This window comes from Bos indicus, chromosome 18 (genome assembly GCF_029378745.1).
Source record: "Bos indicus isolate NIAB-ARS_2022 breed Sahiwal x Tharparkar chromosome 18, NIAB-ARS_B.indTharparkar_mat_pri_1.0, whole genome shotgun sequence".
NCBI classification, from domain to species: Eukaryota; Metazoa; Chordata; class Mammalia; order Artiodactyla; family Bovidae; genus Bos; species Bos indicus.
Window position 1 is genome coordinate 26,654,952 of NC_091777.1, and position 71,313 is coordinate 26,726,264.

The following is a 71,313-nucleotide window of genomic DNA, read 5'->3' on the forward strand; positions in this document are numbered from 1 at the left end:
CTGTAGCCCTCCACTTTATCCCTGAGATTCTCCCGGCAAGAATCCTGGAGTGGGGTGTTATTTCCTCCTCCAGGGGATCTTCCCAACCCAGGAATCAAACTCTCATCTCTTGCATTAACAGGTAGGTTCTTCATCACTAGCACTACCTGGGAAGCCCCTTTTTATGTATTACTTGTGTATAAAGTATTAATATTATAAATCCATTACAGTACTGTATAGCCGATTGTGTTAGTTGGGTACTAGGCTAACTTTGTTGGACTTATGAACGCCCTCTCGGAATGGAACTCATTCATATGTAGGGGAATTACTGTAGCGGGTGGAAAAGCATCCCTAAAAATTTATGTCCATCTGGAATCTCAGAATGTGACCTTGCTTGAAGTAATGATCCTTGCATGTCCTTATACAAAGAGGAGAGGCCACACAAGACACAAGGAAGAAAGCCATGTGAAGAGGTAGGAAGAGATTGCAGCGACAGAGTTACAGGGCAAGGAATGCCAGGGATTGCTGGGAAACATCAAAAGCTAGATAGGATTCTTCCCTAGAGCCTTCCAAGGGAGCCTGGCCTTGACAACCCCTTGATTTTGGACTCCTAGCCTCCAATATTGTGAGATAACAAATTTCTGTTTGTGGCAGTTTGTTATGGCAGCCTTGGGAAACTAATTGCAAGCACTATCTCTGACTTCTACACTTAGGAAGTCAAAGGTACCCCTTTCAGTTATAACAAACAAAAATTTCTCCAGATACTGCAGAATGTCTCCTAGTGGGAGCAGGGGATGCAAAATAGTTGCCCCTCAGCTCTCGTTAAGATCTGCTAAGCTGATGGGGCAAAAATGGTGAGAGGACCAAGCAGAGTGGTCTTGGTGAAAGTCTAATGGTGAATGGTGAAAGTCACTCAGTCACGTCCGCGTCTTTGTGACCCCATGGACTATACAGTCCATGGAATTCTCCAAGCCAGAATACTGGAGTGGGTAGCCTTTCCCTTCTCTAGGGGATCTTCTCAACCCAGGGATGGAACCCAGGTCTCCCACATTGCAGGAGGATTCTTTACCAGCTGAGCCACGGGGAAGCCCAAGAATACTGCAGTGGGTAAGCCTATCCCTTCTCCAGGGGATCTTCCCCACCCTGGAATTGAACCTGGGTCTCCCACATTGCGGGCTGATTCTTTACCAACTGAGCTATCAGGAAAGCCCAGGCAACTCATCTAAGCTACTACATTCCTCAGTTTCCGGATCTGTAAGAGGAAGAGAACAACACCAACTTCATAAGACTGTTTTGAGGGTGAAATGAGTTGATGACTATAAAGTGGTGTGAACCACAACACTGTCACCACCATTACTTCAGGTTGCAACAGTTAGTTTAGGGGCTGTCTCCTCATTTAACCAGGAGCTCCTTGACGAACTGAATGGTCTGCTCCATACATTCCCCCCATGATACTCAGGATCATATACTAATATGATCAATGCCTATTTAGAAATGTCTTGAGTTTATACCCATTTAATAATCAGCCAAGTTTTTCCTTTCCAGGAATGCAGATTATTGGTATCCGAGAGAAGCTGCAGTGAGTATGTATGAAGGTCCAGATGGTGAACAGAGTAGAGGCCTCACAGTGAGGTGGAAGAAGGAAGGCACTCCTGCCAATTCAATGAACTTTAGGGGTCTCAATTTCTCCATTTGGAAATCGAGAATAGATACTATTACAAGGTTGTTGAAAGGATTTTTATAAACTATGCTCAACGTGGTGCCAAGGGTATTAGTAACTGCTGAGCAAACAGCTGTTATTATCATCGTTTTAAGAATACTGTTGAAAAAGTAAACACGAATGCGCCTAGGTATCTAGTCCAAGGCCAGCGATTTCGCTTTGGTCTGCTCTGGGCTGGCCGAAGCGCTGGACTGGGCCTCGGGAAGCCCCGCCCCTCCACTACCGCGTCGGGTCGCCCTGGCAACGCACTGCTTGGTCGCAGCCCGCAGCCCGAGAGACGCGGTCGCTGGTCCCAGGCGCTCTTGGCCACAACCCGGTATTGACCAGAGTAGCTTCGGCAGTGATGACGGACGACGACTCTGAGACTTCTGCCTCGGAAACACAGGCCCAGGAAGAGAGCGATCTGCCTGTTTTCCAGTTGTGTGGGCTGGTGGAAGAGCTCAGGTACCCGCCAGCCGGATTCTGAGGGTGGTCCCTACTCAGCGTGTGGGCTCCGAGGTTGGTCCAGCATGGAGATACTCCCAAGTCCACGCTGAACACTGAGGAAACTGAGACCCGCCCCCCCCCTCCACCCCCCAACCCCCACCCCCCCCCTCCACCCCCCACCCCCCCCTCCACCCCCCACCCCCCCCTCTCCACCCCACCACCAAAAAGTGGTAAAGGCGCCTACCTTTGCTCTTTATTCCCGTGTCTCCACCTTCAGGGGACTAACAAGCCACTGATGGAGACAAAGATGCGAAGCCTAGAGGGTAATTGGTGAAGTTAGAGCTTCAGCCTGGTGGGTCTGTCTGGTGCCACGCTGTGTGCTTAGCCACTTCTCTATTGTGCGATGACAGCTTGGACCAGGTGACCTCTAAGTCCCTTTCCAATGCTAAGATTCTATAATAAAATTAAGATGGAAGCAGATAGAAGGGAGGCTACTGAGATACTTTTAGTATGAAGCAACATACCTAAACCAGAGTATAAGTATAGAAGTGAACAGCAAAGAAGGACTAGCCCAATTTTCTATATTTTTAGCAATCTGTTTTAATATCTACTATGGCAAGTAAATTGGATATCAAGTTCTATGAGGTAATTGAGGTTAGTTGTACAACTTACTGATTTCACATAGAACACCCTGGCCTGGGAGTTGAATAGCTGTTACTGCAAAATGTTTATAAATAGTTTAGGTCAGAATTGAGGTATTATTACTAAAACAGCTACAATCTTGAGTGCTTATTATGCACCAAGTATTTTGCACATATGAACTAATATAATGACAAAATAACCCTAGTAAGATGGTGAGGAAACAGACACAGAAGTTAAGACTTTCTTACAGTCACACAGCTAGTCAGTGGTAGAGCTAAAATTAAGACTCAGATTGCACTATTGTATGTAAATTACATAACTAATAAGAACCTACTGTATAGCACAGAGAAATCTATTCAATGCTCTGTAATGACCTATATGGGAATAGAATAAAAAAGAATGGGTATATGTATATCTATAACTGAGTTTGCTGTAAGCAGAAACTAACACAGCTTTGTAAGTCAACTGTATTCCAATAAAAAATTAATTAAAAAAAAGACTTTGGTGCAACTCCACAGCCTACACTGGGAACATGACATATGCTGAAAAAGAAAGATGCTTTGATGTATCAGGCTTTTCTGTTGAATCTTTCCCACTAATATTAAAATTCAGCCAAACAGGATTTTCAACACAGTAAACAGATGTTTAGCTCAATAACATATGAAAATATCAAAGCTGTTCTCTCTCTTATATACACTTACATACATATGTGTGTATTATATTGTTGCTGTTCAGTCTATAAATTGTGTCGGACTTCTTTTGTGACCCCATGGAACAGAAGGAGCCTGGCGGGCTATAGTCCATGAGTGCATACTAAGTCGATTCAGTCATGTCCGACTCTTTGCGACCCTACAGTCCATAGGGAATTTCCCAGGCAAGACTACTAGAGGGAGTTGCCATTTCCTTCCCCAGAGGATCCTCCCCACCCAGGAATTGCACTCACATTTCCTGCACTGGCTTATGGGTTCTTTACCATTGATGTATTATGTGAAAGTGAAAGTTGCTCAGTCATGTCTGACTCTGCGACACCATGAACTATATAATCCATGGGATTCTCCAGGCCAGAATACTGGAGTAGGTAGCCTTTTCCTTCTCCAGGGCATCTTCCCAACCCAGGGATCGAACTCAGGTCTCCCACATTGCAGGCAAATTCTTTACCAACTGAGCCACCAGGGAAGCCCTATACACTCATATGTAACATACGGGTATGTTATATAAGTTGAAAGGGTCACAATCTTGGCATATACAGGATAAACTAGCTTTGTCATCTCTAATGTTTAAAAACCATCTGTTCAAAGTCTTTTATAATAGACTTCTAGAGAATAATACTTCATCCACTGGGTGGCTGGAAATAAAAGAACTGAGAAATATAAACCAAAGTAAACCTCTGAAGATTGTGGATGTGTGTAACTTCAAGAATTCTGTAGTGGACTTCCCTGGTGGTCCAGTGGTTAAGAATATCCCTGCCAATGCAGGGGACACAGTTTTGATCCCTGGTCTGGGAAGATTCCGGGGAAGGCAATGGCACCCCACTCCAGTACTCTTGCCTGGAAAATCCCATGGACGGAGGAGCCTGGTAGGCTGCAGTCCATGGGGTTTCGAAGAGTCGGACACGACTGAGCGGCTTCCCTTTCACTTTTCACTTTCATGCATTGGAGCAGGAAATGGCAACCCACTTCAGTGTTCTTGCCTGGAGAATCCCAGGGATGGGGGAGCCTGGTGGGCTTCCGTCTATGGGGTCGCACAGAGTCGGACACGACGTAAGCGACTTAGCAGCAGCAGCAGCAGCTGGGAAGATTCTGTATGCCACGGAGCAGTTAAACCTGTGCGCCACAACTACGGAGCCTGTGCTCAGGAGCCCGAAAGCCACAATTACTGCTGTGCACCTAGAGCCTGTGCTTTGCAACAAGAGAAGCCAAGGCAGTCAGAAGCCTATGTACCACAACTGGAGAGAAGCCCCTTGCTGCAACTAGAGAAAGCCTGTTTGCAGCAACAAAGACCCAGTGCGGCCAAAAGTAAAATTTAAAAATAAAATATTAAGTATTAATTCAGAAGGATTTTCACAAATTGGTTAGAAGATACTTGAAGATGAAACTTGTACCAATTTTCAGTATATAGGCATATCTCATTTTATTGCATTTTGCTTTATTGTACTTTACAGACATTGTGTTTTTTACAAAACAAAGGTTTGTGGCAACTCTGCATTGAGCAAGCATTTTGATGCTATTTTTTCCAACATCATTTGCTCATTTTGTGTCTCTGTCACATTTCCATGGTTTTTTGAAATATTTCAAGCTTTTTCTTTATATTATTATATTTGTTATGGTGATTTGTGGTCACTGATTTTTGATGCTACTATTGCAAAGATTATGACCTGCTGAAAGCTCAGATGATGGTTAGTGTTTTTTAGCAATAAAGCATTGTTAATTAAAGTATGTACTTTTTTTAGACGTAATGGCATGCACACTTAGTAGACTACAGTATAATGTAAACATAATTTTAATGCACCAAAAAACCAAAAAATTCATTTGACTCACTTTATTGCACTATTTACTTGATTGCAGTTGTTCGAAACTGAATCCATTATATCCCCAATGTATGCCTGTAATCCTAGTGCTCTGAACTTTATGGCTCATTGCTGCTGCTGCTAAGTCGCTTCAGTCGTGTCCGACTCTGTGCGACCCCATAGACGGCAGCCCACCAGGCTCCCCCGTCCCTGGGATTCTCTAGGCAAGAACACTGGAGTGAGTTGCCATTTCCTTCTCCAATGCATGAAAGTGAAAAGTGAAAGTGAAGTTGCTCAGTCGTGTCCGACTCTTCGAAACCCCATGGACTGCAGCCCACCAGGCTCCTCCGTCCATGGGATTTTCCAGGCAAGAGTACTGGAGTGGGGTGCCATTGCCTTCTCCTTATGGCTCATTAGATGTATATTAAAAAAATATATAGAATATGTAAATAGCATTTACTGTGAGCCAGGCACTGTCCCAGAGTCTTTGCTTTCCTTATCACAACCCTCAAAGATAGGTGCTATTATTATTCCCATTTTACAGATGAGGAAAGCGAGGCACCAGAAGTTAAGTATCTTACAAGGTCATACAAAGCTGCTGCTTTGCTGCTAAGTCGCTTCAGTCGTGTCTGACCCTGTGCGACCCCATAGACGGCAGCCCACCAGGCTCCCCCATCCCTGGGATTCTCCAGGCAAGAACACTGCTAGCAAGTGTTAAATACTAGGTACTTGGGATTTAAACTCCAGTTGGTGGAACTTTCTCAAGGGCACCCTCTGTTTTGCAGCTATGGAAACTCTGCTCTCAAAACTGAGACGGAGATGTTTGAAAAATATTATAATAAACTGGAGCTCAAGGATCAGCGACCTCCACGATTATCAGAAATCAAAATAACAGGAGCAGAAATTGCACAGGTATGCAAGGGAGATCTAAGAATTCTTTAAAGCTCTTTGCCCCTTTAGATGCAAGTAGCATTTGTTATCTGCCTTTGCTGTGCCCTTCTTGGCCAAGTGGCATATGACTTTCTCCCTGTTCTAATTTTGGTTCTTTTCCCTCCAAGGTTTCTCTTTAGATTAGGATTGACATATATATACTACCATGTGTAAAATAGATTGCTAGCAGGAATCTGCTGTATAGCACAGGGAGCTCAGCTCAGTGCTCTGTGATGAACTAGAGGGGTGGGGTGGAAAGGGTGAGAGAGAAGCCCAAGAGGGAGGGGATACATGTATACACATAACTGGTTCACTTCATTGTACAGCAGAAACTAACACAATATTATAAAGCAATTATACTCCATTGAAAAAAAAAGGAAGCTGACTCAAAAAAAATAGTACATGGTAGGGGTCTATCTTTTGAGGATCAAACAATGCCATCTTCAGGTCCACACATTTCCTGGGTCACCTGCTTTTGACCTTAGGCTTCATTGCCCTGTTGTTGCTGTTCAGTCGATTAGTCGAGTTCTACTCTTTGCGACCCCACGGACTGCAGCATGCCAGGCTTCCCTGTCCTTCTCTATCTCCCAGAGTTTGCTCAAACTCATGTCTGTTGAGTTGACGATGTCATCCAACCATGTCAATGCTTAGGAAATCCAACATTTTTGTCTGGTTTTTGCTGAAAACCATGCCCCCCAGTGCATTTTCTCTTTTATATCCAGCTCAGGAAGCACTGAGCTCTTACCCTGACACTGATTTGATTGCTAGTCTATAGCAATTTGCTTTAGTTCAGGGTTTCCCCACACTCAAGACACTTCCCCTTATTTTCAGTTCATTGTCAAGCATAGAGCTTTGAAGTATTTTGTGCAGTACCTTAGGTTGACTTGTGAAATGAACATCACCTCGGGCCCAGTGTCCAGCACCATTTATCATGGAGCTGGTTTGCTCTGGCCGTCATTCAGCATTATTTCTAGCATGTTCGAGTGGTTGTTTTGATACCCACCTTGGGTTGCTTTCTTACCAGTTCCTACCTGACAATGGCTTTGTACTGCTTGTGTTACAGTTACGAAGCAGGCGTAAATCCAAGTCCCGCGTGGGCATGGAACGTGTGATGGGCCTCAGTGTGGACCAAAAATTGGAACTTGTGCAAAAGGAGCTGGAAGACACAAAGGATGAGATCAGGCACATGAGAGCGAACGCTGAGCGCGACCTACAGCATCACGAGGTAGACCTTCCAGTGGGCCGTCCTCCCTGGGCTCCCCGCTTCTGCCTCGGCAAGAAGTATCTTTAGTATGTTCATATGATTGTAGGTGCTTTGAGAGAAACACACTCGGATAAAATAAACTGAGGACCTACCTTTAAGGAACTTACCACTTGCCTGAGGGGATATCAAATTTTAAACTTTTGGTCTTTCCTGGTATTCCAGTGTTAAGAATCTGCATTCCAGTGCAGGGGACACAGGTTCGATCCCTAGTCTGGGAAGATTCCATGGGCCACAGGGCAGCTAAGGCCCTGCGCCACAACTACTGAAGCCTTAGGGCTCCAGAGCCTGTGCTCCATTGAGAAGCCCATTGCACTGCAACTAGAGAGAAACCTCTGCTTGCCGCAACTAGGGAGAGCCCTCATGTAGTAACAAAGACCCAGCACAACTAAAAATAAATAAATAAATAAAATTTAAAAAATTTTTTTAACTCTTTAAGTGAACAATTTCAAAATACACAAATGTAGAGAAGCTAGCACAGTGAACCCTTATGCATTCAACACCCGCACATAGCAGTCATCAACATGTGGCTGCTCTTGTTCCCTCCATAACCCTACCAACTTCCCACTCGTAACTGGCCACTGGGTATTATGAAGGGGATCTTACAGATACTGTTTATCTGTAAATATTTCAATATATGTTTCTAAGATATGGATTCTTTAAAAAAAAACCCGTTATCAATAACCATCAGTTCAGTTCAGTTGCTCAGTCGTGTCCGACTCTCTGAGACCCCATGAACTGCAGCATGCCAGGCCTCCCTGTCCATCACCAACTCCTGGAGTTTACCCAAACTCATGTCCATTGAGTCAGTGATGCCATCCAACCATAAATGCTCTTAAAAATTCAGAATAATTCCTTAATGATATACAGGGCTTGAGGTTTAAGTCAGTGAGTCGAGTGAAAAATCCCTTGTCACCTTCCATGGGTTGCATCCATGACCATGGTTCACGTCATATGGGAGACCAAGGTGGTCAGTTTTCCAACAGGGAAGAAACATCACTTTCATTTGGTTGCCAATAGGATGAAGTTGCTGGCTTGCATTTGATAGCCATCTTGTATGAAAAAAATAGATGTTTCTGTTCTATTTCTAATTTTTTTCCATTTCTAATGAAGGCATCATATTCATTTCCTTGAAAGGGACAGAAAGTGAACTCATGTCTCCATTAATAGAACCATCTCTATGGCATAAACCTCTCCTGCCCTTCCCCCTCTCTCCTCCTTTCTCTTTCCCAACATGCTGCATTGAATTCCAACATGTTAAAGGAGCTCAGGATGTGGTAGCATTGTCCTCACATGCTGAACTATGTGATTAAACATAACGGTGTGGGTTAGAGTGGTCAGAGAAGACATGTTGGGGAGGTAGGGCTGGACATAGGACTTGACATGTGAAGAATGACGGCAATTGTTTAAGGAATAGGAAAACAAGGGCACCCTAAGTAAGGTGAATGACATGAACAAGGAAGTGGAGGTGGGAATGTTCACAGCAAGTTCATAACCCTGAGGAGGTTGGTGTGGTTAGAGAAGAACGTGCTTTGAGGGATGTATTAGGAAATCAGGTTGAGTAGGCAGAGGGGTTTCTCTCTGATGCCTTAGAAAGCAGGACCGCAGTGAAGATAATTGAGCAGGAGAGTTATGTATCAGTTCATTTCAGTTGCTCAGTTGTGTCTGACTCTTTGCAACCCCATAGACTGCAGCACAGCAGGTTTCCCTGCCCATCACCAACTCCTGGAGCTTACCCAAACTCACGTCCATCGCATCAGTGATGCCATCCAACTATCTCATCCTCTGTCGTCCCCTTCTCCTCTCACCTTCAATCTTTCCCAGCATCAGGGTCTTTTCCAATGAGTCAGTTCTTCAGATCAGGTGGCCAAAGTATTGGAGTTTCAGCTTCAACATCAGTCCTTCCAATCAGTATTCAGGACTTATTTCCTTTAGGATTGACAGGTTGGATCTCCTTGCAGTCCAAGGAACTCTCAAGACTCTTCTTCAACACCACAGTTCAAAAGCATCAATTCTTCGGTGCTCAGCTTTCTTTGTAGTCCAACTCTCATGACCACTTGAAAAACCATAGCCTTGACTAGATGGACCTTTGTGGGCAAAGTAATATCTCTGCTTTTTATATGCTGTCTAGGTTGGTCATAACTTTTCTTCCAAGGAGTAATCATCTTTTAATTTCATGGCTGCAGTCACCATGTGCAGTGATTTTGGAGCCCAAAAAAATAAAGTCTCTCACTGTTTACCCATCTGTTTGCCATGAAGTGATGGGACCAGATGCCATGATCTTAGTTTCCTGAGTGTTGAGTTTTAAACCAGCTTTTTCACTCTCCACTTTCACTTTCATCAAGAAGCTTTTTAGTTCCTCTTCACTTTCTGCCATAAGGGTGGTGTCATCTGCATATCTGAGGTTATTGATATTTCTCCTGGCAATCTTGATTCCAGCTTGTCCTTCTTCCAGCCCAGCGTTTCTCATGATGTACTCTGCATATAAGTTAAATAAGCAGGGTGACAATATACAGCCTTGACATACTCCTTTCCCGATTTGGAACCAGTCCGTTGTTCCATGTCCAGTTCTAACTGTTGCTTCCTGGCCTGCATATAGATTTCTCAGGAGGCAGGTCAGGTGGTCTGGTATTCTCATCTCTTGCAGAATTTTCCACAGTTTATTGTGATCCACACAGTCAAAGGCTTTGGCATAGTCAATAAAGCAGAAGTAGATGTTTTTCTGGAACTCTCTTGCTTTTTCAATGATCCAGCGGATGTTGGCGATTTGATCTCTGGTTGCTCTGCTGCTGCTAAGTCACTTCAGTTGTGTCCAACTCTGTGTGACCCCATAGATGGAAGCCCACCAGGCTCCCCCGTCCCTGGGATTCTCCAGGCAAGAACACTGGAGTGGGTTGCCATTTCCTTCTCCAATGCATGAAAGTGAAAAGTGAAATAAAGTCGCTCAGTTGTATCCAACTCTTAGTGATCCCATGGACTGCAGCCTACCAGGCTTCTCTGTCCATGGGATTTTCCAGGCAAGAATACTGGAGTGGGGTGCCATCACCTTCTCTGTTGCTCTGCCTTTTCTAAATCCAGCTTGAACATCTGCAAGTTCATGGTTCATGTCCTGTTGAAGCCTGGCTTGGAGAATTTTGAGCATTACTTTGCTAGTGTGTAAGATGAGTACAATTATTCAGTAGTTTGAGCATTCTTTGGCATTGCCTTTCTTTGGGATTGGAATGAAAACTGACCTTTTCCAGTCTTGTGACCACTGCTGAGTTTTCCAAATTTTCTGGCATATTGGGTGCAGCACTTTAACAGCATCATCTTTCAGGATTTGAAATAGTTCAACTGGAATTCCATCACCTCCACTAGCTTTGTTTGTAGTGATGCTTCCTGAGGCCCACTTGACTTTGCATTCCAGGATGTCTGGCTGTAGGTGAGTGATCACACCATCGTGATTATCTGGGTCATGAAGATCTTTTTTGTACAGTTCTTCTGTGGATTCTTGCCACCTCTTCTTAATATCTTCTGCTTCTGTTAGGTCCATACCATTTCTGGTATGGTATACCTAACACAATCTAAAGATTGTGCCCATCTTTGCATGAAATATTCCTTTGGTATCTCTAATTCTTTTGAAGAGATCTCTAGTTTTTCCCATTCTATTGTTTTACTCTATTTCTTTGCATTGATCACTGAGGGAGACTACTTTCTTATCTCTCCTTGCTATTCTTTGGAACTCTGCATTCAAATGGGTATATCTTTCCTTTTCTCCTTTGCCTTTTGCTTCTGTTCTTTTCTCAGCTATTTGTGAGGCCTCTTCAGACAACCATTTTGCCTTTTTACATTTCTTTTTCTTAGGGATGGTCTTGCTCCCTGTCTCCTGTACAATGTCACAAACCTCATCCATAGTTCTTCAGGCACCGTCTATCATATCTAATCCCTTGAATCTAGTCACTTCTACTGTATAGTTGTAAGAGATTTGATTTAGGTCATACCTGAATGGTTTAGTGGTTTTCCCTACTTTCTTCAATTTCAGTCTGAATTTGGCAATAAGGAGTTCCTGATCTGAGCCACAGTCAGCTCCCTGTCTTGTTTTTGCTGACTGTATAGAGCTTCTCTATCTTTGGCTGCAAAGAATATAATCAATCTGATTTCAGTATTGACCATCTGGTGATGTCCAAGTGTAGAGTCTTCTCTTGTGTTGTTGGAAGTGGGTGTTTGCTATGACCAGTGTGTTCTCTTGGCAAAACTCTATTAGCCTTTGCCCTGCTTCATTCTGTACTCCAAGGCCAAATTTGCCTGTTACTCCAGATATCTCTTGACTTCCTACTTTTGCATTCCAGTAATGTATAGAAAATAGCATTTAAGGTGGATAGATGTTCTGGCCTGTGAGATTTATAGGGAGGGAGGAGGCTATGGCCAGATGCTGGCCAGCAAAGGAAGATGCTTTTGGACCTTGGTGCCCAGTGAAAGAGCCTGATCAAAGATGATTTGCTCTGTGGCTACTCATTTTATTCTTTAAAATAATATCTTCATGTTTGCATTTTTAAATTTAAAGATAATCTCTGTTGTAGCAAAATTTAAACATGCAGGTAAGCTAAAAGAGAAACATTTGAAAACATCCACCAAGAGATAATTACTGTTGGTTCCTGTATTTGTCTCCTAGAGTTTAGATTTCCTATGTATATGTGAATGTCTTTATAAAAAGGTATCATATTATTTTGTGAACTGTGTTTTTCACTTACAGTGTATTGTATTTCACTTACAGTGTCTTTCTGTATCAATACATAGATTCGTTATTACTTTTTTTTTTTTCAAATTATAAAAGTACATAGTAAGAGTACTTCTCTGCCTCCCTCCTAGTCCATCTTTCCAGATACAGCTGTGGTTATTGTTTTGGCATATAACCTTCCAGATATTATATGTGTGTATATATATATATATGATATGGTATATATATGCTATATGATATACATATATATATGATATGGTGATATATGATAGATATTAGTGTTATAATTTTAATGATAAATAACATTTCAGATAAGGAAATACATATTTCTGGAGATACTCGAGGCCCTTTTTTGTTTGTTCTTCCCCTTTATATATATAGATACTGTAACTTTTTTGAGGCATGCTTTTTAATAACAAGGTTCATATGGTCCCATTTGTATCTTCAGGGTATCTTTCTAAGACTAAGAAGAAACGTTAGGCATTGGGACCCAAATAGGCCTGAGACCTTAGGTTTCCTTAGATGTATATCTCCTTGAGAAGTTTTGCAAACTGTCCTCTCTTTGCACTGACTCCCCCAGGCTATCATCGAGGAAGCTGAAATTCGATGGACCGAAGTCCAGAAGGAAGTGCATGACTTTGAAAAAGATATTCTAAAGACCATATCCAAGAAGAAAGGGAGTATTTTGGCCACTCAGAAAGTGATGAAGTACATTGAGGACATGAATCGTCGGCGAGTGAGTTGGCAGGTGGTTAGAGCTTAGAGAGGGGAATACTTTCATGGAACGATGACACAGAAGTGGTCCACGTGAGGCTGCCCCACTCCGTTTGGTCCACCATAACTCTTGCCCACATATGAACATTTTTTGTGTCCCTCAAGGCGTGTGTGTCTTAAAATGCAAGTTTATCAAAGCCAAAATCAAACAGGCAGAATGGATATTCATAGTTATCTCAGATCAGCTTCTTCCTTTTAATTTTCTTGTTTGTTTCAAGACCTGCTGTCTTCTTGAGAAAAGTGTGAGCCTGTTTAGTCAGGTGATTACATAGTGTAGGACAAATAAACCTTAATTTCTTTGAGTTCCATTAGTGTGAGAATGAGACAAATGTTCCTTTACTTTCAAAGATTTTGTAGCCTATCAAGCTTTGGATCCTGCAGATAGGTAGTGGTACTAACCCCAACATGTTATATGTAATAAAAAATTATGTAAATTACCAAGAGGGTAATAGATCAAGGAATCATAAGATCATTTTGTCAGGAAAGGTCCCTATATCCAACAATATACTCAAGTTATCTTGAATTTAAAAGTAATAGAAAATTTGTGTAGAGCAGACCCAGTTTCCTCTGCTTCTTGCTCTCGAGCAAGGATATCATAGCAACACCAGCTTGAGTAGACATCAAAGAGTTAAAAATAAGTGACTGCATGTTAGGGCTCAAAGTTTAGTTTTGCAGTGGCAGACCTGCCGATAGGGAAGAAGGAGGACAATGGATTAAAATTTGCTTTTATTTTTAAGGATAATATGAAGGATAAATTACGTTTGAAAAATGTTTCGCTCAAAGTCCAGAGGAAAAAGTTGCTTTTACAGTTGAGGCAGGTAAGTGGATTTGTCTTTCTTTTCTTTCTTTTTTTTTTAAGGTTACTGTAGTGGGTAGAACAACATCCTCCCAAAAATGTCCATGTCTCCGAATTCCCAAGATGTCCATGTCCTAATTCCTGGAGTCTGTGACTATGTTACTTTACGTGGCATAAGGATTTTGCAGGTGTGATGAAATCAAGAATGTTGAGATGGGGAGAATATCTTGGAGTATCTAAGTGGGTCCAATGTAATCACAAGAGTCCTTAGGAGAGGGAGGCAGGAGAGTGAGAGACAGAGAAGATGTGGAAATAGAGGCAGAGATCAAAGCGAAGGAAGGGATCATGAATGAAGGATGCAGACTGCCTGTAGCAGCTGGTAATGGCAAGGAAACAGATTCACCTCTAGAGCCTCCAGAATGAATGCCACCCTGCCAACTCCTTGGTTTTAAAGAACTGTTTTGGACTTCTGACCTCATGAGCTGTAAGAGAATACACTTCTATTGTTTTAAACCTCTGCATTTGTGGTCATCTTTTACGGTAGCAACAGGAAACTAACACAGTTTCTATGCTGATAAATCTGTAATGGAGCTGGCTTGAATTTAAAAGACCTTCATGGGGCTTCCCTGGTGGCTCAGTGGTAAAGAATCCACCTGCCATAGCAAGAGACACAGGTTTGATCCCCGGTCCAGTAACTAAGATTCCATATGCCGCAGAACAACTAACTCACAACTACAGAGCCTGTGCTCTAGAGACCGGGAACCGCAACTGCCGAGCCCAGGTGCCACAACGACTGAAGCCCGTGTGTGAGCCCTTGCTCCACGATAAGAGAAGCTGCTGCAATGAGAAGCCCGCAAACTGCAACTAGAGAGTAGCCCCTGCTCGCCTCAACTAGAGAAAAGCCCCCACAACAACAAAGACCCAGCACAGCCAAAAATACAGAAAGAAAACTATATGTAAAAACCCTCATGACATACTTGTTGACCCTTTTGGGGAGTGTGGCCTGGGTGGCACAGTTCGGAGTATGCTTTGCTGAGTCTTTGAGCAGCTGATCCAAAAGGCTCCTGATGAAAGGCAGACATGGCACAAGGCCTCTGGAATGTGGTTACACGGTTCCCTCCTCTCTGAGCTCAGTATTTCTGTCATTAACTCAAATGCAGGCACTGATGGCATAGCATCAGAGGTGGCTGCTGACAGTGACACAGAGTCAGGCAGGAGAGTTAATGTCTGGGGCCTGTGGGTTGATTGACTTGGGATCCCAAAGTCTCAACAGGTTGGGGGCAACTTTAACACATGAGGTAACTAAGGCCAAATGTGAGATCCTTCACTTTGATTCCCCCCAAATACCTACACAGGTCCTGGGTGGCTTAGTCGTGGAGCAGCTGATACAGTCAGTTCAGTTGGGGGCCATGCTGTGGCCTAGGCTGCACTCCACAATGCCACCTCCCTCCCCTCGCAAAGGGGTGGTCTCTCTGCCCTCTGTTCTGACGTTCTGAGTAACCCCACCTGGAGCACCGTGTCTCACGGAGAGCTCCACGCTTGAAGGAATCTGCAAACTAGCATCCACATAGGAGAGGGAACCGAGAGCACATCAGGGGACCTGGGACTCATGGGGCCAAGGAGCAGGGGTCCATGCTGCCTCCAAGTGCTCTCTCTGGCTGCTGTGGGAAAGGACCACACCACTTGGGAGGGTCCCCAGGGTGGAGCCAGGGTGGAGATGTCAGCGAAGGAGAGTTGAGTTCAGTGGAAGAAAGAACGTGGCCCCACCACGTTTTCAAGAATGTGCCTCCTGATACCGAGTTCCTGGTTCTCTGGGCTTCATGCAAGCTCAGGCATCCAGAAGCATGAGAGAGGAAGCAGATGGCTGACCTTGAACCTAAAAGCCATTGCTACCCAGAGATGACACTGACAGGGTCCTGTCCTCACAGGCTCACAGGGAGAGGTGATGGTGAGAAAAGGCGTAGACGTGTAACTGCTAGACGGAGATCACAGAAGCCACGACCAGGAGCCACAGAATCCAGAGACTGAGTGGAGGGAGGGGTTGCCTTCTGGTGTGGAAGATGGGAACAGTTTGAGCTGCAGGATGGGTCAAGTTAGGGCTTAAGGAAATTGTTGTGTTATTCGGGAGGAAGGGAAGAAGATGTCTTTTAGGAGGTATACAGCTTGAATAGCAAGTGGGTGAGGGGAGCAGTCCCGAGGTTGGCTTTTGTGACCACAGACGTGAGATGCCGTAGAGCTGATGGGACAGGTAAGTGGGGTGAGGGCTAGGGAGGCCACCCAATGCACTGATACACCCCCAGTGCAGAAATGTCATGCAACCAAAGGAAAGGCATTTATGTGCTGCTTATTCTGAGTTTTCCAGGTTAAAAGCAACTTTTAATGGCCTCTTCCTTCACAGCCCTGTTGAGGCACCACCTCCTCGGGGAAGCCTCCCTGACCCGGCCTTGCATACTCTCCTGGCCTGCCTGAGGGGCTTCTGTTTGCGTGCTGCCCCTGTGTGTCCCTCAACACCATGCTGTGATCTGCCTGTGAACTGTCATTGAGTATGGGAGTACTGTATTTACTCAGATCTCTATCCCTAGGGCCTAACACCATGCCTGGCACCAAGCAGATCCCCAATCCAAGTTTGTAGAATGACTGAATGATGACTGACTTCCAAAAGCTCACCTGAAATTGAATGTATGGCTATACAGAAGTCACAACCTCACGTCATTTCTTTTTCTTTTTTGGCCATGTTCTATTCTTTATTATTATTGTTTTTTTTACTGGCATATAATTGCTTTACAAAGTTGAGCTCGTTTCTGCTATACAATGAAGTGAATCAGCTATACGTATGCATACACCCCTCCGGGCCCCGTCACCCCATCCCACCCCTCTGGGTCATCACGGAGCACTGAGCTGAGCTGCCTTGCTATACTGCAGGTTCCCACTAGCTATCTGTTTTACACACGGTAGCACATGTCGCTCCCAGTCTCCCAGTTCATCCTGCCTAGCCCTTCCCCCACTGTGTCCACAAGTCCTTTCTCTGCATCTGCATCTCTATTCCTGCCCTGCAAATAGGCTCCTCTGTATCATTTCTTTCAGATTTCACACTTACGCATTAATATATGTTTGTTTTTGTCTTTCTGACTTGTGACACTCTTCTTCCTGAGCTGTAGAAGGAGGAGGTAGGCGAGGCCCTCCACGACGTTGACTTCCAGCAGCTGAAGATCGAGAATGCTCAGTTTTTAGAGACGATTGAAGCAAGGAATCAAGAGCTGATCCAGATGAAGCTGGCATCTGGAAACACCCTGCAGATCCTTAACGCGTACAAAGTAAGGTCCAAGCTCCTGCCCCCATGCCTGGGGTTTCCTGTGCCACAGCGAGGTTCTGGGACATCACTGTGGCTTCACTGAGAGCCTGGGCATCCTACACTCCCCCGAGAGCCTAGGCATCCTACACTCCCCCGTTGCTCTCTGATTTCTCCTGACAAAGCCATATCTCCTGCTGTTGCTGCTGCTGTGTCACTTCTGTTGTGTCCAACTCTTTGTGACCCCAGGGACTGCAGCCTACCAGGTTCCTCTGTCCACGGGATTTTCCAGGCAAGAGTACTGGAGTGGGTTGCCATTGCCTTCTCCAGCCATATCTCCTAAAATCCCCCAAATGTCTCTATAACCCTGACTATGTGTTAAAACCAGTTGAGGAGCCTTTTTTCTTTTTTTTTTTTAAAAAAAGATAGACACACTAATTCAACCCCGACCAATTGAATTAAGAGGTGAGAGCCATACATTTTTTTTAACTCCCCAGATGATTTTTATGCACTGTGAGTTTTAAGAACCAGCCACAATTAGGGCTGTATTTAATTTAGTCTGTAATAAGCACTTCCCTGGGGCTTCCCTGGTGGCTCAGTGGTAAAGAACTCGCCTGCCAATGCAGGAGACTTGGGCTCGATCCCTGTCTTAACAGGGAAGATGCCCTGGAGAAGGAAATGGCAAACCACTCCAGTATTCTAGCCTGGGAAATCCCATGGACAGAGGAACCTGGTGGGCTACAATCCATGGAATTGTAAGAGAGTCAGACACAACTGAGCAAATAAACAACGATAAGTACTTCCCTGCTTAAAACTCTGCAAAGGAAACCATCTTAGCTATAAATTAAAAAAAAAAACACACCTACTAAATAATTCCTTATCTACACAGAACTGTTTTTGGGGAGAAAGAGGCAATATTGACAATTAAGCAGGGACTGTGGGCATGAGCGTGGCCTGTCCCTGGCAGACCAGGCGGCCTGGTCACTCTGCTGGCAACTGTCTGATGCAGTGGCCCATCTATCCTGCCCACTGGCCTGGGAGACAAGGGTGGTTTTTACAGAAGAACATTTGCAACTGATTTTGATAGAGAACGCTCCCGTTGACACCCAGTTAAGTAAAATTGATTTCTCCCCTAGAAATTTCATTCTTCTCATTTGTAGACCGGTATCCCAAAATATTATACTTAATTATTTCATTTTGAATTTTATCAATAAAACAATTGTGGCAGTTTGTTTTCTTCTCTTGTTAATATAATTATACAGTGTCCTCAATTTTGCCTCTTGGCCTGCAAAGCCTGAAATATTTCCCATCTAACCTTTTACAGAACAAGGTTGCTGACCCTTGGCCTAGTGCCTTGGTGGCAATAGCAGCTATGGACTTAGATAGCTCACAAGCAAACTTCATTTGGTCCACACGGTGTCATTTAAAAATGTGAATTCAAATGTGTTTATATTAGGCTTATGTTTGTTCAATGTTTTCCTTTTACAAATGAAAAACCTGAGGCTGAAAGAGAGAGAGTAATTGCTGGATTCAAGCCACATGCTGTGACGGAGCTGGGGCTCCTAGTCCAGTGCGTGTCCCGCCTTACCCACTGCCTTCCGCTGGCAAAGTGTGTGTAGACAAGGTCACGCTTACATTCTGAAATTCTTGTGTCCAGCTGGAGAGCTGCGAGGTATGTGGTTACACCACACTGGACCTTGATCTGATCCTGAGGAATCAACTAAGTGGCCCAGGGCCAGTCAGGTCTTGTGGGGAAAAGTCAGGGCTTTGGAGTGGAGCTACTGGGTATAAAATACTAATATGACAGCCAGGCCCAGGTCTTGAGCTCCAGAACACGTAGTGCAGATTGATGGTGATACCCAAGCAGCTGGAACACAGGCAATGGTGGGCAGGATGGGAGCCATTCTGGTCAGAATCCCAGGGGCTAGGGTGCCTGTCAGCCTGTTGAGAATAACAGCAAGCAGATGGTGAAGCTGGGAGGAGACGCCTACAGGAGACCTATGGTGACGCAGCCTGAAGCTGAGAGAGACACAGTTTGACTTTTCTGTATCTCAGTTCTCAGGTCTCCTGGGGAAAGCAGGGCCCAGCACTGGTGAGTTGTAGAGTCACGCCTCACCTGGGTTTGAATGGGGACTCCACTGGGAACTGTGGGCCGATGCTTCCCCTCTCAGAAGCAGGTTTTTGTGACTGCCCACCAGGACAGAGCTTGACTGGTCAGTGATGTGTCCCTAGCACTGAGGACAATGGCAAAGCAGGTGCTCAGTCAGAATTGTCAAAAAACTGCTAAAAATCCAGGTGTATGTTTATGGATGGATGTTCAACAGGTTGGATCATTTTCATTTTAAGGTCAAACACCCAAGTGTGAGACGTCATTAAAAATATGTAGAATGGGACTTCCCTGGTTGTCTAATAGCTAAGACTCCTTGCTCCCAATACAGGGACCTGGGATCGATCCCTGGTCAGAGAACTAGATCCCACATGCCGCCGCAGCTATAGAGGAAAGATCCTGCATGCCACATCTAAGACTCAGCACAACCAAATAAACACATATTTCTAAAATAATAAAAAAATATGTAGAATAATTTGCCTCTATTACTAAATATATGAGAACCTGTGGCACACTAGGCCCAGGGCTAAGTGCTGAGGGTTTGGCCATGAAGGAGACAGACACAGTGTCTTGTCTTCTGTGAGTTTTATGATTGAGTCTCAGTCAAGGGAGCCCCTTGGGGCATCCCTAGTGGCTCCATGGTAGCGAGTCTGCCTGCCGTTGCAGGAGACGTGGGCTTGATTCCTGGTCTGGGAAGACCTCACATGTGAGATCTCACATGCTCACAGTAGCATCCACCTCTTTGTCCAAATGGTGGTGGTAATATGCCATGTGCTCTCCGTGTGTCAGGCTCTGCGCTCAACACTTTACCAGGATTTGTCTCTGTTAAGCCTTTCCTGGTGGCTCAGACAGTAAAGGATCCGCCTGCAATGCAGGAGACCCAGGTTTGATCCCTGGGTTGAGAAGATCCCCTAGAGAAGGAAATGGGAACCCACTCGAGCATTCTTGCCTGGAGAATTCCATGGACAGAAGAGCCTGGAGGGCTACAGTCCATGGGGTCACAGAGTCAGATACGACTGAGTGACTAAGCACCACAACCCTACAAAGCAGTCAGCCCAAGTCTAGAGAGGTTCTCTTAGAAAACGGTGGGGTGGGATTTGGGTCCAGGTGTGTCTGGGTGCTTTGCAGGTGAGAAGCCTCCCGAGGTCCTCTCCTCCCCTGCCTCTTAGGCACCAGGATTCTGAAAATCTGGAGTCATAAGAAGGACAGACGCAAGTTCCTGGACGGTCCTGCTATTCTGCTGAATAAAGAGTTGTCTGTCTCTTTTTCCTATAGCGATCATCTTTGCTCAAGACTTCCCGTGTTGTTATATTGCAGAGCAAGCTACACCACGCCATGCAAATGTCCCTCAATCTGACCAAGGAGTTCTTGCTGAGAAAAGAGTTACTTGAAAAAATTGAAAAAGAAACCCTACAAGCAGAGGAGGTAGGCGAGGGTAAAACTCTTTCTGGTGTTTTTCTCCTTCTGTCAACAAGGACTTTGAGTCAGCCACCTTGGTTTTTGTCTAGAAAAGCCTAGATCAGAAAAATCAAAATAGTTCTGGGCCATCAGAGGAGAAAGTTCCCAGTCCATGGTGTTGGCATTTTAATTACTGCTGGGTTAGAATCTAGAGTCAGAAATCATCTAGAAACCACAGAGTCCAAATCACCCTTGAGAATTCCTTCCTTAAGTGATTCATAAGGTACCAAATTCAAAGTATAGTGTATTCAGTCTGGCAAAAAAATGTACAATGCATGTAATAATGTAACCAATATAAGAAAAAGAACACACAGCAAATGATAATGTTCTATGCAAAGGAGAGAAAGCTTTTTAGACGTGGAACTCTCACTTGGTACGATGGCTGCTCAGATGGTAGACTTGTGACCTCTGTCCCAGTGCACTCTAGGGCCTGTGGTCACCATGTGAACATCTGAGCTCCCTCCATCTGCATGGGGGTTGAGTGCTCTCAGTATTTTGCTGAGCACATAGAGGTGAATTCCCACAACCTAAATGCACCTGGGATTCTCAAAAGGGACTTTGGGGGTGAAGATGGGGGACAATGAGCCCTGGACTTGTATTCTGAAAGCCTGGCATCAAGTTTGGTGTTGCCAGTCTTTAGCCTTGAATAAGCCTTTGAAGTAGACAGAGCTCAGTTTCCGCATCCAGGCAAAAGATGTCACAGCCTTTGTTGCGATGATCAGACAGGGTGCTTTGTGAACCTCTTACAACCATCCACCTGTTCCGTTATTACTATCATTGTCTCAAATGAGTCTGAAGTGTCCCTGACACTACCTACAACAGTCCCGAAGCCACAGGATTACTGTATCTGACTCAGTTTTGCCATGGCATCCGCATCGTATTCTTGGTGGAGAGCCCAAATCCTTTGCAAAAAAAAAAAAAGCTGGTCTCAGTACAGAGTGGCCTGTAACAAAGTCAAAGCAAAGATCTGGGTGTTCTCTCTATGTGGAATTCCTGTGGTCCTTCTTTGTTTGGGTTGATACTTCTTAGATGACAAGTAATATGTGAGATCAATCTTTAAAAGCCTGGCATTAACTACTTAGTATATTTTCATTTTCTTAACTTTTAAAAAAACAGCTTAATTGGGATTTAATTCATGTATCAAATAATGTATCAATTTAAAGTGTAGATTCGAGTGGCTTATAGTATATTCCCAGACTTGCATAACCATCAGCTTGAATATTTTAGAACATTTTCATCACCTCAGAAAGAAACCCCAGATCCACTAGATGTCCTTCATTTTACCTCACCTCATTCCCACCCGCCAACCACTCACTCACTCACTTTAGTCGCTCAGTCGTGTCTGACTCTTTGTGACTCTATGGACTGCAGCACGCCAGGGCTCCCCGTCTATCACCAAATCCCGGAGTCTACCCAAACTCATGTCCATTGAGTCAGTGATGCCATCTAACCATCTCATCCTCTGTCATCCCCTTCTCCGCCTGCCCTCAATCTTTCCCAGCATCAGGGTCTTTTCAAATGAGTCAGCTTTTTGCATCAGGTGGCCAAAGTATTGGAGTTTCAGCTTCAACATCAGTCCTTCCAATGAACACCCAGGACTGATCTCCTTTAGGATGGAATGGTTGGATCTCCTTGCAGTCCAAGGGACTCTCAAGAGTCTTCTCTAACACCACAGTTCAAAAGCATCAATTCTTCAGTGCTCAGCTTTCTTTATAGTCCAACTCTCACATCTATACATGACTACTGGAAAAACCATAGCCTTGACTAGACGGACCTTTGTTGGCAAAGTAATGTCTCTGCTTTTGAATATGCTATCTAGGTTGGTCATAACTTTCCTTCCAAGGAGTAAGTGTCTTTTAATTTTGTGACTGCAGTCACTACCTGCAATGATTTTGGAGCCCCCCAAAATAAAGTCAGCCACTGTTTCCTCATCTATTTGCCATGAAGTGATGGGACCAGATGCCATGATCTTAGTTTTCTGAATGTTGAGCTTTAAGCCAACTTTTTCACTCTCCACTTTCACTTTCATCAAGAGGCTCTTTAGTTCTTCACTTTCTGCCATAAGGGTGGTGTCATCTGCATATCTGAGGTTATTGATATTTCTCCCGGCAATCTTGATTCCAGCTTGTACTTCATCCAGCCCAGCATTTCTCATGATGTACTCTGCATATAAGTTAAATAAGCAGGGTGACAATATACAGCCTTGACATACTCCTTTCCCGATTTGGAACCAGTCTGTTGTTCCATGTCCAGTTCTAACTGTTGCTTCCTGGCCTGCATATAGATTTCTCAGGAGGCAGGTCAGGTGGTCTGGTATTCCCATCTCTTTCAGAATTTTCCACAGTTTATTGTGATCCACACAGTTAAAGGCTTTGGCATAATCCATAAAGCAGAAATTGATGTTTTTCTGGAATTCTCTTACTTTTTCGATGATCCAACGGATGTTGGCAATTTGATCTCTGGTTCCTCTCCCGTTTTTAAAAACTAGCTTGAAATCTGGAAGTTCACAGTTCATGTATTGCTGAAGCCTGGCTTGGAGAATTTTGAGCATTACTTTGCTAGCGTGTGCTGCTGCTGCTGCTAAGTCACTTCAGTAGTGTGCGAATCTGTGTGACCCCTTAGACGGAAGCGCACCAGGCTCCTCCATCTCTGGGATTCTCCAGGCAAGAATACTGGAGTGTGTTGCCATTTCCTTCTCCAGCTAGTGTGTGAGATGAGTGCAATTGTGCAGTAGTTTGAGCATTCTTTGGCATTGCTTTTCTTTGGGATTGGAATGAAAACTGACCTTTTCCAGTGCCATGGCCACTGCTGAGTTTTCCAAATTTGCTGGCATATTGAGTGCAGCACTTTCACAGCATCACCTTTTAGGATTTGAAATAGCTCAACTGGAATTCCATCACCGCCACTAGCTTTGTTTGTAGTGATGCTTCCTAAGGTCCACTTGACTTCACATTCCAGGATGTCTGGCTCTAGGTGAGTGATCACAACATCGTGATTATCTGGGTCATGAAGATCTTTTTTGTACAGTTCTGTGTATTCTTGCCATCTCTTCTTAATATCTTTTGCTTCTGTTAGGTAGCCACAGGTGACTACTAATCAGCTTCGTGTCTCTGTGAATTGGCCTTTTCTCATAGGGTCTTCCGGAGAAGGCAAAGGCAAGCCACTCCAGTACTCTTGCCTAGAAAATCCTATGGATGGAGGAGCCTGGTAGGCTGCAGTCCATGGGGTCTCTACAAGTCAGACACGACTGAAGCAACTTAGCAGCAGCAGCAGCATAGGGTCTTCCCAGGTGGCTCTAGTGGTAAACAACCTGCTTGCCAATGCAGGAGATGTAAGAGGCGTGGGTTTGGTCCTTGGGTTGGGAAGATCCCCTGGTGGAGGGCATGACAACCCACTCCAGTATTCTTGCTTGGAGAATCCCATGGACAGAGGAACCTGGTGAGTCCATTGGGTCACAAAGAGTCGGACACAATTGGAGAGACTTAGCATGCCCACATGCTGCTTTGCAGACATATTCTTTACCACTGGGCCACCAGGGAAGCCCTATATATAGTACCTCTATGTTTAATATTTACAGAAACTGCCAAGCTGTTTGGCAAACCGGCTGCTCCATTTTACATTCCCATCAAAAATGTATGTGTGAGGGTTCCAATTTCTGTACATCTTCACCAACACTTGTTATTTTCAGGTGTTTTCTTCAATGCTTTGCAATAGGTGGGAAGTGGTATTGATTTGAATTTCTTTATGACTAACGGCATTGAGCATCTTTTCATATGCTTTTTGGCTACAGGTCTGTCTTTCCTGGAAAAATGTCTATTCAAGACCTTTGCCCAGTTTTTTTTTTTTTTAGATTTATTTATTTAATTTATTTTTGGCTGCACTGGATCTATGTTGCTGCGTGGGCTTTCTCTGGTTGTGGCGAGCATGGGTTACTCTTCAAGGATTTCTAATTGCAATGGCTTCTCTTGTTACAGAGCATAGGCTCTAGGTCCATGGGCTTCAGTAGCTTGAGAATGTGGGCTCAGTAGTTGCTGCTTATGGACTCTAGAGCACAGGCTCAGTAGTTGTGGTGCATGAGCTTAGTTGCCACTTAGCATATGGAATCTTCCCAGACCAGGGATCAACCCCCTGTCCCCTGCATTGGCAGGAGGAATCTTATCCTCTGTACCACCAGGGAAGTTCCCTCCTTGAGTTTCTTTATAATCTTCATGATAGCTGCTTTGAAGACTTTGCCAAGCCCTTCTTCTGGATTCTCTGAAAAGCAGTTTATGTTGCCTCTTTTTATCCCTGTGTGGATCACATGTCCTTGTTTCTTTCCTATCTCATAATTTTTCTTGCAAACTGGACATTTTAGATAATATATTTTAGCAACAATATCTTGGTCTTGTTATTGTTTTTGCTTGTTGTTTAGTGATTTGGCTGCACTATTCGGTAAAGTCTCCCTCTCCTGCTGTTAGCCTCTGATGTGGCTCCTCAGAGGGTACAGCTCATGGATTCTATCTCCCTGACAACCAGAGTGATTTCAGCTGAGTTCTCTTTGACTCTTCCATCTTCCAGCTAAACCTCTTGCTGGTCTGCCTCTATTGGTACCACACGTAGCTGTTAGCCTCCATTCATTACTAGCTGATGGCTCTACTGCCTTAACACCCTGAGACGTTAATTGCTCCACATTCTTGATCTAATTAACATCAGGCTCGATCACAGGGGTAAAGCATTGCCAGTCATTGAGGCTTGCTCTAACCCCATATTTGTTGTTTCAACTCTTTGCGACCCTATGGGCTGCAGCATGCCAAGCTTCCCTGTCCTTTACTATCTCTTGGAGTTTGCTCAAACTCATGTTCATTGAGTCAGTGATGCCATCCAACCATCTCATCCTCTGTCACCCCCTTCTCCTCCTGCTCTCAATCTTTCTCAGCATCAGGGTCTTTTCCAATGAGTCAGCTCTTCATATCAGGTGGCCAAATTATTGGAGCTTCAGCATCAGTCCTTCCAATGAATATTCAGGGTTGGATTCCTCTAGGAATGGCAGACTTGATCTCCCTGAGTCCAAGAGGCTCTCAGGAAGACTATTCTTAATTGCCTCTTTCTCTGGTTAAGTTAAAGATCTAACTGATCTACTTTTTGCTTGTTGCTACTTCTATGGAACTATCAGATTGATCTTAACCACTCTCCCCAAAGACCTCCACTGTTTCCTACAAAGTCCTTAGGCATGATCTCCCCACACTGTTCCAAGTAAAGTTCATTTCTTAGGCCACATTCCGGAGCTCTTTGTTTTACAGCCTCTCCCCTGCACCACTGCCCTGGAGCTGGGCATGGGAACAGTGGCCTGCCTTTCCTGTAGTTTCACCCTGCTCTTCAAGCGGGGTGCTGGGTGAGATTGCAGTCCCTGCTCTTCTGAACATACCCCTCATAGCTAGTACTTAATGCTTTAGTTCTTACTTCATTATATTCATCTCCGGTATTCTCTAATCATCATCCTCACAAGAGTGTCCACTGATGGTTCTGAATACATTTTTAGGTCTCCCCACAGTCATGTGTCATGCTAAACAGTTAGTAGGTATGCACTGTACGCTTCCTGACAAATTTTTACTGCATTCTGAAAACAAGTTAATAAAAAATTAATTTTATTAGGTTGCCTTAAACTGAATTAAAATAGCACTTCTCAAACCAGAAGACAATCAGTAACTGGGGATCTTGTTACAAGCAGATTCCGATTGGATAGATGGCCTGAGACTCTGCATTTTCACCCAGTTCCCAGGTGATGCCAGTGTCAGATGATGGTGATTCTTTTGTGAAGCAAGGAATCAAAATAACATACTTGGTTAGGAAGAGTCAACATCATAAGAATGTTAGTTCTATTTAAGTTGATCTGTGAAATAACAGTATTCCAATTAAAATAATAAAAGTTTTTGAAAGGTTTAAATAAACTGACTCAAAAATTCTTTTGGAAAAATAAGAAAATTAAAATCCTTAATAAGGAGAAGACTAGCCTTACCAGATACTGAGACATGTCATGAGGTTACGGTATTTAAAACAGGACCATAAAGAAAAAAGACCATGAATAGACTAGAAGATCAAAGAAAAAATATAAGCCAATTGATATAAGTATACATTAATATTGATGCATTTAGTTTATGATAAAAGTGACATTGTAATAAAAGACAACAGATTATTCAGTTAGTAACATTTAACTTGGAACTTATATGTAATGGTGAAATTAATCCAGTCATATCATAAATTTAAATGTAAATAATAAAGCCATTAAAGTCCTAAATTTATATAGTGGGAACATTTTTATTATGATCTTGGAATGGGGAAGACATTTAAAATGTAAAGCCCATAAGCCATGAAATCAATAAAGTCAACTACATAAAAATAAAAATTTTTCTGCATGATAAAAACCATCATAAGTAAGGCCAAAAGATAAGTAACTGGGAAAATGTTGTATCTAACATCACAAGGAGCTAATTTTCTTAAAACATAAATGCATTTTAGAAATTAATAGGAAAAATCTAACAAAAAATAGGAAAAATAGGCCAAAGACTTAAACAGTTTACAAAAAAGCTAAAAAATCTCAAACATATTAAAAATGTTCCTCTTCATCCATAAGGGTCAGAAAAAGTAAAACTATAATGAGGTACCATTTTTCCTCCATTAAACTAACAAAGATGAAATAGTAAGATTGTGTTGAGACAACAGGGAAAACAGGCAGTCTCAAACACTGCTGCAGAAGTATATTGGCTTGATCATTGTAACAGAAGGCAAGTTAGCACCATAAATTGTGTACACTCACATGCTTAGGACAGAGTTTCTCAACCTAGACACTACCGACATTTTGGGTCAGATACTTCTTTGTTGTGGGGTCTGTCCTGGGCATGGTAGGGTATTCAGTAGCATCCCTGACCTCAGCCTACTAGATGCCAGTAGCACTCCCCTGACTATGACAAGCAAAAGTGTCACCAGGCATCGCCAAATGTCTTCTGCGGGCAGATAGCTTCTGATTGAGAACCACTGCCTTAGAATAAGCAATTTCACTTTCAGTAGCTTATCCTACTGATATATTTGCATTTTTACAAAATGATGTATACCCTGAAGATTTGTAATCACAGCACTGTTTGTTGTAACAAGAGATGGAGAAGCTAAGTGACTGTGGGTGGGGACTTGTTAAATTATGGTGCATCCATACAATGGAAAATTATGCAGCTGTTTAAAAAGTAAATTCTTTATGTGCTGATACAGAAGATTCTTTAAGATTTGTTGAGGGGGAGAAAAAAGTTGGATAAATAAAAGTGAATAGAGATCCCCATAAAGCAGCCTGTTGGGAGCGGTGCACTCTGGAGTGGGTGCTCCTAAATATCACTTGTTTAATCAAAGAAGAAAACCTTCCTTTGCTTTTGAAGTGAATGCATTCTCATTCTATTGGCTCCAACAACCCCAGGCAGGAGGACCCTTGTTGGGGCCCCACTCGAAAAGCTCAGCAAAGGTGTCTAGGATAAGGAGCTCTCAGAACGGGAAGATCCAGTCCTCTTTCTTCCTGTCCTACAAAACCACCACTAAGGTTTGGGATTTTGGAATGGGTGATGGTGACTTCATGGCTTCTTCAGCTTCTCAAGTGTGACGGTGCCAGAGATTATCTTGTACAGAGATTGTACCTCCCAGCTTCCCTACTGGGAGAGAAACAAGTGTGGAAATGAGCAGCAGAAGTGCCTCTTCTACGATCTAGAAGAGATCTAAGCTGATGCTTCTGGAGAAATCTCTTAGAGATAAAAGCCGGCAGAGTTGAGACTGTATACCCAGCTGGAGACCAGCTTCATGCTAGATGAACTTCTTCACCTCAGAGTGTCTCCCCTGGAATGTTGCTGTTCATGGGGAGCAGATTTGAATCTATTTACCAACTACCTGGAAATTTGCTTGAGAAGCTTCTGAGTCTCAGTTTTAAGATGGAGGAGAAAAGAAAAGGAGTAATCTTTAAGAAAGACTAATCAACAAGCACTAGTATATTATTGCTGGTCTGTGCTTAGTCATTCAGTTGTGTCTGACTCTTTGCAATGCCATGGACTGTAGCCCGCCAGGCTCCTCTGTCCATGTGATTCTCCAGGCAAGAATACTAGAGTGGGTTGCCATGCCTTCCTCCAGGGGATTTTTCCATCCCAGGGGTCGAACCCAGGTCTCCCCCATTGCAGGCGGATTCTTTACTGTCTGAGCCATCAGGCAAGCCTAAGGATACTGGAGTGGGTAGCCTATCCCTTCTCCTGGAGAACTTCCTGACACAAGAATCGAACCAGGATCTTCTGCGTTGCAGGTGGGTTCTTTTACCAGTTGAGCTACTGGGGAAGCCCAGTATATTATTGAGGCCAATAAAGACCTGCTTGGTCCCTAGGGCAGGTGAAACAATGCCATCCACTGGCCGGTTCCCCACACCGCAAAATGTCTCCAGGGGGTGCATTTGCTGAGTTTATTATTTCAAAGTATCCCAGTGATCCCAGATTTAGTATGAGGCTCCCCAAGAGATGCCAATTCCTTTTAGGAGAATTTTGTATGTTCTAATTTTGTTTTCCCCCAGATTTCTACTTATTGTACTAAAACCAAATTAATTCCAAAAAGGGAAGGGGTCCTTTGGCTCTTGCCTTACTCATGCAGCATACATTTTCGTTATTCCTTCCTCTTTCTGGTCCTCATCGGTGTGCAGACATGTTTATATTGCTGAAGGTGTATTGAATTGATACAACTTTGTATGATCATTATTCTTAAAATTCACTGAGGGCAGAAAGTGAAGAGGAACTAAAAAGCCTCTTGATGAAAGTGAAAGTGGAGAGTGAAAAAGTTGGCTTAAAGCTCAACATTCAGAAAATTAAGATCATGGCATCTGGTCCCATCACTTCATGGCAAATAGATGGGGAAACAGTGGAAACAGTGTCAGACTTTATTTTGGGGGGCTCCAAAATCACTGCAGATGGTGATTGCAGCCATGAAATTAAAAGACGCTTACTCCTTGGAAGGAAAGTTATGACCAACCTAGATAGGATATTCAAAAGCAGAGACATTACTTTGCCAACAAAGGTCCATTTAGTCAAGGCTATGGTTTTCCAGTGGTCATGTACGGATGTGAGAGTTGGACTGTGAAGAAAGCTGAGCGCCGAAAAATTGATGCTTTTGAACTCAATGGTGTTGGAGAAGACTCTTGAGAGTCCCTTGGACTGCAAGGAGATCCAACCAGTCCATTCTAAAGGAGATCAGTCCTGGGTGTTCTTTGGAAGGAATGATGCTAAAGCTGAAACTTCAGTACTTTGGCTACCTCATGTGAAGAGTTGATTTATTGGAAAAGACTGATGCTAGGAGGGATTGGGGGCAGGAGGAGAAGGGGACGACAGAGGATGAGATGGCTGGATGGCATCACCGACTCGATGGATCTGAGTTTGAATTAACTCCGGGAGTTGGTGATGGACAGGGAGGCCTGGCGTGCTGCAATTCATGGGGTCACAAAGAGTCAGACGCGACTGAGCGACTGAACTGAACTGAACTGACTGTGTACCATACCCTATGCTAAGAGCTGACAGCCGCTTAAGAGTTTCATTGGATTCTCATAACCATTATGTAGGTTATCTGACTAGTCTTGTTTTCTAGATGAGGAAACTGAGGCTCAAAGCAGATATTCACAACCATCTACTTTAACATTGAGAAAATCTGGAATTTGGTAGCAGGTGTTTGAGAGTGATAAAATTTGTGAGATTTCTGTGCAAATCACTTAATGTTTCTGAGTCTCAGATAGTGATTCCTTCCTACCTCCTGGGATCACTGAGAACTGAAAGGAGTTGTGTATGTGAAGGTGCTTGATAAACTGCAGGCTTTATTATACTTCTAAACAATGATTTATACCCCTTCATTAATAATCTTCCTGTTATTAAATTTTTAAAAAGTGAATAGAATTGGCTACTCTTTGGGTCAAAAAAGGTAAAATATAGAGATTTCTATCCATGCAAACATATCAAGATTGCCAGGAGAAATACCAACAACCTCAGATATGCAGATGAAACCACCCTTATGGCAGAAAGCAAAGAAAAACTAAAGGGCCTCTTGATGAAAGTGAAAGAGGAGAGTGAAAAAGTTGGCTTAAAACTCAATATTCAGAAAACTAAAATCATGGCATCTGGTCCCATCACTTCATGGCAAATAGACAGGGAAACAATGGAAACAGTGACAGACTTTTTTGGGGGTTGGGGCACTTAAAAATCACTGCAGATGGTGATTGCAGCCATGAAATTAAAAGATGCTTGCTCCTTGGAAGAAAAACTATGACCAACATAGACAGCATATTAAAAAGCAGAGACATTACTTTGCTGATAAAAGTCCATTTAGTCAAGGGTATGGTTTTTCAGTGGTCATGTATGGATGTGAGAGTTAGCTTGTAAAGAAAGCTGAGCGCAGAAGAATTGATGCTTTTGAACTGTGGTGTTGGAGAAGGCTCTTAAGAGTCCTTTGGACTGCAAGGAGATCCAACCAGTCCATCCTAAAGGATATTAGTCCTGAGTGTTCAATGGAAGGACTGATGTTGAAGCTGAAACTCCAATACTTTGGCCACCTGATGTGAAGAACTGACTCATTTGAAAAGACCCTGATGCTGGGAAAGATTGAAGGCGGGAGAAGGGGATGACAGAGGATGAGATGGTTGGATGGCATCACTGACTCAATGGACATGAGTTTGAGGAAGCTCTGGGAGTTGATGATGGACGGGGAAGCCTGGTGTACTGCAGTCCATGGGGTTGCAAAGATTCGGACACGGCTGAGCGACTGAACTGAACTGAGAGATTTCTTGAAGGATACAGGAAACCTAAAAGCAGTATATGCTTCTTGGAAGGGGACCTGTGTGGCTGGGGACAAGGGGTAGGATGGGAGCTTGTCATTGTGTACATTTTTTTTTTTTTAGTGATCAGTTCATTTTTCTTTTCAAATCATATTTTCTGAATATATTTTATATGCTGGTGAATGACCCCAGGAATACAGAATCTATTAGGTAAAATTCCACTGTGTAGCAGCAATTATTTTTTATTTTATTTTATTTTTTAACTTCACAATATTGTATTTTTATACCATTTGGATTGAATGTGTTGCCTATTCAAAACAATTGTTAAAAGGACAATGCTAATTCAAAATCCACTCAAGAAAAGGACTAGTTAATTTTACTATATAATAATTTAAAAAAATAAAATTTAAAAGACAGATTCCTCAAAAAAACTGAATGACCATATGATCCAGCAAGTTGTCTTCGAGGTATATACCCCAAATAATTTGGAAGCAGGAACTTGAACAACAGGTATTTGTACACCCAGGTTGTAGTAGCATTATTTACAATAGCCGAAACATAGAAGCAATTCAAGTGTCCATCGACAGATGGATAAATAACCAAAATGAGCTGTACATATATGTAACAGAATTTTACTCATCCTTAGAAAGGAAAAAATTATGACATGCTACAAAATGGATGAACTCTGAAGACATTTACGCTAAGTGAAATTAGACAGTCATGCAGGAGCAACTATTGTATGATTCCACTTATATCTAGAGTAGTCAGATTCATAGAGAATGGGGGAAGGAATCCCCTAGCAGTCCAAGGAACTAAGCTCACTTAAGCCTCACAGTGAGACCAAAAAACAATTTTTTTTTTAAATTCATAGAGACGTAAAATAGAATGGTAGTTGTCAGGGCCTGCTGGGGAAGGGTATGGGAAGTTAAGTGTTTAATAGATACCGAGATTCAGTTGGGGAAAATGAAAAACTTCTGCAGACAGATTGTGATGAAGGCTGCAAAACAATTCGAATATACTGAATGCCACAGAGCTGTACATTTAAAAATGGTTAAAACAGGCAATAGTATGTTATGTATATTTTGCAAAAGAAAAAAAAGCCCCTAAGCAATCAAAAGTAAAGCACATTCCTTAATAAAAGAAGGAAAGGAAGAAGGAAAAAAGGAAGGGAGGAAGAAAGACTGTGTAGACTGCACTTAGTGTTTCTGAACTGGACAAACATGTCAGGGTCTGTAAAGAGTCAGAATCTTGTGATTTCACCCACTCCTTTGAAAATGTAAACATGTTTAGAACGACATTGAAAATAGGGGGAGTTGCCAGGGCCAGTAAGTCCCAGGAGGCTGGAACTGCCAAGGGAGCCCCACAGTCTAATTGGTCCCTTCCCCCACCCAGGACCGGGCCAAGGCCCTGGCTCTGAACAAGCAGCTCCGGAAGCAGCTGTCTGAGTTCCGAGCTCCACAGGTGATGATATACATCCGGGAGAAGATCCGCAACGGGGACCTGGAGAAGACCATCAGGATGTGGGAGAGGAAAGTGGAGATCGCAGAGGTGAGTCCCAAGACCCCCCAATGTCTTATGCACTGCCCCCACCCCCCATCTTTTGTTTAGGATATTGTATTCTGAGCTAAGAATGCAGGTGTTTGGAAGTGTAGTCTGTGAGAAATCTCAGTCATTGCTTCAATGCTTACACCAAATAAAAGATGGCTTTTTGAAAAATTTTTTTCCTTAAAGCTCCTTTTTCTTGTTAGAGACAGGGCCTTTTCAGGTTATCAGGAAGACAGTGTAGCAATAGTGTGTTTTTAGTTGCTTATTTTCTTATTGAACTCTGGAAGCTTTTGAGTCCCTCTCCCCACCGTGGATAATTAAGTGATTGCTATTTAATACATGGATAAGCCAGGTTTTTAAAAAATGAGATAATAATGGATTTTAATATCACTCAGAACCTGATTCCATGCATTTACACAGTTGACATGGGTCTTTCCGTTGACTAAGTCCGCAGCCTTTTCATATGGTACAGTGTGCCCGGAAGCCCCCTTGCCCATTGTGAGCTGTGGAGAAGAAAAAGGAAAAGTGCAAATGAAACGCTGCCGTCTAAAAAAAAGATAAAAGGGAAGCACTGAGACTGCCACAGGCCAGGTTGCACACACAGGACACTAGAGACATCCTTAGAGCAGCGCAAAAACCCAGTCAGGTCACTTGGGAAGCTTAGCGTCCTGGCATGTAAACACCAGGTACATTTTCCAGGGTGCTTCTTTCTCCCTTTCCTGTGGTCACTTGGCAGCAGGATAATAAACTAGGGTCCAAACATGGGCCCATCATATCTGGGGCCAAGAAGTAGCAGAGAATCACAGGAGGAGCCTGCAACTTCTCACTTCACTGAACAGAAACAATGAATCTTCGGATGCCCCAAGGTGGCTGGGGCCACCGCCTGCACGCAGACACTGCGCCCAACACAAGGTCATCCGCGCCATCACAGGGCTGGATGCGGGTACGATTGGCACAATCCGTTTGTCTCAAATGACCTTCTCCCCCCCTCCCCCTTTCTCCTTTTGTAGATGTCCTTGAAAGGCTACCGCAAAGCTTGGAATAAGATGAAAACCACCAATGAGCAGTTGCAGGCAATTTCCGGCCCTGGGAAATAGCCAGAAGGAAGCTACGGCTGCCGACCAAAAAGTGATCCATTAAAGTCATTAGCTCCTGTCTAAGTCATGGGGTCCGCTCACTATTCCCTGTGCTGGCTGGGGTCCCCAACTCTCCAGCCAGGCTGCCGGTCACCTCTCAGGCCACCTCAGCCCCCTGGGGAAGTGTTTTCACAGCCTGGCCCCGGGAACCCGTGAACACTGAAAGAACCACAGGGCACTCTAATGGTTTGACACTTGTTAGCCTACGTTTAGTTCACAAGCACACACGAAAGCGACCTTCCCGCTCGCAGGAGTGGGGCTAGAGGAGAGGGAGCCGGCCCAAGTCTGAGCGCGGCCCTGTCCATGGCAGTCTAGCTGCGCGACTCTCAAAAAGAGACACCGAAACAGCATGGTGAATGCCTGGCACTCAGCGTTCTGAGCTTCCTCTTCGGTTTGGAGGGCTAGCTCCTAGACGAAGATCCCATTACCAAAGAAAACGAGCGCAAAGAAAAAATAAGGTAATTTCTTGGGGCTGATGTAACCTGTTCTGGCCTGAAGAGGGCGCAGACGCCATGAACTCCCCACCGTAGTAGTCATAGTACGTGGGCTGGATGGCCATGTCAGACCTGCCTGGCTCCCTCCGCCCCTTTTCCCGGAAGTCTAGACTCATTTGAGTGCCATTGTCTGGCAGTGAACGCGTGGAATGCACGGTGGACCTTTCTTGTTCTTGGAAGGATAGTCGGGGCCACACAAGCTGGCTCAGCCCAGCCTGTTTTCTCTGTGTCACGAGATCACGTGATGAGTAGCTGGGTAAAGGACTGGGGTTCTCCCAGTGATGGAAGGAAGACAGGGGAGAGCTGGTCTTCCTGGTTTTAGACGTGATCCAGTCGCTGTAGTCTTCCACCCTGATGTACAGGAACAGGCCAGGGCATTTCTCCCCTCCTTGGGACAGGATTCCTCTCAGCACCCACAGACTCATTTCCTTCAGCTGGCACATCATTGGGTTTCCCGGGTCCCCCTGTGATAAAGGACAGAAGGCTTCAGGTCTTAGGAAAAAAACTCGTTCTCTCTCTCTCTTTTTAAAAAGTATGTCCTAGTGCTATTTACTCTCTCTTCTAGAAAAGTTTTGCACTATTCTGGCCTGTTCTTGCTGGTTCTCACTAGAAATGAGGTAAATTATAAGATACTGTTTCTAATCTAGGCCACTGTCCCCACAAATTCCAACAAGATGACTTTTCCTTTTATCATACAAATTATTTGAAGGCTCCTGCACTTTGCCTGTAGATTCCTAGTTCCCACTTCATTTTCTTGCCCCTTTCTAGGACTTTGAATAAACCCTCCCTCTCTTCTGGTTTCTCACTCCTCAAATGTTATTTTGTTTCTTTCTGGCCTGGAATGGGCCCATTTCCCCCCTTCTCTTCTCTGTTTTGTTTCGATTTAAGCTGCTCACACCCACCCACAGCCCAGCTAGGGTCAGAGTCAGACTAGTGGGGGAGCATATGCCACCAGGCTGGACTCACAGATTTATCAGCCTGGCAGCTGTCAATGAGGCACCCTGCCCCCGCCATCCCCATCCAAGACTCTAGAGAGCTGTCCTCCTGGCCTCGGGAGCTCTGCCATACAGACCTGATCTCTCTTCAGGTGAGTGGGCAGGAGCCTGACACACCTGGCTGGAGATGTAGCCCTGGCAGGTTACCTAATTCTCTGAGCTAAACTGGGGACTCAGTTCACCTCTGTAACACCAGCAGAGGTCCTAGCACAGTGCCTGACCTACAGAATGCACTCAATAAACAATTAGCTGCTATTACCCTGGTGTCGAGAAAAGGCCCTCGTTTTTACAACAAAAACTGAGAAATGTGGAAAAAGAAACAAGGCAGCAACTAGGAATAATTTATCTTAACTGTCCTCCAGGCCTCCTCTTAAAGGAATACCTGCTCCCCAGCCCTGGCCCGTGGTCCATCTTGGTCCAGGCAGGGGTGGGTTTATCATTGAAGGCTGGGCGATTACACTTCACTCTCACTATTTGGACTGAGGCATGGGGGAGGGGGCTTACAGTTGACAATGGCAAACAGTCTGAACAGATTCAACCATGAGAATCAGAGATGTGCAAAAGTGGTCACGTCAGTCCCTGCTGGTCGGGTGTCTATACACTTGTAGCCTCTATCACTGAACCCTCCTTTTTCTGAGGAAGCCATGCCAGAACAGAAATGAACAGAAGACAAGAGCCACTTCGCAAGCAGGGCCAGGGAGGCGCGCTCGGCAAGGCTGCCATAATTCCCTGGTTGTCTCACGGCCACACACATGTGAGGATAACATTCTGGATTTCGTTCTGTGCCTCTCATCAGATGGAAGGGGGTGCTTGAGTGTGGAACTCTTAATTTTTCAGCGTTTCACACTCTACTGTTTTCATCCCTTGCTGCCAAACAGCAGAAGGTAGAAACTTCATCCCAGAGCTCTGGCCAGTCCTCCTGGGACTGGTGAACAGGCTTTTTCGTCTGCGCCCTGTTGTGTCTGCCTGGGGCACAGAGGGTTTCTGGCCAAGCATGGAGTAATCTCCACTGTGTTCACCAGACCCACTTCCAGTTTGTTTTAACTGTGCTTTTACAGCTTGAGGAAGAAAAAGAGTGCAATTCAGGACAAATAGTTTGACAAACGATTGTGTGGTTGCCATCCCTGGCTCTCGGGTGGTTTTGCAAGCTGCTGTTCCACTCAGATGCAGAGTACGCTGCTTTTTCTCTTCTCCATAACCTGTAAGGCTGAGACCTCTGCAGCTCAAGCAACGGACACAAAAAGTACCAGCTGCTCCTCTGGAGCAGTCTCACCTCATCTCCTGGGGGAGCGACACTTTCATTGGGTGATCCTCAACCTCAACATTCAGCAAAAGCCCTAACAGTTTGGGAAGAAGGAGGGGTGGATTCAGAGTGATTCTGCTTTTGTTGGATCTCTGGGGACTCATTAAAGCAGACACTGAAAAGTGAAAGTGAAAGTCGCTCAATCGTGTCCGACTCTTTGTACTCCATGGACTGTACAGTCTGTGGAGTTCTCCAGGCGGGAATACTGGAGTGGGTAGCCTTTCCCTTCTCCAGCAGATCTTCCCAACCCAGGAATTGAAGTGGGGTCTCCTGCATTGCAGGTGGATTCTTTACCAACAGAGCTATCTGGGAAGCCCAGAGCAGACACTGAACCTGGGTGAATTATTCTACATGTGAGAAGTGTGGCTTTGAGGACCCCTGGACAGTAGAACACAATTGCTGGGACTCTAGCTAGACAAAGCACTGTTTTTTTTTTTTAATGGTCCGAGACAGTTTTTAAGCATAATCTAAAAAGCAAAGAACTGTCTACAGGTGTGCTGCGGTTAAAAAGCAATCTAAATTTTGTGAGTGGTTTAAAGAAATGATCATTTAGACTGTAAGCAGTTTGTGTGTGCTGTGTACTGAGTCGTTTCAGTTGTGTCTGACTCTTTGCAACCCCATGGACTGTAGCCCGCCAGGTTTCTCTGTCCGTGGGGATTCTCCAGGCAAGAATACTGGAGTGGGTTGCCATGTCCTCCCTCTAGGGTATCCTCTCGACCCAGGAATCAAACTGGAGTTTCCTGCATTGCAGCAGATTCTTTACCGCTGAACCACTGGGGAAGCCTGTAAGGAGTTTACCATATTCCTATGCATCTAAGATTCTCTTAAAACTTTCCATCTTTGAAATGGAATGTGTCTTTTAATCAGTTGATTCCAGAATTTCCATTCACTCTTCTTCCAGCATTTTTTCCTTCTCAACATTACATAAAATAATAGTGTGCTCTACAGCTGGTAGCATCTGGATCTGATGAAGTGTGGCTCTAGATTGATGGAGTGGCTGATGGCAGGATTTTGTTAAGTAGCTACATCTTCTTCTGTATTTTAACACGTTCTCTAAGAAGTTGCTACAATCGCGCATCTGACAGAGTTCAGTACAATGTCCGTTCAGTCGCTCAGTCGGGTCCGACTCTGTGACCCCGTGGACTACACTGCAGTACAATGAAGAACACTCGATAAATGTTAAACCAGCTTTGGCAGGGCAAACTTACTGTCTGATGAAAGGCAGTCCTTCGTGCTTTTGCAATGAAATGACTTTGAGAAAGAATTGTCCACATCTAAGTATTTTTTTTTTCCCTTTCTCTTAAAAAAACTTTTCCTTAGCCCTCTGAAAAAATTTTCCCACTGGGAAATCCCGAAGACTATTTTGAGAAAAGTGGTTGATGGAGTAGAGGAGGGAAACTTTGGAAGTCTGGCAGACCTGGGTTCTCGTCTTTAATGTTTATTAACTGTGTGGCCCTGGTAAGCCACGCTTTCCCCAGGTACAGATCTGAGGGCCAAGGACAGGTGTTTGTGAATGCTGTGCATTTTCCTGAGGCAGTAGGACAGCCCACATCCAGGTAGAGGGCAGGGCTTCTTATCGGAAAAAAGAAACCCAGTGACTGATGAGCAGTAGCATCAGTCTAGGTTCCAAAGAAGCCAAATAGAGTGAGCCTGTGCTGTGAGCACACTCAACATATATCCCCATGTATGGTTGGGACTCATTCTTTCAAACTTTTAGCTCATGAAAAAACATGTTACTTAGCCGTGCTTAGTTATGTCACACTGACAATGGTGACTGGTTCATTCAGCAGATGGCTCTTGAGCTTTTATTATTATTTTATTTTTTATTATGTATTTATTATTATTATTGGGTTATTGAGCTTATTTGCCAAGTCCTGCTCATCCTAGAGATATCTGTGAATCTCAAGTGACAGTCCCTGACCACACGCAGCCAGGGGGAGTCCCCAAGCCCCCCATGAAGTAACCTCTGCTTACTTTCAGCTTCTATTCCACTGTGTCCTTACCAAGCAGACAGCGTTAGTCTCCATCTCTAGGTGGTTGCCACATCCTGTTTTCTGCTCTATGTTTAAGGGACACGAGTCAATGTCTTTCACGGAGATTTTCCTCAGGATACTCATTGTCATGTGATTTCCTGTCTGGACCATGCAACAGAGAGCCCAAGAATTATTAACAGGAAGACATCCCCCAAGTCCACTCAACTACAACTCACATATCCAAATGGGAGTCAGTAAGAAATGTCCTAATAAACCCCCTTTTCCTCATAAATCACAACCCGTGTCTGGCTTTTTACTGAAGACTACCTTTGTGAAAGCAAAGAACCTGAGTGTGAAGCAGGCAGAGAACGTTCACCCTTTCTTTGCTTTTCCTTGTTTGCTTCCCAAGAGTCAGAGAAAACAAGGATGGCTCAGAGAAGAGGACTGCAAGCTCTGGTTCAGGGAATGATGTTCCCTCGCCCCTCAGTAACCCTGAAGTCACTTCAGGCGTTCGCTACCCGTGTATGTCCAATTTGGGTGTAAGGATAAAAGAAAAAGGACCCAATGTAAAAGTGACCTCAAAGAGGGCAAGCGCTGGGAATCTTGACCCATTCAGTGGGGGTTCCAGCCCAACTCCAGAACCTCAGGCCATCTGAATTACTGAACTAAGCCCTGGAATGGTTCATCCTGGTCACCCCCACTGCCGGCACACACACAGCCTCCTCTAGGAGAAGGAAGCCATTAACTGCAGATGTGGGGTTCCATCCTGCCACCCAGCAGTTCATCAGGACTGGCGGCCTGTTCAGCTTTCTGCCGAGGAAGCAGATGGGCCGGACCAGGCTGTTGAACTGCATCGCCGTGTCTGTCTTCAGGAGGGCTATGTTATTTCTCATTGTCTTATTGTCGAAGTCCTCATGGATGATGATGGTGTTGATAGGATACTCTTCATGAGCAATCAGTTTTGCATCCATCTTAGCTATACCAATTATAGCCACAGCGTCCTTCCTGGAGAGAGAGAACAAGCAGGTCTTGAGAAGCTGAGGCACCGAGGAAGCTTCACACTTCCCTGTTTTCATGTTTATTGATTTTTTGGCTCCATCCAACTCATCTTCCTAGGGCTACTTTTTACTCACCTTTTTGAACCATGTCCCCAGGAAATTTTTTTTTTCGTTTTATTGAAGTGTAGTTGATTTACAATGTTGTTTTAGTTTCTGGTATACAGAAAAGTGATTCAGTTTATATATATATATATATATAATATTTTATATATTATATACATGAAATATATTTCATAGACTATATCTGAAATACATGAAGCACTCATATATGAAATATATTTCATACATATAAAATGTATTCCATATATTATATACAATATATTACAATAATATATTTTATTTTTAATATTCTTTTCCATTATGACTTATCACAAGATATTGAATATAGTTCCCTATGCTATACAGTAAGACCTTGTCATTTATCAATTTTATAGTAGTTTGTCAGGAAATCATTTCTGAACCCCTACACTTGTGCCATCATTCTTTGAAGATTCTTCTATCTTACAAGCATATAGCCTACCACCTGAAGATAATCTGGTATGTTATGGCTGATTATCTTTCTTCTATGCTTATTTATTTATGGGTCTAAAATTAAAATGAAAGAAAAACTTTTAAAGCCATAGGTTGGAGTAATGATGTAAACCCTGGCAATAATCAAATGGTGTAACAAAAATTGAAAAGAAAGCAGAGGTGGGTTGTATACACCAATTTTCTCATCTTTCATGGGAGTCTAAACGGTTATTTATTTACAGCTAATATATGAAATAACAAGTGTGCAGACATGAAAGTACATAAATAACCTATTAACACTGAGTGGTCATGAGGAGAGAAGGAAAGAGTGAAAAGATAGGAATTCTGGCATCAGCCATGGGAGAGTCTTGAGAGGATGATCCAGAGAGAAACAGAAGACTTGGGTATTTTCCATGAAATTAGAGCTCTAAGATGAACACATTTTTAAGAAAACAAATTCAAGCTTTCCAAATCTGTTAGAAGAGACCTATGAAACAAAGCCATATAATGAAAAGGAAAACAGAAAGCAAGAAAAACAGAGGCAGGAGTTTTATTCTGAATATCAAAGCAGAAGAGCATGCAACAAGATAAAGAAAGGTGGTGATAAGGAATTCAATCTACAATGAAGAATTTATTGCAACAAGTGACACAATGTTCATGAATTAAATTCCAAGAAATAGAAGGAGAAAAAGCCAGGAGTTTGTAATTTGCCTTGGTCAGCCCAGGAAAGATCAAGTAGACTCCATGTTCCAATTTTATATATTAAATTATATTCCAAGGACAGAGGGGAACTTTTTAATTTACTTACGGAAAATAGTCACATGGACCACGTAGTAGACCACAAAGACAACGTGAACGAATTCCTTAATAGCTCACCTGCCATCTAACTCAGAATTAAATCGTGTTGGAAAACAAAGCAAAGTGTCCTAGCGCCTGGATATTTTTTAATGGTCTTTGATAAAACACAGAGTCAAAAAGGAGATCAATCAAACCAGCAGATCAGATAGAAAATAGCAGTAATGAAAACACTACATAGAAAACAACCTCTCTGGAGGGCAATATATATAGCACATATAGTGTTTTTTTTAAAAATCTGGTTTAAAAGAATGTCCATTTACCGTAAACCATTTGGAGAATACAGAGAAGTTCAAAGACGAAAACAGGAATCATGGGTGCTCTGAGCATCCAGAGATGGGCACTCTCCAAGTGTTTGTGTATTTCCTTCAAGCCTTTTCTCTCTGCGTGTATATTCGTGGCAGTCTCATGGTTAAGGTCTGAGGTTTAAGTGTTTTAAACTTATCCTATCAATTCCCTTAAGAAGACTCCTTGTTAGGACTCCTATCAGTTCTCTTGACAAGATAAGCAGTAAGGACCTCCAGTGTCAAGAGTCAGCGCCTTTGTGACTGTAGTACAGAAAGCGGGAGCCAATATCCTTCCTACAGAGGATGGCGAGCGCATCCTTTCACTCCACAGAGGTGCAGCTGTTAGTCCTTACCGCAGAGAAGACACAGACTGCGCCGACCCTGGCAGCTGGTGATTTTAGGACCCCCAAGCTCACGGCAAGCCCCGAGCTGGTAAAAAAAAGCCGTGTTGCCCTGACACCAGGAACCCACCTTCCAGTCTTCCCCAAGCTGAGCAGGAAGCAGAGTCCCCCAGAGCCCACCCCGCCTCGGTGGGCTGTGTCAGCTCCAAAGCTGGGGTACTGGCCTGTTCTGAAAGGTGGACGCGATGCTGAGGATCCAGAACTCACTGAGGATGCTGCCGAAAGTCAGGTGGGTGTACTGGGAATCCTGCAGCGACACCACCCACGGGAACTCCTGCTCTTCGACCAAACCCTCCTCGGAAGTGACCGCAATGTTGCTTTTCTGGATGCCGCAACCTGGAGGGGGTGTGCAGGGGCCTGACTGCCGGGCAAGCAGCTAGAGCCTGTGGCCACCACTACCACTGCCACATCAGACCTCAGGACCCGCTCCCTCTCCTGCCGTTTCCCCCACTTTTTCTGGCTCGCCATAACCATACCACCCTCATTTATTTTTGTAGGAGGTCTTCTTCCCCATCAAAGACCCTTGGTGACATCTTTGAATCTAAAAATGTTAGGCTAGCGATGATCACCCTCATTTATCACAAGCTTAGCACTTGGCAGATTTGTTGTTGTTTGTTTAGTTGCTAAGTTGGGGCCAACTCTTTGTGACCCCATGGACTGTAGCCCGCCAGGCTCCTCTATCCACAGGATTTTTCCAGGCAAGAATACTAGAGTGGGTTGCCATTTCCTTCTCCAAGGAATCTTCCTGACCCAGGGATTGAACCCACATCTCCTGCATTAGCAGGTGGATTCTTTACCACTGGGGACTTCCAGGTGGCTCAGTGAAAACGAATTCCCTTCCCTTCCCACCAGGGAAGTCCCACTGAGCTTATCCTAAGCTGTTTATCTGAAATCTTTCATATATATCAGCAGTTCTTAAAGTGTCCTCTGGGATCTTTGGGAGTCCTCAAGACCCTTTCTGGGGTCTGCCAGGTTAAAACTATTATCTGGACACCGTGTCCCAAGTCCAGTTTGCCCCTGTGCGTTGGGACTTGGGGAGAGCCACTCACCTCTCTGGGCTTCAGTTTCCTTTTATGAGAGGTAAGGTAACACACCTCTCACAAGAGGAGAGGTGTGTCCCCATGACTGATAATGCCTAGCTCAATGGATGATGGCATTACCTACCCCCACTGCTCTGGTAGCCTCTACGTGAGTACCCAGCGTGTGTTTCTAAGTTGGTGGTCCTGGGCCCTGCGTGTCACCTACTGGGTAGCACTGGCTGATAAGGTCAGGACATTGGTGGCTTCTTTTTCATCCATTCATCTACCTGTACACACAGCCCTGCAGAGTTAGGGGCTGGGCTAACGGGACAGATTTCAGGGTTCTGTCCCCAGCCCAGGGGAGGTCCCAATGCATGGGGGAGACAGACACGCTGAAGAGTGATGTACAGAGAGACCTGTGACACAAGAGACTGTCCCCAGAGTACACAGAAGAGGGGACATGGATTTTGCCCAGAACATGAAGTCTGGGAGGGCTTCCCCCAGGAGGTGACCTTTGAGGTGACCACCAATGCCAGAGCGTTTCCAAACCGCGATGCTGGAGTTGACTGAATATTCAGTACAGTCATCAAAGGACCACTCCATGCCAGGGCACCGTGTGATCAGATTCACATCTCTGTGAGCTGACACTTGGAGACTTTGCTGGAACAGTGACAGAGCTGGTTGTCAGCAGGATGATGGCTGCAAGGCCATCAGGTGCTTCAGGGTCACCAGAGAAAGGAATTCTGGTTTGTTTGTTTTTCCACAGAATATTGGCCACCTGTGGTGAGCAAGGCATAAACAACCCTTCCTCATGCAGCAAGAATCTATACGTGTGCGATGACTTTTATCTTTTCAAAGTTCTAATTGGCTGATTCATTCATTCATGACCTTATATGATCCTTGAAAGCCCAGGATATAATGAGGAAATCTGTCCCAGAGATGAAATGTTGGCCCCAGGTCACTTGCCTGAGGCTTTTTAAGAGGGGCGGAGAGGCCCTTTCTGTCTTTTGCCTCCTTGGCCTGCAAGGAGCTGGGGGAGGCCAGGAAGGAGGTTGGTCTGCTTGGTGTGTGTGTACGTGTGCACAGGGAGCTCCTTCATGTCTCCTATTTAACTCCAGGAAGACAGGAGAGAGCCAGCTGGGGTGGCAGGAGCTGGCACAGAGACTGCTTTCATCAGGTGCCCTACCATCTACCCTGTTCCAGGCTGGAATCTATAACCTGGGGATCAGGGAGGTGACTGCAGCTGCCACTTCTGCCGACTGAGGCCAGGCAGCCTCTAAGGCACCTCCCTGCCCCTGAGCCCAGCCCTGCAGCTGGGGATCAGTTTAGAGGTAATGTTAAAAGCTTAAGGATAAAGGCCTTCATCCGAAGCTGAAACAGAAACACTTGGAAGGCCTGGTTCCCAAGTGCATAAGACATATCTTGCCCTCCCTTTACTCACCCCCCCCCCCCCCCCCCCCGACTCCGGCTCAGGAAGGATGGAGCCTGGAGGATATATCCTGGGGAGGGCAGAGGCAGGGGTGGTGAGTGGGGAGCCAGGAGCTCATGTCAATCCCCTCTGCCCCCATCAGGGGGCCCTCTCTGTAGCCTAAGCTTTATTTTCCTAACCAGACTCTCACCAAGGACTAGTCCTGACACCAGGCTGCTCAAGCCCAGTGTCCTACATCCACCCACCACGTTCCACTTCTTCCCCTGGTTCCTTCCACCAACTCATGCTGCCCAGAGCAAGGCGGCATAACTCACCCGTCCCCGAGTCCCTCTCTGGACATTAAAAGGACAGTTTCCTTTTCTGGGATGACTCCCCCTGCCACGTCACACAGTCAGCTGAAGTCGTGACGGAAGAGAAAAGAGAGAAGCACACTCACTGGCAGATGCGTGGGAGATGTAGAGCAGCAGCAGGAGCGCCCTTCTCATCGCTGCCATCCCCAGAGACAGCCGCAGCAGACACCATGGGCAGCTGTGAACACAGAAGTGCCGAGCACCTGGCCTTTCCTCTCCTCCCCAAGGTGGTGACATCCCCCACCCCGACCCCCGTATCAGAGTCCCTGTCCCTTGCCTTTCTACCCGCAAAACTTCCAAGACACGGGAATCAGACCTGTCAGGTCCCTGTTCTTTGGTTCCGAGCAGTAAAGAGGCCAGGACCAGCTGCCCGGCCCCGATGTTCAGCCAGTGGCTCGTAAGATGCAAGGAGAGGAGGCAGCCACGCTGGTTGGTTTTCTGCACACCCCAGCCAGGGTTCCCGGGTTTCCCCATGGCGTCAGGTCTCAGCAAAAGGTTATTTTTTGACTCGTTGAATTCAACCCTTGCCTTAACTCTGTAGCCATAGGATGCTGCTGAAAAGCAAAAAGTGGGGATTACGTAAAAGCCCACCCTGGTTTTGCCCCTCCTATGGGCTTCCCTGGTATCTCAGATGGTAAAGAATCCACCTGCAATGCAGGAGACCTGAGTTTGATCCCTGGGTTGGGAGGATCCCCTGAAGAAGTGGAAAGGCTACCCACTCCAGTATTTCTGCCTGGAGAATTCCATGGACAGAGGAGCCTGGTGGGCTACAGACCATGGGGTCTCAAAGAGTCAGACACAACTGAGCAACTGAGCACATCAAACTCTGCTGGCTTAAATAATGCTGGGTTTCTTTTCACTGATGACAGCTCAGACTTTTACATAGTAACCACCCCAGCATTTCGCTCAGTTCATTCACACAGTAACCCTGTGAAGTGGACAGCGTCGTCATCCCCACTGTGTGTGTGTGTGTGTGTAAAGTCACTGAGTCGTGTCTGACTCTTTGCAATCCCATGGACTGTGGCCTGCCAGGTTCCTCTGTCTGTGGGATTTTTCCAGGCAAGAATACTTCAGTGGGTTGCCATTTCCTTCTCCAGGGGATCTTCCAGACCCAGGGATTGAAGCCCTCATCCCCATTCTACAGATTCAGAAACTGATACTCAGAGACCATAGGAATCCCACTCAAGGTCAGCCGAGGCTGCCTGGTGGTGGAGCTGGAGCTCAAAGCCCAGGCGTGCTCCTCCATCCCCTGCACCGCCAGGCCTACCCTCGCCTCAGACAATGCACAAGGGCCCTAGGAACCCACGCGTGCTGTCCTCACTCACCATGTTCCACTCATGATGCCAGATGTTTCTTGCTGTCAGGATGGTTCTCAGAGTTCTTCTGTGAACTGCTCCTGCAAAAGGAGAAGTGAACTCACTCTGACCTTATTACCGCAGAGCTCAACCAAGGGATTCCTTCTAGCACCTTGGGAAGAATATTCCATTGTGGCATCACGGTTACCATGGAGCCACCAAGCAAACATCTGGACACGGGGACACGGGAGGAGCGGGGATGAAAAGCCGGCCTGTTTCATAAACTTGGCAACGCTATTCTGGAAGCCTGCCTCTCCCCAAGTCTGGCTGAGACAACTTCCCTTTCACCAGGTCATAGCATCCTGTCCAGTCATGGCCATGGTCTGTCTGCTTCCTCGGCATCTGCCCTGTGTCTACATGAGTCTGTCTGGAGAGAGGAAGCCCACGACTTGGGAGGGTTTGGTTTTTCCAACCCCGACAGCATTCTTACGCTCCTAGTGTGGTTTCCTGGAGGCTCAGCCCAGTTTTCTTTAGCCCCCCAGCTTGTGGGTCCATGTGGAGCTACCAGAAGTGCCCTGCCAGACCACAATTGCTAAGTGGATCTGCACTCCAGCAGCTCCAAACAGCCCAGGCTTCAGCACAGGGCCAGGACTTCAGAAAAGCGTTGACAACGTTGTGGTCAGATGTAATTCCACAGACCCAGAGGGCCGCTGGCATTGACTGGACAGATGAATGACTGATAGGTAAAGGATGGCAGGAAAGCAAAGCCTGATGAGAGAGAAACCACTGCCTCCTTCCCTTCTTGGCTTCCCTAACATCCATCCTGTGTGCCTCGCCAGCCTGCATCACCTCCAACCCCAAGGAGGGAGAATGGAATGGGAAAGATTTTTGGCAGTGGGAGAAAACGGAATTGCCGATCCTTCAATATGCTCTGCATTTGCAGATCTCAAAGAGTTTTCACAGTTTCTCATTCAGGACTCACAGTCACCCTTGCCAGGATGAAGGAATTACCCAAGCTCTCCAGATGGAAACAACTATGCCTCAAGGTGGGAAAGTCACTTCCCTAGAGCCGAACACCTGGGAAACATGGGCAGGATTCCAGCCGGATCCTTCCAACTCCAGGGTGGTCAACCAGCTCCAAGTCGGCATTTCTCAGCCTGGACCACATGCCTGATAGGGGATGGAAGCGGAAACAGTGATCGGGGCTGCTCTTGAAGAATGGGGATGCTGAATTAGTACCCAAGATGTTGACTCTCTCCAGATTCCTTCTGATTTTCTGCATGAAAAGAAGCCATGTGCAAGCTGCCAGAAACACTCTGTCTCCTGACAGGAGGGAGCTAGCATAACCCACAATAAGAAAGACTTAGAAACCTACAGGTGTCCAGCAGACCTTATAGACATGTGTACATGCGTGCTCAGTCCCTAAGCCATGTCCTACTCTTTGTGACCCCACGGACTGCAGCCCGCCAGGCTCCTCTGTCCATGGGATTTCTCAGGCAAGAATACTGGAGTAGGTTGCCATTTCCTTCTCCAGGGGATCTTCCCGACTCAGGGATCAAACCCACATCTCCTGCATTGGCAGGTGGATTCTTTACCACTGAGCCACCAGGGAAGCCCATCCTTATAGACAGTGGGCCTCAAATTTTCGTCCTCTGTGGGCCACTTAATACAGTCAACTTTAGGTAAATTTTTAAAAAATTCATCACAACATTTAAAATAATTATTTGTTTCTTTAAGATTAATAATAATAAAATTTTTCTTTTATATCTTTGAGAGGAAATTCATTTGCAGTCTTACACCAAGGGCTTCATGTTCAGGACAGTGACAGCATGAAACATTCAATTTTTCAACCTGTTATTTTTTACTTGTTTTCTTTATTTTCATTAAGTTAGAAAATCTTACCTCTCAACTAAAGGGCATCTGAAATCACAGTGTGTTCTGGAGTTTCCATCAGATATTCAGTTCAGTGTATTCAGATTAAACATGGACTCCAAAATTACAGAGAGGTTTTTCAGTGATGGCTGTTCTCACATGCTCAGGGGCCAGCCCATCAAGCTCAAAGCCTGGGCTGAAATTTTCTTCTGGGAAACTGAAAGTTTCATCCAGGGAGATAGTGATGGTTGGATTACTAGTCCACTTTGTTGCTTTTCCCTCTGGAAAATATTTCTTTGTGTCCCATTGCCGCTTTGTAAAAAATGTTTTTTAAACATGCCAATAAGAGCTTTACTATACTTCAAAAATCTTTTGTGGAATTAACAGAATTAAAAAATTAAGCACTTCATTTTGTTGTTGTTTAGTTGCTAAGTCATGTCCGACTCTTCGTGACCCCATTGACTACAGCAAGCCAGGCTCCTCTGTCCTCTACCGTTTCCAGGAGTTTGCTCAAATTCCTGTCCATTGAGTCAGTGATGCTATATAACCATCTCATACTCTGTTGTCCCCTTCTCCTTTTTCCCTCATTCTTTCCCAGCATAAGGGTCTTCCCCAATGAGTCAAGTCTTCCCATCTGGTGGCCAAAGTATAGGTGCTTCAGCTTCAGCATCAGTCCTTCTAACTGAATATTCAGGGTTGATTTCCTTTAGGATTGACTGCTTTGATCTCCTGGAAGTCTAAGGGACTCTCAAGAGTCTTCTTCAGCACCACAATTTAAAAGCATCAGTTCTTCAGTGTTCAGCCTTCTTTATGGTCCAGCTCTCACATCCATACATGACTACTGGAGAAACCATCAGTTCAGTTCAGTCACTCAGTCATGTCCGACTCTTTGTGACCCCATGGACTGCAGCCTTCCAGGCTTCCCTGTCCATCACCAACTGTGTTGAAAACCATAGCTTTGACTAGACCGACCTTAGTTGGCAAAGTAATATCTCTGCTTTTTATATGCTGTCTAGGTTGGTCATAGCTTTTCTTCCAAGGAGCAATCATCTTTTAATTTCATGGCTGCAGTCACCATGTGCAGTGATTTTGGAGCCCAAGAAAATAAAGTCTCTCACTATTTCCATTGTTTCTGAACCATCTATTTGCCATGAAGTGATAGGACTAGATACCATGATCTTAGTTTTTTGAATGTTGTTTTAAGCCAGCTTTTTTACTCTCCTCTTTCACTTTCATCAAGAGGCTTTTGGTTCCTCTTCGCTTTCTGCCATAAGGGTGGTGTCATCTGCATATCTGAGGTTATCGATATTTCTCCCAGCAATCTTGATTTCAGCTTGTGCTTCATCCAGTCCGGAATTTCACATGATGTACTCTGCATATAAGTTAAATAAGCAGGATGACAATATACAGCCTTGATGTACTCCTTTCCCAATCTGTCAGGATATATCTATCCTTAGAAGATAAGGCTATATTGTTTTCCAAGGGGGTTGTAACTATTTGCACTCATACCAGCAGCATATATGGGTCCTGCTGATCCATGTCCTTTCTAACTCTTGCTACTGTCAGCCTTAATTTTTGGCCAATCCAACAGTTATAAATGGTATCTCATTGCTAATTTTCATTTCTCTAATTATTAATAAGGTCAAGGTAATTTCCCCACATATTTATTCCCTCCAGAGTTAATGCTTGGGTCTTTTGCCCCCCCTCCCTTTTTTTTTTCTGTTGAGTTCTTATTGCTATGTGAGAATTCTTGATATATTCTGAATATTGTCCACTGTACATATTGTGAATATCTTCAACCATTTGTGGCCTATGTTTTCACTTTTGATTTCTTTATGGTGTTTGATTAGACAGGATTGAATTTTGTCAAATAATTTTTTGGTATCAATTAAGATAATCACTGGGAGAGGAAATGGCAACCCACTCCAGTATTCTTGTCCAGGAAATCCCATGGACAGAGGAGCCTGGCAGGGTACAGTCCATAGGGTCAAAAAGAGTCGGACACGACTGAACAACTACACAAGATAATCATATGGTTATTCTTGAAATTGTTAGTGTGATTAATAAAATGTACAGAACTTCTCAAGCCACTCGAATTTCAGGGATAAATATTTTATCTTTTTATACACTATTATTTGCCAATGTTTTATATAGCATTTTTGGCATCTGTGTTTGTGAGTTAGATTGGCTTGTAATTTTCCTCTCTCGTTTTATCAGTTTTAAGGTCCTGTGGAATTAGTTGGGAGATAGAAATTATATGTTCTCTGAAATTTTGCAGAATTCAACTGAAAACTGTCTAGGTCTGCTGTTTGTGGGTAAATTTCTAAAGGCTGTTTAATATTTTTAGTGCCTCTAGGACTATGCTTGGAGAAGGAAATGGCAACCCACTCCAGTGTTCCTGCCTGGAAAATCCCAGGGACGGGGGAGCCTGGTGGGTTGCCATCTCTGAGGTCGCACAGAGTTGGACATGACTGAAGCGACTTAGCAGCAGTAGCAGGACTATGCTGACTATTCGTCTTGAGGCACTTCCGTTATGTTTTTCTAGGAACGTTTCCATTTTGTTTGCTTTTAAATTAAAAGGAGTTAAGGGCTATCACTCACTCTCATTTAAAATCTGTAATATGAAAATTAACACCCTTTTTTCATTCCTAGTATTGTTTATTCATGCCTCTGTCTATTCTTTACTAGTTTCGCCAGAGTTCCAATTTACTTGTGCTTTCAGAATAAAGTTTTGTCTTTGTTGATCTTTATGTTTTTGGTTTTGCGTTTTATTTTTTAACAATTTTTTGGGTATCTTCGTACATTTGTTTTCTATCTTATTACTAGCATCTGTTTTTAAGAAGTACTAGCACCGGCTTATTACTCTGTATCTTGATATTCTGGTTTATTACTCTCTGCATTTAGATGTATTATTTGTTTTCTTCTACCTTCTTTGGGTTTATTTTGTGTTCTTTTTCTAAAATTTTAGGTTGGACATTCAGCTCATGGATATTCTTGCCCTCTTTTCTAAAATAAACATTTAAGACTTTGTATTTCCCTTTAAGTTCTACTTCCCTGGCATCTTTTAAGTTTGATACATTGTGCTTTCCTTATCATTCATTTCTAGTATTTTAATGTTTTCATTATGATTATTTTTGACTCTTGAACTACTTAGAAGTGTGTTTTTAAATTTCCAGCTGTATGACTAGTTCTATTTAACTTTTTCTAGCTATTTTTGACACAACTGGGTTGAAGAATATCTTTGTGATACTGATTCTTCAAAACCTCTAAGGCTTGCTCTTGGCTTAATATGTAGTAAGAAACTTTTTAACTGTTCCATGTTTGCTTGAGGAAAATGCAAACTGTCTCTGCCCATCAGTTCACCTTCAGCTTGTTGACTGTTCTCTTCAAATCTTCTGTATCTCTGATTTTCTGTCTGTTTGGCCTATCAATAATTAAGAAAGGTGCTTCCTATCATGGTGACTAAATCAATTTCTTCCTAGCATCATAGCCAGTTTTGCTTTGTGTTTTGAAGCTGTTTTATTAGATACACAAATTTTAAATTGTCATATTTTCCTGATGAACTACAGTTCTCTGTCATTATTCTCTGCAGCTGTATTCTATGAAGTTGTGATAAACACTGAATTAATGAATACTGAACCATTGCTCCTTGGAGAAATATTAGGCTAGGTTTGCATAAGCCTCTTATTATAAAGTTTTCATCAATTAATCAATATGTAAGTACTTTGGCCACCTCACGTGAAGAGTTCACTCATTGGAAAAGACTCTGATGCTGGGAGGGATTGGGGGCAGGAGGAAAAAGGGACGACAGAGGATGAGATGGTTGGATGGCATCACCGACTCGATGGACGTGAGTTTGAATGAACTCTGAGAGTTGGTGATAGACAGGGAGGCCTGGTGTGCTGTGATTCATGGGGTCGCAAAGAGACAGACACGACTGAGCAACTGAACTGAACTGAACTGAATCTTGTTTTATGTGTGTTTCTGTCTCAAGGCACCTTATTTAGTACATATTGTTTATTCATTAACATTGAACATGTGGCCAACAACACTGTAACTCATGCCTGCATGAAGCTTCTCTAATCCATGCTTTTGCTCAATAAGCCTTCTTGTGCACAGGGATGCTAGATACCAGCACTATGCTTGGGGACCATTTTAAACAGCAAAATCACCAACAAAAAGCACAGAAATACAAAAACTACAGCACTAAATAGACAGCCAAAGGGATGGTTGTTTCTAGTATGAGCTAAACCAGGAAGCTGTTCAACCTCAGCTTGTTGAGTGACTCAAAATCTCATCACTCTGTATCTACTTGAGAATGACTGCAAAGCACTGCGAGTGTTTATTTTAGGGTTAAAATAAAGTTCGATGAGTAGGCAAACTTGCAAATACAGACTTCATGATAATGTATCTATATTTATAATATAGATGACTATAATATAGTCATAAATAATGACTATATTTATGATTTCTATCCCTAATAATACCCTTAATCTTAAAAGTTTACTTTGTCCTACATGAGTGTAACTATGCCTACTTTATATCTGTTGGTGTTTCTTTTTCCATGCTTTTACTTTTTTTTAGCTCAGGCAGACACTGCTTCTTTTTTTTTTTAATTTTATTTATTATTTATTTTTGGCTGCACTGGGTCTTTGTTGCTGCACGCAGGCTCTCTCTAGTCGGGGGAGCAGGGGCTACTATCTGTGCAGTGTGTGGGCTTGCGGTGGCTTCTCTTGTTGCGGAGCTCCGGCTGTACGACGCACGGGCTTCAGTAGTTACAGAGCTCAGGCTCAATAGCTGCAGCTCGTGGGCTTTAAAGATGGGCTCAGTGTGTGTGGCACACAGACTTTGTTGCCCTGCAGTGTGTGGGACCTTCCTGGACCAGGGATGGAATCCGAGTCCCCTGCGTTGACAGGTGAATCTTTAACCGCTGGTCCACCAGGGAAGTCCATCCATGCTTTTACTTTTTTACTTTCAACCTTTCTGTAATTTTATGCTTCAGGTGTATCCCTTATGAATAGTACATTGTTGGATTTTTTTAAAAAAAGAATTCCAGTCTGACAATTTCTGCCTTTTTAACTGGCATATACACTCTTTTTATATTGATTGGGATTATTGGTATATTTGGAATTGTTTTACTATCTTCCTTTAAAAAAAAATTTGTTCCGCTTTTTCTGAGCTTTCTCTCCTTCTTTCTTGACTTTTTGACTTCTGTTTTGTTTTGCCTATTCCACATTTTCTTGCTACTGGTTTAAAATTTTTACAGTCTACTTCTATTCTTGTAGAGGGTACCACTCAAGCTATCTCTCCATGCACATTTAATTTCATCACCTCTAATATTAATTTTTATAATAACTCCCCCATGATAATACTACCACCTTAGAAGGCTTCCATCTTAATCTCCTCTCATGATTTATACACTATTCTCATTCTATATATTAGCTCTTTCTTTAACCCCATACATTATAGTTTTTAAATTACTGTGATTACAATTGTGATTTTATTCAGTGATTGTTTGCATTTAAACAATATTTACTATGTTTTTTGCTCACTATATTTTGTATCTTAGACTTTATATCTACATCTGTATCTCTTCCCCACTGAATCTCTTTTAGAAGTTTTCTTTAGTACATGTTTCTTGTATTTTAATTTTTTTTAGTACAGATTTCTTAAAGACAAAAATGTATCAGGATTTGCTAGTCTTTAAATGTCTCTTTGTGCACTCCTTTTCTTGAGAAACCGTTTTGGTGGTACACAATTCTAAGATTGTTAAGAGATATTTCGTTCAATCCTCAGAAGGTGTTTTTCCCCTTGTTTTCTGGATCCCACTGCCTTGAGAAGGATCCTGCCAACCTACCTGTTGTTTCTTTATAAATTATCTGTCCTTTCTCTCTGGCCCTTTTTAAAATCTTCTTGTTTTGGGTATACTGTGCTTTCATTAAGGTGAGTTGAAGCATGAATTTCTTTTTATTTGTGCTTTTTGGGGTATGCTATACTTTCTGGATTTGTGTTTTTATGTTTTCTTATAGATTCTGGAATGATCTCAGCTGTTTTCAAATATTGCCTCTTCTTCAGGCTTTCTATTCTTCATATACTTTTCATATTTGTATCTTTTGGTCATTGGGGTGCATTCTGGGTGATCACTGTGGACATACATCCTAGTTTACTTAATTCTCTCTCTCTTATTTAATTATCTCTCTCTCTCTAATTTACTATCCAACCATCCTCTGGAAGTGTTTTCAACTCAACCAAGAAACGTTTTTATTTCCCGAATATCTATTTTCAAGGTCTCTCTGTCTGATTGTATCTTTTTGGTCCTCACCTTTGTCACTGCATACCTTATTTCTTTAACCATTTCATATGTATCTGTTTTATATTTGGTATCTGACAGTTCCAAGATCTGCTGGTTGAGAAGTGGAGGAACTCTAAATATGTTTTCTATATTACCTGTTAACTCTTAGACAAAATGGCTTGCCTTCCCAAGTCCCTTCCTGATAATGATGGAAGTGAGTTTCTTCTTCAACTAGGAAGTCCTTTGGATCTAAACTGGGAACACGTCTTTCCAGAGAGTTTGCTTCTGCCTCCGGTCACTTCCCTAGTAGCTCAGATGGTAAAGCATCTGCCCACAATGCGGGAGACCCGGGTTCGATCCCAGGGTTGGGAAGTACCCTGGAGAAGGGAATGGAAGCCCACTCCAGTATTCTTGCCTGGAGAAATGGACAGAGGAGCCTGGTGGGCTACAGTCCCTGTGGTCGAAACGAGTCAGACACTACTGAATGACTAACACACACTGGTCACCAGAGAGTATCACTACCAGAAGCTGTGGCTTGGCTTTCCACCCACACTGCATGTTAAGTATTTTAACATTTGTGCCCCTTAGAGCACTTGCCCCTAAAGCCATTGCGTTAACAGCTCAGGTCTCAGCTCATTTTTCTGAAACCTTCTCCTAAAGCTCATGGGAACAAAGATCATCCCAGGGTGTGTCCTTTGCACTGTTTTGCAACAAGAGGGCTCCTCAGACCACCCAGTCTGCAGTGATGCTCAAAACCAAAAAGGCTTGAGCTTTTCCGCAGACCACATGTTAGAAACTGGACTCACGGGCTCCCAGTAGAGCAACATGTAATTTCCAGGTAGTCATTGTGGTACTTCCTATTTCACTTTTGGATTTCTTTGTTGCTGTTGTTTGGTTTCCCTCACCTAGACTTTGGCTGCTTTCTCAAACTCATCATGCTTTCAGATTCATTTATCCCAGCAGAAGTGAATCACGCTTGGGTTCCAGCCACTCCTATTCTGAATTACAGTATTCACGCTTCTATTTTTATCACTATTTTTAAATTTCACGGAAACTCTTTTAGCCAGCCCCTCATTTTTGTGAATTGGGGCTATAACACGGCACAGGCCTGATATTCCCACAGGCCTCGGAGTGAACCTGTGATCCGAGGCAGGCCCATCAGATCCTCCCCTCCTTGGAATTCGAGTCTTGAGCCAAAGGGCAGAAAGACCAAAATAGCTGGAGCCACTGGGCCAGACCAACAGCGGGCTGTGGTAGCTCCACTGCCTCACTGAGGCTTCCTCTCTGACACTCGGATCTGCCATAAACAAGCTCAGATCCCACCAGCAAACTTCTGTATAGAAGGACAGAAAAGTCCAAGGCAGGCATGGGTTTGTGTGCACAGAGGCATTAAAGATGTGTAGAGCAGAGGGAACTAGGAGGTTTGAACTTCATCTTTGAGGTTTGGACCTACGGACCTCCCAGACCAGGGTCTCTGATGCAGCTTTGAGAGTCTAAGAGCAGAGGTATTGACCCAGGTCCCATACAGCGAATGTATCTGCAGCCACTGAGGCCTGGAGGGATGAAAACCAAATGTTCAGGGCAACCAGCTCTTCTCTCATTGCTTAGGACTGGAGGCGCCTGTAAAATGCACACGTACGTGCGTACAGATGTGTGCACATGTGCATATACACATGCAGGCCTGCACATCTGTACACAAGTGAAGAGCCCCATTCCTTCTGTGCGCTGCACCCCGCCCCCCCCCAATCATGCACATGGCCCCTTTGTCACTCAGAGATGACCAGCTGGCACTCCGCAGGTTAGAACTGGCCTATCTGAGAATTCAGTTTGGACCTCACAGTAGTGAATAAAACTGGATTTCCAACAATTAAAAAAAAATCCAGGGTTTCTCAGATGGCTCAGTGGTAAAGAATCTGCCTGCCAATGCAAGAGACACAGGTTCCATCCCTGATCCAGAAAGATCCCACATGCCGTAGAGGGACTAAGCCTGTGTGCCACACCTCCTGAGCCTGTGCTCTAGAGCCTGGGAGGCACAGCTCTGAAGCCTGAGCACCCTAGAGCCCGTGCTCCACAACAAGAAAAGCCTCTGCAATGAGAAGTCCACACACGGTAACTAGAGAGTAGCCCCTCTCACCACAACTAGAGAGAGAAGAGCCCATGCAGCAGCAAAGACCCGGCACAGCCAAAAATAAAGTTATTTTTTTTTAAATCTAAGTATTTTCCATAAAATAATGGATTTCTGACTGCTCTCAGAAGGAAGAAAGAAAACCAACCCAAAATGCCTGATAACATTGGGCCCACATTCCAGTATGGCAACTTAGAGCTCAGAGGTAGCTGCATATCAGCAGTGTTCTCAGACTGCCACAGACCCCACCATTCCCTACTACATTACACCAGCCCGCCTGTGGGTGGAGCTTGGAGCTTGGAGTAATCTGAGAACTGGAAGAGAAGATGGGGGCAGAGGCTGGAAGCAGGAGAGGAACAGGAGAGAAGAAGAGTAAAACAGGATGTGTGCTTCAGTCTTACAGGAGGGTACAAAGTGATTGAAAACTTCTTCTATCTGCCAGCCATCATCGTGACTGATGAATCATGATCCCCATTTACTGGACAGCAGGGCTATACATATTTTCTGAGGGTTACATATATTATTTTACTTCTTGCAGTACTCCTGCCAGGTGAATTTTATGATCTTCATTTGATATATGAGAAAACAGACTGGAGATAAGTAAGTTGATCCCAAACTTTAACCCAGACCTTCAAGACATTCTACCACTTTTTTTCACTTAAAAAATATTGAAAATAAAAGCACAAAGGATAATACAGCAAACATGCATGAGCAAAAGTTCATTTTTTTCATATTTCTTTTTTAAAAATTAATATACAATCAACAGAGTGAAAAAGCAACCTATGGAAGGGGAGAAAATGTTAGCAAATCATATACCTTATAAGGAGTTAATGTCCAGAACATACAAAGAGCTCCTACAACTCAACAACAAAAAAAATCAAATAACCTTATTTTTAAGTGGACAAAAAACTGCATAGACACTTGTGCAGAGATGATAAACAAATTGCCAATAAGCACATGAAAAGATGCTCAATATTACTAATAATTAGGGAAAGGGAAATCAAAACCACAATGAGGTATCATGTCATAGTCACCATAAAAAATAGTAAAGTAACAGAAACGAAATGTTGGCAAAGATGTGGAAAAATTGGAACCCTTGTGCACTGTTGTTTGGGAAGGTAAAATGGTACAGCTGCTTTGGAAAACAGTACGGATGTTCCTCAGGAAAAAAAAAAAAAGGAACTATGATCCAGTGATCCCTTTTCTGAGTAAATATCCAAAAGAATTGAAAGCAAGGCCTCAGAGAGATATTTGCATACCCAGGTTCACAGAAGCACGATTCACAATATCCAAGAGGTAGAAGCAACCCAAATGCCCATTAACAGACAAATGGAAAAAGAAAATATGGTGTATATCCAGGATATGTATCCAGAATCCACAATGGAATACTCTTCAGACTTAGAAAGAAATCCTGTCACGTGCTACCACATGGATGAAACTTGAGTACATTATGTTGAGTGAAATAAGCCAGTCACACATACACAAAATTACTGTGTGATTCTAGTCATATGAGATACCTAGAGTAATCACATTATTCTAAGAAGAAAGTAGAGTAGTGACTGCCGGGAGCTGTGGAGAGAGTGGATGGGGAGTGTCAGTCTTGCAAAAGGAAAAAGTTCTGGAGGACTGTGTTACAACATTGGGAATATGCATAACACTACTGGGCTGTATACTTAGATGTGGTGAAGATGGAAACTTCATTTTTTTTCCTACAATAAAAAAGAAAGACATTAACATTACAGGGACCAGGGATGTGGCCCAACTGGGTAGTCTCTTCCCCTCCTTCACTGACCTTGGGATGACTCCCTTTCCAAGGTCATCACTGTCAAGCTGCTACCAATCACACAGGTACCCATAAAGACAATGCAGCTTCTGTGTGCTTTTTAAACAGTCTCACACCACATACCTGCCGCTTGCTATTTCACTCCAGGTTATTTTAAGATCTACTCCACTCATTTTCATGTCTGTCAAGTATTCCAGCTATAAATATATTTCAGTGTATGTATTCATTCTCATGCTGATGGGCATTTCCAATTTTTAAAATATTAACAATTCTGCAGAAAATTTTTTTGTACAGGTCTCCATATGAAAGCATACAGGATTTTGTATGTAACCCTGTTACACTAAAGAAACATCATTGCTTAACTATGCCGAGTCAATGTAAAAATTAGTTTTCCTGGAAGGAACTTTTCTTGGACATATAAAATGCATCAACTTGTCACTGTATTTCTCAATGTCAATGACCAATGCCCTGAAGGAAATGGAAAATGTGAACTATATATGTTTTGCTGGGGCTCTGGATCCCCTATGGCAAGAATCTGATCTAGCAGCAAACCCCACGCATCTTGCCTCCTACTTCTACTCACTGTAGGGCTGACGATTGCCCGGTTCCATCTGGGACCCTCTTGCTGTCCTGAAGGTTTGGAGTTTCCGAGGTCATGACATCCAGCCACAGGCCACCACTGTTCAAGGGACAAAAGCTGCCCATTTCCCAAGGATCCCCTTGCAGATTGCATCTGAGGCCTTGAGATCTTTTCCTAGTTAAGATGGCCTTGCTTGAGGCTACTAGTGCCTTTAAGAACAAAGCCTGCGTGGACAGGACTCTTCAGTACAAGGAGGTGCTGCTCCATGCCAGGACCTCCAGAAGGCCTAGGTCATCTGTTATTGAAGGAGAAAAGCAAGCTGTAAAACAGGATATGGACTGTGAGTTCATCTCTGGCTTTTTTTTTTCAAGTATAATGAAAGGATAAGACATTGAAAACATCTGACAGGCCACATTCATACCCCCGAGGAATCGATTAAGACTGTGGTGGGGGTGGTGGTGGTAGTGGGCCGGGAGAGGTAGGGATCTTTTGCTTTGGTCTTCGTGTCTCTCTGTACCTCCTCTTAAGTACCCACTACTGTTTCATAGGAAAGAACATTTACCAGACGCAGGCTGAAACCCTGGTACTTCTATGGAGATCAAAGGAACAGAGTTAATTTTAAAAATATTCTGTTATAGGGACTTCCTTGGTGATCCAGTGGTTAAGACTCCATGCTTCCAAAGCAGGGGGCTTGGGTTCAATCCCTGGTCAAGGAACTAAGATCCCACATGCTGTGTGGCTGGGCCAAAAGATTTTTTTTTTTAAAGCATTTTGTTATAAATAATTATTGGGGCTTCCCTGGTGGCTCTGACAGTAAAGGATCTGCCTGCAATGCAGGAGATCTGGTCAGGAAGATCCCCTGGAGAAGGGAATGGCTACCCACTCCAGTATTCTTGCCTGGAGAATTCTATGGACAGAGGAGCCTGGTGGGCTACTGTCCATGGGATTGCAAAGAGTCAGATACAACTGAGTGACTCACACTTTCACTTTCACAAATAATTAACAAAGATTATAGTACTTCAACAAATACATCATATCTCTAACATTTATCAGTCAAGAAACAGTTGCTGAGCAAGAGTTAGAATGAGATCTTTTCTTGGAATAAAATGTGATGTGTCTAAGTTCAATTCAGTTCAGTCGCTCAGTCGTGTCCAACTCTTTGTGACCCCATGAATCACAGCACACCAGGCCTCCCTGTCCATCACCAACTCCCGGAGTTCACCCAAACTCATGTGCAGTCGATGATGCCATCCAGCCATCTCATCCTTTGTCGTCCCCTTCTCCTCCTGCCCCCAATCCCTCCCAGCATCAGACTCTTTTCCAATGAGTCAACTCTTCGCATGAGGTGGCCAAAGTATTGGAGTTTCAGCTTTAGCTTCAGTCCTTCCAATGAACACCAAGGACTGATCTCCTTTAGGATGGAATGGTTGAATCTCCTTACAGTCCAAGGGACTCTCAAGAGTCTTCTCCAACACCACAGTTCAAAAGCATCAATTCTTCGGCGCTCAGCTTTCTTCACAGTCCAACTCTCACATCCATACATGACTACTGGAAAAACCATAGCCTTGACTAGATGGACCTTTGTTGGCAAAGTAATGTCTCTGCTTTTGAATATGCTATCTAGGTTGGTTATAACTTTCCTTCCAAGGAGTAAGCGTCTTTTAATTTCATGGCTGCAATCACCATCTGCAGTGATTTTGGAGCCCCCAAAAATAAAGTCTGACACTGTTTCTCCATCTATTTCCCATGAAGTGATGGGACCAGATGCCATGATCTTCTTTTTCTGAATGTTGAGCTTTAAGCCAACTTTTTCACTCTGCTCTAAATCCACCGGCTAATTAAGAAAGGACTCCAGGTGTCCCTCACTATAAAACAGGACACTTGAAGAGACTGGTGACCCATCTGTCTTGCAGTTAAGATACTCAGACTCACTACAGGAATAGACATCCTAGATTCATCCACATCAGCTTACCGAGACAGAGAAATCTGGGGCAAAAAATACCTCGACTGACCATTGCGTGAGATGGGGAAAAAAAAGAAGAGTGTCATAATGGTGCCTCAAGTTCTCAGCATGGCTCTTGATGTCCTCCCCAATACAGGCTTTTCCCCAGCGTCTTTGTCTGCTTCTCACCGCTGCCCCTGCCCTTCCACTACTTCCTGTGGGTCCTGCCTCCTCACTGCTCTCCCCGCCTCCAACCCACCCTCCACTCTGCTGCCAGGCACCTTCCTCCAAGCAGCTTTGCCTAGATCTCTTCTCCCACAGAAAAGAAGCCCCAGCATGGCCACAGACACACCTGATTCCTGCCAACCCCTGAGCCTCATCCCTTCCCTTCTTCTAGAGCACCCAGCTCACCAAATCTCACCACATCAGTTAGCAGTGCCCAGGCACGGTCCCACCTACCCTCTTCTGGAAGTCTCCCTGGTTCCCTGGTGGCTCAGTTGGTAACAAGTCTGCCTGTAATGTGGGAGACCTGGGTTCAATCCCTGGGTCAGGAAAATCCCCTGGAGAAAGAAATGGCAACCCACTCCAGTATTCCTGCCTGGAGAATTCCATGGACAGAGGAGCCTGGTGGAACTACAGTCCATGGGGTCACAAAGAGTCATGCACAACTGAGTGACTTTCAACTTTTTACCCTCTTCCTGGAAATCTCCCTACCCCTGCCCCCAGCCTCTCTCCCTGACTCTGATAAACTCTGCATCATACATAGATATAGTCCTTAAGACTCAAAGTCCACCTTCCCCACTTAAAACAGCTGCTATTAATAATATGTGAGATGTGTTTACTATATTATTTGCTTATTTAATGCTCACAATAAACTTGAGGGTAGTAATATTATTGCTGTCTTACAGGGAGGAAACAGACTCAGAAAGCTTAAGACTGAGGCTCTGAACCCAGGTCTCTGTCATTCAAAGTCCTGGCTCTTATCCACTGAGGCATGAGAATTGTTTGTGGACATGTGTGTCGTCTCTGTGGAAACGTGAGATCTCCAAAGTACATGTCATGTGTCTCTATAGTCCTAGATATGAGCTTGGACTGGTTTCTCACTATCATACATTCACGGGGGAAAAACATTTTCACTTAATAACATCTTTGAAGAAGTCATTCAAGTCAGTAATTATATTAAACCATGACTTTAGAGTACATGCTTTTTAAATACTCTGCATAATGAAACAGGAAGTAAGCATAAAACGCTTCTTTTGCAAACTGAAGGATGATGGTTACCTCAAGGAAAAGCACTTTGTGACTGAGTTGCCAGTCAAACAAGTCCCCTTCATTATGGAACATTGTTTTTACTCGAAAGTATGACTTACAAACTATGGTCATTCAAACTTGAGTATTTGACAGACATTTTCTTGAAAATAAATGAAGTGAAACTGTCATTTCAATGAAAATAACTGAAATATTTATTGGCAATGATGAAATTTGAGCTTGCAAGTGAAAATTACCATTTGGAAAAATTGCATTGACCACTGTGAACTTGGCAGTTTTCCAACACTTTTCTGGTGGGATTGGTGGTGATATTAAAAAGCATGATTTTAAAATTCTACATAATGGAAACATGGAAAATCTACACAACTCAATGAACCAATTTTTTTTTTTTAAATACATTTATGGGTAAGAGATCCATTCAAAAGCTGGGAACATTTTGTCAAAACTTCCCTCCCCACCCCAAGCCACAGATCAGAAACAGGTACTCAGAGCACCCTCCCAGCACCTGACACCGGAGAGTGTGTAGTGTGACTTCTGAGAGTATTCACTTTAGTCGTTAGTCTTCAACACCTAAAGTAGCTCCACGAAGCTATTTCCTTGTCGTTTTCATTCACTGCTGGCTCCCCAGTTTCTAGGACATTTGTCCAAAGAAGGAATGAGTGAAGATGTGTGTTCAGCAGTGTGGGACCAGCAGAAGCTGCGGGCTGTGGGCTTTGCAGCCGTGCACGTGGGTCTGTGTTGTGGAAGCAGAGATGATACTTTGCATGATTTGTGAGGATATTTTTATTTAAATCAAACCACAGTGAGTTTCATTAGAGAATTTATTTTCCAGAGCATTTACAAAACAAGATAGTGCTGTGTTGAGTGAGAGAGACAGGAGGAAGGGCGGGTGTGCCTTGGATCAGCACAATCTCCGCCCCACCCTCTGATTTCGCTCCTGAAGGGTAATCCCACTGATGGAGAGAATGGAAGGACCAGGAGAAGGAATTAGGTCACCATCCTCCCAGGATCTCCTGTTACTCCTTCCTCTCCAGGGAGAAGGCAGGGCACACATAGGATTTTTATCTTAATGTGGATTCAGAAAATGTGTGATTCAAAGAGGTCCCATGTGAATTCAGTGGCAGACCCAGAAAATCAGTTTTAATGACGAGGAAAGAGGAAATGATTGTCAAAATATGACTTTATTAAGGTATATTCCCTAGGGGCCTATTCTGGCAGTAAAGATAACTAAGTTTAAGTTTTAAAGGCCAGTTTTAACCAGCTCATGAGGCAAATGGCAACAGTGACATCATCCTGGTCCTCTGTATCTATGGCAACAGAATTTCTGAGCCGTGATTAAACATCAAACTAGAACTACTGCATTAGTCCCAGCAAGAGTCCCAAATAAATAGGGAAAGTAGGTGGACTTTACACATCCTCTTGTAGCCTTTTACTGAGAAAACAAGCACCAGGCCCTGCTGTTAAAACTGCCTGTTAATGTAAAACCAGGGTGTCGAGAGAAAAGCAGAGTACTGCGCATGCCCCCTGCATTCAACACCACCAGAGGGGCAGGCGAACCACCTAAGCCACACTTCTGGCCTGATCCCTGGATGCCCCTACCACCACCCCACTCAAGAAACAAGCTCACCACTCCTCACCCCGGGGAGCAAGTGAGCAAGGGAACCTGTTGCTTGTTCTCAGTACCTGATGCTGCAGCAGGGACCGTGATAAAGACTTGCCTGAAAAAAGACCTGCTTTCTAATGAAGTCAGGTCACCAGCCCAGCCTCCTCTGGGGTCTTATGCAAGAGAAAGATCACCCCCAAATCAATTGCTCTTCATTCGTGTATTGGTCTAAATTTGGAGAGCTAGGGTGGCATAAGAAGGTGATAACTTGACATTTGAATAATCTTTTTAAAAAACAACCATTTTCTCCCAAATCATAAGAACAATGATTAAGAAAACAATAGAGTTGTCCCCCCTTATCTTCAGTTTTGCTTTCCACGGTTTCTGTTACCCTTGGTCAACCATGACTGGAAATGGAAATTTTCAGAAATAAACAGTTCACAAGGTTTTCATTAGGTGCCATTCTGAGCAATCTCATCCCTCCTAGGGCGTGAATCATCGCTTTGTCCTGTGTATCTGTGCTGTATTCACCCCTATCCCCCATTGAAAGTGAAAGTGAAGTTGCTCAGTGGTGTCTGACTCTTTGCGACCCCATGGACTGTAGCCTACTAGGGTCCTCTGTCCATGGGATTCTCCAGGCAAGAATACTGGAGTGGGTTGCCATTCCCTTCTCCAGGGGATCTTCCCAACCCAGGGATTGAACCCGGGTCTCCTGCATGGTGGGCAGACGCTTTACCATCTGAGCCACCATTAGTGTAAGAAAAAGCGTGGTACAGGTGACCCTTGGAGAAGCTTAAACTATGCAGGTCACTGATACGGGGCTGTTCTCCAAGAAATACGTGCTACACAATCCAAGGTTGACTGAATCCGAAGACAGAACCAGGGATTCAAAGAGCCAGCTGTAGTGTTATACTTGGATTAGCAGATTTTCAGTTGCAAACGGGAAGTGGAGGGGTTGAGATTGACTCCTGGGTTGTTCAAGGGCCGAATCAAAACATGGAACGTTTCAAACTTACACTGTGTTATATGTCAATTGCATCTTGATTAAAAAATTTTAAATTAAAAAAATTAAAACAATAACTATCACAACTGAGGCTTATTCAGACTCAGTTTGATACTTGTTTTGTTGTTGTTTATTTAAAAGCATATATTGAGATATAATTCACATATCATACAATTCACCTACCTAAATTTAAAATTCAATGGTTTTTAGTATATTCACAAATCTGTACACTACCGCCATAATCAATTTTAGAACATTTTTGTTACCACTAAGAAAAAAAATCCATACCTATTGACAGTCACTCCCTGTTTCTCCCTGACAATCCGCTCTCTAGCCTCAGGCAACGAAAAATCTGATTTCTGTCTCTATGGATTTGTCTCTTCTGGATATTTCATTAAAATGGAATCATACAATGAATATATGGGAAGACAGAGAACAGAGAACAACTGCTTAATGGATTTGGCGATGATGAAAAAATTCTGGAACTAGATGGTTGACAACATTGTTAATCTGTTGAATGCCACTGTACACTTTAAAATGGCCAATTTTATATTATGTGTACTTTACCATAAAATTTTTAAAAATCCAAGCTAAGAGAAACCAGTATTTGTGAAGTCATTGGACAGTATCATACCTAATTTTAGCATTAATCATAAATATTTAAGTGGATTCTGTTTTGTCACATTGTACTAAGAAACAGCAAACATTACCAACAAACATCACCCAATACAACAAATATTTAAGCTTTATTTAATTAAAACAAGGTGTGTAGGCATTATGTTTCTTCAACAACACGGTATAATTTGAACAAAACAAACATATGGAGTTAAAAACATTTTAGCTGAAAATAGCTACATTTCAATAGATAATATGGAGCGTGTGAATGTGAAAGCCTTGGTGTGTCAGAGTGAGGCTGGCTTCACCTTGCTCTTTCTCTTTATTTACAGGAAAGAAAGATATAACCCTCCAGCTTTTCCAGGTCCCTAAAGATTTCTCTCTTGAACAGCATTAGGTTACATGCGCAGAACAAACTGTTTCTTCAACAAACTGCCCAAGCCTTTTCCTTTCCCCTGGGAAATGCCTGGTTCATCCTCTGGGCAGGAAAGCAAGTCATCTGCCCAGGAGGCTGTCCGACTCTGAAGGTGGTAGCATTCAGAGATGCGGCATGAAATTCTAGAACATATTCATGTATGTGCTGTATGTCATTTTGCTTCTACGCGAGGGAAACTTAGATTGGTTTCTGAATGGTTTAGGACTTTCAGAAATCAAATGAGCCAAGAATACTGAAATAAATCTACCATATGAACAAGCAATCCCACCACTGGGCATTTACCCTGCTGCTGCTGCTAAGTCGCTTAAGTCGTGTCCGACTCTGTGCAACCCCATAGACGGCAGCCCACCAGGCTCCCCCGTCCCTGGGATTCTCCAGGCAAGAACACTGGAGGGGGTTGCCATTGCCTTCTCCAATGCATGAAAGTGAAAAGTGAAAGTCAAGTCGCTCAGTCGTGTCCGACTCTTAGCGACTCCATGGACTGCAGCCCAACAGGCTCCTCCATCCATGGGATTTTCCAGGCAAGAGTACTGGAGAGGGGTGCCATTGCCTTCTCTGGCATTTACCCTGAGAAAACACAATTCTAAAAGACACATGTACCCCAGTGTTCACTGCAGCACTATTGGCAATAGCCAGGACATGGAAGCAACCTAGATGTCCATCAACAGAGGAATGGATAAAGAAGATGTGGTATATATATACAATGGAATGTTAGCCATAAAAAGAAACAAATTTGAAACAGTTGTAGTGAGGTGGGGGAACCTAGAGCCTGCTATAGGGAGTGAAGTAAGTCAGAGGAGAAAAGCAAATGCTGTATATTAACGCACATCCATGAAATCTAGAAAAATGGAACTGATAAATCTATTTGCAGGGAAGGAAGGGACACATGTAGAGAACTGACTCGTGCAGAGGAAGGGGAGGGTGGGACACATTGAGAAAGCAGCATTGACACATACACAGTACCATGCGTAAAACAGATAACCAGGCGTTGTTGTATAGCACAGGGAGCCCAGTCTGGCACTCAGTGACGACCCATATATATATATATATATATATAATTATGACTGATTCATGTTGTACGCCAGAAACCAACACAACATTGTAAAGCAACTTTCCTACAATTAAAAAAAGAATACTGCAACCAAGCAGGCATACAGTAGTTTGTGATATTGGCACATTAGAATCACCTGGGGGCTTTTAAAAGCTGCCCCCTGCATCACACCCTGGTCCCACCCCAGACCAACTGAATCAGACGCTGGGTGTGGGACTCGGGCAGGACCAGTGCGTTCACGCAGTCCAGTTGATTCCAGCAGGCAGGCAGAGGAGGATGTAATGATGTGAGAAGTTTGACAACTAAGAAGTTTGAAACTTAGCTATCCCTCAACTTTGCAGAGATAAGCCTGCAGGAGGAATGAAAGGCCCGCTCCTAAAGGAACTTTCAGAAACTATTCTGAAAGCTCTGGGGAAGCTGAGCAGATGGAAGACACACAGGGACAGGTGGTTCATTCATTCCCTCGCCCACCCACCTGCAGAGCCCACACCCCTTTGCTCACTCCCTCACACACGTTCACTCTATATTTCTGCAGCTCCCTGCTGGGCCCTGGGGAAACTGAGTCAAAGGAAGGCCTGATGCCCACCCCCAGGAAGTTCACAGTCAGGCAGCAAGGGCAGGGAGTGCTCCGGGAAGAAGTGAGTCCCGTGTGTCCAGGAGCAGGAAGGGGAAGGGGCAAGAGGAGGGAGCACCCCTGAAGACATCTTCCTAAGGAGAGGATACCGGCTTGAGATCTGGAGCAGTTCAGGTGTGGGGTAAGTGCTGCTGGGAAATCGGCAGCGAGTCCCCTGTGGATGTGGTCCTCAGACCGGCCTGCACCCTGGAGTCACCTGGGAGCCTCTCAGCGCACATGTGTCTGGTCACACCCCAGAGGCTCAGGTTTGATTGGTCTGCAATGGGGCCTTGGGCATTTATATGCTTTTTAAAATATCATTGTAATTTTTTATTGTGGTGACATTCATATCACAAAAAGTTAATCATGCTAAAGAGAACATGAGTTGAGCAAACTCCAGGAAATAGTGAAGAACAGGGCAGCCTGGCGTGCTGTAGTCCAAGGGGTCAGAAAGAGTCGGACATGACCGAGCAACTGAACAACAAAAAGAGAACAATTAAGTGGCGCTGGGTACGTTCACGATTTTGTGCAGCCGCCATCTCTGGTTCCAAACAAAACAAAACAAAACCTGGTATGCATGATACAGACATTCTCCATCCTCCCCTTACCCAACCCCCGGCAGCCACAGATCTGCTTTCTATCTCTATAGATTTAACTCGGTATTTCACATAAAAGAATGTTTTATATAAAAAGGAATCTCACAAGATGAGACCTTTTGTAGCCTTCTTTCACTTAATGTCTTCAAGGTTCATCCATGCTGTAGCCTGAACCTGCATGCATGTTCAGCTGCTCAGTCATGTCTGACTCTTAGTGACTGCATGGCCTGTAGCCTGCTGGGCTCCTCTGGCCACAGGATTTTCCAGGCAAGAATACTGCAGTGGGTTGCCATTTCCTACTCCAGGGGCTCCTCCCTACCCAGGGGTCAAATCTGTGTCTCCTGTGCATCTCCTGCTTTGGAAGGTGGGTTGTTTTTTTCTTTTAACCACTGCACCAGCCTGTATCAGTACTTCATTTCTTTTTAAGGCTGAATGATATACCATGACATGGATATACCTCAATTTGTTTACTCATCATCCATCAGTAAACATGTGGGTAGTTTCTATCTTTTCTTATTATCACTAACAATAACTAATCATAGTAACTTGGTTGTTGCTGCTATGAACATTTGTATACAAGTCTCTGTTTAGCATCTGCTTTCAATCATTTGGGGTATGTACTGGATATCTGGGTTTCCCTGGTAGCTCAGCTGGTAAAGAATCTGCATGCTTTGCAAGAGACCCCAGTTCGATTCCTGGATCAGGAAGATCCCCTGGAGAAGGGATAGGCTACCATTCCAGCATTCATGGGCTTCCCTGGGTGGCACAGATGGTAAAGAATCTGCCTGCAATGTGGGAGACCTGGGTTTGATCCTTGGATTGGGAAGATCCCCTGGAGGAAGACAAGGCAACCCACTCCAATATTCTTGCCTGGAGAATTCCCATGGACAGAGGAGCGTGGAGGGTTACAGTCCATGGGGTCGCAAAGAGTCAGACACAACTAAGCAAGTAAGTATACACAAACACACTGGATATACATACATGTAGTGTGTGTGTGTGTGTGTGTGTGTATATATATATAAGCTCTCCCAATGATTCTAACATGCAGCCAAGGTTGCCAACTGCTGAACTGAATTGAAACAGTGGTCCCCAAACTGTGGTTCTGGTTTAATAAGTTCCCAAAGCTTGGCTCTCCACAGTCTAATTCAGAGGCTCAAGGAATCTCTCTCTCTTTATGTCCCCCTCTCCATCTTGGTACATTCTTGCTCCATGTTGGCCAGCCAGCCTATCTGTCAGCCTCAGGAGCACCTGACAATGGACCCCTCATCAAATGCAGGAATAATCCCTTCCCCCCGAGAGAGACTCCTGAACCCCAGTGCCCTCATATCCGTCAGGTGAGGCCAAGCTGCTCCTGATCCTTCCTTGCCGGGATCCACCCTGGTGGATCCAGGGAATTTGAAGCGGGGACGGCTTCGTCGAGGATCAGGAAACAATTGCTTAATTAAACGTTAATTAAGGATATAAAGAGTGGTTAAATAAGGATAGCTCAGTGAGGAAATTCAGTGGAGAAAAGAGGCTGAATAATTCAGCCAGAAGGTGAGAGAAAGAACTACATGGGGAGACCAAGTTTCGGTGAACAAGGCCCGCACTTTATTTTCCAAAGTAGTTTTTATAATTTAAGTTATGCATAGAGGATAATGGGGGATGGGGTAGAGTCATGCAGTAAGCCAGGCTTTCTTCCTGCAAACTTATCATATGCAAAAGTTTAGGTGATTTGCATCATCTTCTGGCCCGGAGGCCTGTTAACATTTTAAGACCCTTTCTTCAGAAAGCTTATTTTTCTCTAAAGGTGATTAGTCAGGCGCCACCTTCCAAAAGCATTAGATAAAATTGCATTCCTATAGGGCAAAGGTGTGGTGGGCTATAACAAGAAAAAGAATTAACTCAAGGGTCCAAGGTTACAAACATTAAAGCTACTACTTACACCAATCATATTAATCAATACACTGCCAGGGACACAGCAGGTAAGGGATATGGAGACTTAGCAGCAAACATTGGCCCAACAAGTGAAAAACCCTTCACCAATACAGTTTCTAATCAATCTTTTAACTACTCAAAGCAATCTGTATTTAGACAGTTTAGAACATCTCATGCCTCTCACAGTTGGGAGACTCTGAACAATCACTTGTGGCCAGAAAAACCTATTCAGGCAGGCTAGAGGACTTCCAAAGGAGTTTGTAGGTTGAAACACTATCACACCCAGGAACTTTATTAACTGGAGCTGTAAGTTAACTCTTTTTTCAGAGAGAGGTAGTGGGGGACAGCCCCCCGTAAAGTCAGAGGTGTAGGTGAGAGCACAAAGCAGAAAGTAGGCAGACTCTGGTTTTGGGGGTAGATGCTCGAGAATTTCCAGGGGGACTCCTGAGGTAGATCCCGCCTTTGCCTCCTTCCTCATGACCTTTGCCACGGGCGGAGCTCCTGCTCCCGGCACTTCCTGCCTGGGCCAGCCTGTGGGCAATTTAGGGGCACTCACGTTCCCCCAAAACAAGTCATTATGTTGAGAGATGGTGCAGGCTGAATCCATCTTTAAGGCCCAACACCATCTAACCCTGCTCTGTAAGGACATAGTCAAGCTGTAGCTGCCTTCACCATTCACATGGCTCCACAGGACAGCCTGCTGAAGCATTGGTATCTCAGTTACAATCAACCACGCAGTTGCCACCACAAACTTTTTATATCTGTGTGACTAAAAGTCATCCTGGTGATTTTCCCCAAGTAAAGGCAAGTGCTCTAAAAATGGTCACTCAATTCCCAGAGATAGAAAACCACCCACAATTTTCACACAGCACTTCTTCAGCTTCAAAACAAAGCTCAACGAACACCAGTTATTTTTAAAAATATTTTATTTAATTACTTATTTGGCTGTGCCAGGTCTTCGTTGCAGCACTCAGGATCCGCAGTCTTTGTTGCTTGGTTGATCACTGCAGCATGCTTTAGTTGCAGCACTCAAGCTGTCAGTTGTAGCAGGCAGGATCTAGTTCCCTGACCAGGGATTGAACTTGGGCCCCCTGCATTGGGATCCTGGAGTCTTAGCCACTGGACCACCAGGGAAGTCCCAGCACTAATTATTTAGATAAACCAAAGTTGTATAGATTCTGGCGTCAGTGTCAATCTCAAGGACAGTGTAGTATGACCTCTTGCGGGGCTGAAGCAGTCTTTTCCCTCACTTGAAATTGGAAAACCAGGGAAGCATAAGGCTTGTCTGTCTCCATCCACGGGGTTGAAGCGACTCTAAAAACGTTGATCAACAAAAAGCAAAACTTTTGGAAATAACTCATCCCTACAAGCCAAGGGGAAAAACCAGTAAATACATTAAATCTATATATAGGAATATTTATAACATTAATTTTTTACTACAGGCCAAACAGTTTATTCAAGATGTTAGAACATATTATCTCACTGAATCCTCACAACAACTATAGGAGGTAGAATTTCTTGTCCATATTTCCAAGATGAGGCAAACTGAGGCCCAGAGAG

General features: G+C 43.9%; 2 protein-coding genes across 8 annotated transcripts; one reads left to right on the forward strand and one right to left on the reverse strand.

Annotated features, from left to right (window-relative positions):
• Positions 1-1,938: 1,938 nt before the first annotated feature.
• On the forward strand, positions 1,939-34,111 carry CFAP263 (cilia and flagella associated protein 263). 5 transcript variants are annotated; one of them, XM_019980158.2, is made up of 9 exons: positions 1,939-2,143; positions 6,059-6,185; positions 7,267-7,428; positions 12,762-12,929; positions 13,693-13,773; positions 16,910-17,065; positions 20,423-20,572; positions 32,799-32,954; positions 33,962-34,111. In XM_019980158.2, the coding sequence occupies exons 1-9, from the start codon at positions 2,043-2,045 to the stop codon at positions 34,046-34,048; spliced, it is 1,188 nt and encodes a 395-aa protein (XP_019835717.2). In that variant the 5' UTR covers positions 1,939-2,042; the 3' UTR covers positions 34,049-34,111. The 5 variants fall into 5 exon arrangements, with proteins under 5 accessions (XP_019835717.2, XP_019835719.2, XP_019835718.2 ...); XM_019980160.2 differs by having other exon boundaries at positions 1,941-2,143; positions 20,465-20,572; XM_019980159.2 differs by having other exon boundaries at positions 1,941-2,143; positions 12,762-12,917.
• Positions 33,263-46,225, reverse strand: PRSS54 (serine protease 54). 3 transcript variants are annotated; one of them, XM_070770670.1, is made up of 8 exons: positions 46,087-46,225; positions 45,078-45,315; positions 44,848-44,939; positions 42,128-42,299; positions 39,599-39,857; positions 38,883-39,014; positions 34,744-35,045; positions 33,263-33,454 (listed from the first exon to the last, which is right to left on the reverse strand). In XM_070770670.1, exons 2-8 carry the CDS (start codon positions 45,233-45,235, stop codon positions 33,394-33,396), a joined length of 1,176 nt encoding a protein of 391 aa, XP_070626771.1. In that variant the 5' UTR covers positions 45,236-45,315; positions 46,087-46,225; the 3' UTR covers positions 33,263-33,393. The 3 variants fall into 3 exon arrangements, with proteins under 3 accessions (XP_070626771.1, XP_070626770.1, XP_019835723.2); XM_070770669.1 differs by lacking the exon at positions 33,263-33,454 and having other exon boundaries at positions 34,220-35,045; positions 45,078-45,312; XM_019980164.2 differs by lacking the exon at positions 33,263-33,454 and having other exon boundaries at positions 34,220-35,045.
• Between the last annotated feature and the right edge of the window lie 25,088 nt (positions 46,226-71,313).

Coding starts and splice junctions, on each gene's coding strand:
- CFAP263 (XM_019980158.2), top strand. CDS start 2,043: ATGACGGACGACGACTCTGAGACTTCTGCCTCGGAAACACAGGCCCAG. Junction 7,429..12,761: donor GCGACCTACAGCATCACGAG/GTAGACCTTCCA, acceptor TGACTCCCCCAG/GCTATCATCGAGGAAGCTGA. Junction 32,955..33,961: donor GGAAAGTGGAGATCGCAGAG/GTGAGTCCCAAG, acceptor CTCCTTTTGTAG/ATGTCCTTGAAAGGCTACCG.
- PRSS54 (XM_070770669.1), bottom strand. CDS start 45,235: ATGGGGAAACCCGGGAACCCTGGCTGGGGTGTGCAGAAAACCAACCAG. Junction 39,015..39,598: donor GATGGAACCCCACATCTGCA/GTTAATGGCTTC, acceptor TGCATGGTCCAG/ACAGGAAATCACATGACAAT. Junction 35,046..38,882: donor AGACTAACGCTGTCTGCTTG/GTAAGGACACAG, acceptor CCTTTATCACAG/GGGGACCCGGGAAACCCAAT.